The sequence below is a fragment of the Macaca nemestrina genome, chromosome 1 (assembly GCF_043159975.1).
Source record: "Macaca nemestrina isolate mMacNem1 chromosome 1, mMacNem.hap1, whole genome shotgun sequence".
Taxonomy (NCBI): Eukaryota; Metazoa; Chordata; class Mammalia; order Primates; family Cercopithecidae; genus Macaca; species Macaca nemestrina.
The window spans coordinates 98,090,379-98,160,491 of NC_092125.1; the positions used below are offsets into that span (position 1 = coordinate 98,090,379).

A 70,113-nucleotide genomic window follows, 5' to 3' on the forward strand; every position below is an offset into this window, starting at 1 on the left:
CATGTTTACTTTTAGTTTGTCCCATTGTTACCCTAGGTTCTTCCGAGCGCACAAGCTTACCGCAAGGCTGACTGTAGACGTACTCGGGAGTCTCTCCTCGACTTGTCCTCAATGACCACGCTCCGGCGTGCCTTCACCTTAGAGAAAAGCTCTCACGTTGGGCACCAGATGAAGGTGTGGCCTGCCCCTCCACACCTGTGGGCGTTTCTCCTTAGGTGGAACGAGAGACTTGAGAAAAGAAATGAGACACAGAGACAAAGTATAGAGAAAGAAAAAGTGGGCCCAGGGGACCGGCGCTCAGCTTACAGAGGACCCACGCTGGCACCGGTCTCTGAGTTCCCTTAGTATTTATTGATAATTATCTTTACCATCTTAAAGATAAGAGAGTGGCAGGACAATAGGATCATCGAAGGGAGAAAATTAGCAGTAAGACATGGACGAAGATCTCTGTGACATGAGTAAGTTCAAAGGAAAATGCTGTGCCTTGATACGCATATGCAAACATCTCCATAAACCTCTTAGCAGCATTGCTCCAGCAAGTCCCGCCAGCACGTCCCACCTTATGCCATAAGGTGGTTTTCTCCTATCTCAGTAAACAGAGCATACAATCGGGTCTCACACCGAGATGTTCCATTGCCCAGGGATGGGCAGGATTTTTAACCAGCAAGCTGCCTTCAGGCACTTGTTTAACAAAGACACATCCTGCACAGCCCAAAGTCCATTAAACCTTGAGTCACCACAGCACATGTCTCTTGCAAGGACAAAGTTGGGGGTAGGGTCACAGATTAACAGCATCTCAAATACAGAACCAAATGGAGTCTCTTATGTCTACTTCTTTCTATATAGACACAATAACAGGCTGATCTCTCTTTCTTTTCCCCACACCCACACCCTCAGGACAAAGCCCAAACTCCTAGATGTGTCCCGTAAAGCACTGTAGTACCAAGACCCATTTACTCCACTGCAGCTTCATCGCACTATCCTACTCTCCTCATACTCAGAATACAACAAACTCTGCTCTAGGGGAGACTCTTTGATCTCAGTATAGACATTATCTACTCTAGAGCCTGTTCTGGCATCCTATGATTGAAAGGTTTAAGAATGTTTAGCCATTTCTATCTTTAAGGTGCTTCTGCATTGATTTTAAGTACTAATCAGAAAGGAAAGATACGTGGAAAAAAGTCAGCAATATAAAATAAATAGTTTAAGCACTTCACATCTTTATGTCACTTATTTTATATCTCTTTTTGTTGCGTTCTAAGAAGAGTTGTAAAGAGAGTCAAAAAGCAGGGAGCTAAAAGGCATTAGTATGTCCCTCAAGCCAGGCAAGTTGTTAAGCAGACAGCTCCTCTCAGAATGCAAGCAAATCTGTTTCATAAGGATCATAGAGTGAACCACAAGAATCAAGCTATGAACACACCAGAGGATAACAGAATTGAATCTTGAGTAAATTCTCTGAAGGAAGAAAGATTTCTAAGCTTAGGAAAAAATTGAAAAAAAAAAAAAAAAAAAAGAAGGAAAGAAAAGAGACCAGGCATGGTGGCTCATGCCTGCAATCCTAGCACTTTGGGAGGCCGAGGCAGGTGGATCATATGAGGTCAGAAGTTCGATACCAGCTGGCCAACATGGTGAAACCCTGTCCCTACTGAAAATACAAAAATTAGCCAAACGTGCTCACTTGAACCCAGGAGGTGAGGCAAAGGTTGCAGTGAGCGGAGATCATGCCACGGCACTCCAGCCTGGGCAACAGAGTAAGACTCTGTCTCAAAAAAAAAAAAAAAAAAAGTGAGAAAAGAAAAGACCTTCACAAAACTTATAAATTTCGGAATGATACAAAACTAAAACCAACCAAAAACAAACTACTAACTGCAAACTGGAAAAAAAAAATGTGTAAAAATTCATATCTCCCTGCAAAGGGGTATTTTTATTATATAAGAAATTAGTGAGAAGAACATAGAGTTTTGATAAATAGGCAAAGGCAGGGATATCAATAGAGAAACCCCAAAACATTTAAACAAAATATAAATATCCAAGTAGGCTAGACATGGTACTAAGTGCTTTCCATCTAACAGCAATATGAAAGAGGAAATGCAACTGGTTGACAGACACATGGTAAATGTTGATTCCATGCTAGTAATCAAATAAATGCAAATAAAAATGATGAGACCCCATTTCTCATCTATGAAATTGTCTACAATTAAGAAAAAAGAACATAATTAAATGAACTTGGATATATTCCTGAATAGGGTAGAAATTAAAACAATTGTTTTGGAAAGAGATTTGGAAAAACTATCAAAACCTTAGACATTTATATAGCCATGACATTGTAATTTTGCTTCTGGGAAAATGACCTTTGGAAATATGCCAAAATACACAAAAGCACTGCTAGTCTTTGCAGAGCTACTGAATGATAATGAAAATTAGAAACAACCTAAAATATCCAGAATCTTGCTTCAAGTAAATTGCTCTGCTACTACATCAGCTGGAGTCTCCCTGAGCACTGAGAGAGACGTATATGAATGAATCAGTTAGGTGGTTTTCTGCAGCAAGTACAGAAAATTCTGCTCAAATGGCTTAAATGACAATAAGTGTTTTACTGTCTCACATATTAAGTTTCTTGAAGTTAGGGCAGCTCCAGAGCTGTCTAATCTACAATAATGTCATCAGTAACCCAGATTCTTCCCTCTCTTTGCTTTGCTACCCTCAGCATGTCAGCCACTCTTCTCTGGAAGCAAGATGGCTGCAGTAGTAGCTCCCAGCATCACATCTTTAAGCATCACATCTTTAAGCATCACCATGTCCAAAGACTGAGAAAGAGCTCGTTACTTCCTGTGTCCCAGAATCCCTCTAGCAGATCATTCCTGAGGATTAATTGTCCAGAACTGTATCATGTGCTTAGTCCTAAGCATGGCAAGGCAATAGAACACCATAACTGGCGTAGAACAGCAGTTCTCAAAGTGTGGTCCTTGTACCAAGATCAGCATTACCTGAAAACTTGTTAGAAATGCACATTCTCAAGCTCCACAGGAATCAGAAACTCTGAGGGTAGAGTAGAACCCACCAAGTTGTATTTTTAACAAGCCCTCCAAATGGCTCTGATGTAGCTCAAATCTGAGAACCACTGGTTTAGACTAATTGAAAGTGCATACACTGATGCTGGAAAAGGTCTAGCCTTCTCTACAGCTCATGATCACAATATTGCTAAACAAAATCAAGTTCCGTTAGCAAAGAAGAAAGGAAGAAATGGCCGTGTAGTAGGCAACTGCCCATACAGGAGAAAGTTCCTGTTTTGGTGGCCAAAATGACCCGAATCTTTTTTTTTTTTTTTTTTTTTTTTGAGACGGAGTCTCGCTCTATTGCCCAGGCTGGAGTGCAGTGGCCGGATCTCAGCTCACTGCAAGCTCCGCCTCCCGGGTTCACGCCATTCTCCTGCCTCAGCCTCCCGAGTAGCTGGGACTACAGGCGCTCGCCACCTTGCCCGGCTAGTTTTTTGTATTTTTTTAGTAGAGACGGGGTTTCACCGTGTTAGCCAGGATGGTCTCGATCTCCTGACCTCGTGATCCGCCCATCTCGGCCTCCCAAAGTGCTGGGATTACAGGCTTGAGCCACCGCGCCCGGCCCCATGACCCGAATCTTTTAAGAATAAAAGAAAGTCAAAGTAATACCATTTTTTCCTTTCCACACACCCTCAAATACTTTTTTTTAAGCATTTCTCCTCCCATTTAATGTGAAATGTGAAAAATATTGAGTGGAGTTTGCAGTTGTGTGTTTATGTGTATGTGGAATTATTATAAAAAAGCAAGTTGCAGAATAAGATGCATTATGTAATATGCTAACAATAACAACAAAAATGAACAAAATATAATATGTATAGGTGGATATGTGCTTATATGAATATGAGTATATGGGGAAAGTTCTGGAAAGATGTACTACAAGCTTCTAAGGGGTTACCTCTGAGGAAGGGAGTGAAATTGGGGGAGAGTGTCGTCAAATCTCACTTTTATTTTATTTACTTCTGAATTGTTTCACTCATTTGCAACAAGAACATATATAGATCATGTGTGTGTTTTCCAACAAAAAAGTGCTTAAAATCACAATAACAAAATATTGGCGAAAGCGACAAAGACTGAGTTTCTAGGGATGGTTCTGAGTTCGGCTCATACTCCCAATGATGTTGCCAACCTTTCTCTCTTCTTCAATGGGATGGCACGGATGAAAACAGAACAAAACAAAACAGTATTTCCACTTCTTTCTCCAAAACTTTTTGGTGTTACCTTTTGTTGTTCTGGTAGATTCTGAAGATTTTGCACATGAGCAGAAGCATGAGTTTAGTTTTTACAACTAACTTTTAACTCTTAGAAGTATAATTTGCTAGTTCTGCTAGAAAATCCTTTTGGCTCCCAAGAGCTGCCTTCATTAGGATTTTTAGAAGGCAAAGGCTACTACATTCTGCAATATCTAGAAATCACCACTGGAAGGCAACATTCAGAATTAGAGAATATTTAAGATGGACAATTGCCTCACTTTGCAATGAGGAAACAAGTTTAGGGAAGAGAAGTGGCTTGATGACTGACCCCTGTCAGACTGAAACCAAAACTGAGATTTCCTTCCTCCTTGACCAGTATCATTCCCATAACACATCGCCATCACTCTCTTTTTGAAACTTTAAAAATGTGCAAGTCTGAGGGATGTCTCAGCATGTTCTAATGTGAGATAACATAGGGCAGGGCATTTAAAACTCACCCTTGGCTATAGCATAAAATTTTGGAAAGTTCTTGTATGTCAACAGGTCATATTATTTTAATAACCACAGCCAAAGTAAACAGGTGCAGCTTAAGGTTATCCCACAAAATCGATTTCAATCCCATGTAGTTTTTCCCTTGTTGTCTATCTCTTCCAGGTTTTGTGAAAGTGTTCTCTCCTTGTCCCATGACTGCCTTTGTATGATGTATCTCAAGGTGTGTCTGTTTCCAGACCTCTCAGTAGATGCCTTGCTCTGCATGCATTTTCCATCTGTTTTTAAGACACCATATTTGTAAACTTGGGTGTCTCTCTCAGTTTTTTGTGGGTTTTTTGTTTTGTTTTTTACTGTCCCGGTAACTGTCTTTCTGAGTTTTCCCTCACTGGTTTTCCTCTACCTTCCATCCCATTTTGTGTCTTTATGTCTCTAACTCTGCCTGTTCTCCTCCCTTTTCTTTTATATTGACAGTTTCCTTTCCTATTTCTTTTCTTCATTTCACTAGACACATAATGGTGAATATTTTGTTTTGTTTTGTTTTGAGACAGAGTCTCACTCTGTTGCCTAGGCTCGAGTGCAGTAGCACGATCACAGCTCACTGCAACCTCTGCTTCCCAGGCTCAAGTGATCCTCCCGCCTCAGCCTCCCAAGTAGCTGGAACCACAGGCATGCAGCACCAGGCCTGGCTTATTTTGAATTTTTTTAAGAGGTGGGGTTTTGTCATGTTGCCCAGACTGGTGTTGAACTCCTGGCTTCAAGCAATGCTCCTGCCTCAGTCTCCCAAAGTACTGGGATTATAGGTATGAGCCACAATGCAGGGACCATGAATATTTTTTATTAAATAATTTTGATATCTATTGTATTTAAAGCTCAGAGCTTACTATATTTTGTTATTAATATTAAAATAAGCAAGTAGAAGCCAGGCAGTAGTACTGGCTACTCAGGAGGCGGAGGCAGAAGGACTGCTTGAGCCCAGGAGTTTTTTAATCCTGCCTGGCCTACACAGTGAGACCTCATCTCTAAAAAAGAAAGCAAGTAGAATATTTTCTTTTTTTTTTTTTTTTTGAGACGGAGTCTCGCTCTGTCACCCAGGCTGGAGTGCAGTGGCCGGATCTCAGCCCACTGCAAGCTCCGCCTCCCGGGTTTACGCCATTCTCCTGCCTCAGCCTCCCGAGTAGCTGGGACTACAGGCGCCCGCCACCTCGCCCGGCTAGTTTTTTGTATTTTTTAGTAGAGACGGGGTTTCACCGTGTTAACCAGGATGGTCTCGATCTCCCGACCTCGTGATCCGCCCGTCTCGGCCTCCCAAAGTGCTGGGATTACAGGCTTGAGCCACCGCGCCCGGCCAGAATATTTTCTTAAAAGGCAAATATATTCCTTTTTGGCCAGGCACAGTGGCTCACACCTGTAATCCCAGCACTTTGGGAGGCCCAGATGGGTGGATCACCTGAGGTCAGGAGTTCGAGACCAGTCTAGTCAACATGGCGAAAACCCGTCTCTACTAAAAATACAAAATTTAGCTGGGCATGGGGGCATATGCCTGTAATCCCAGCTACCTGGGAGGCTAAGGCACGAGAATCACTTGTACCTGGGAGGCAGAGATTGCAGTGAGCCAAGATTGTGCCACTGCACTCCAGCCTTGGCAACAGAGTGAGGCTTTGTCTGAAAAAAAACAAAGTTATAGTTATTTTTTGCCTCTCTGTTGGTATCAATTGTTAGTTTCTTTGTGGACCACTGATGCTTACCAAAAAAAAAAAAGTGGGGGAATCATATTTCCTCTAGTTGACATTAGGACATACAATAGTTTAGCCAGAGGAGATCTTCGCAAACATACAGTCTACAGTCCACTTTCTCATTTCATGATTGTAGAGACTGAGATCTAGATAATTTAATTGGTGGTCACCCTGGGTGAGATAGCTAGGTCTAGAGCTCCTGGCCTCCAGGCCAGCATTTCTTTCTTCTTCATTAAATGTCAGTTTCATTATTAGCTTCTTCCAGAAAGAGAGTTTCTTATCCTTTTAGTAGGTACTCAGTAAATACCAAGGTATTCATTAGGATGCCTTTGGATGAAGGTAACAAGCCATGACTTAAATTGGCTTAAATAGCAAGGAAATTTACTTGAAATTGTAAGAAATTTGGGTTGGCTGCATTAGAAGCTCAGTGATGTCACCAAGACCATGTTCTATCCCTCCAATCTGCCCTTCTTAGCTTTTTGGCATTGACCTCAGACTGGCTGCCTTCAAAATCTTAGGTTTTGCCAGCAGAACCTAGGACAAAATGAGCCCTTGTTCATGTCCGTTGGGAGAGAGAGATCATCTCTCCCAAACATGGCACTCCCCTCTACCAGATTGGCCCTATTTAGGACAAAGTTCACTCTTCCCCCATTTAACCAATAAAAGCCAAGGAAACGCTATGCCCTGAGTTGCTTAGATCAGTCAAGATCCACCTCTGCATATGAGGGTGATTCCTGAATAGAATCAAGGTTATATTAGAAGGGAGGGAGAGGGATAGATACCAAGCAGGTACATCATATTCTATTTGTTGAGTTAACTGAGTCATAGCAATTTTTGAGTTGGAAAAAACTCAGAACCTACTATGGATTCAAGTTCAAGAAATCCTTTCCTACATACGATAGCATTGCTCTGTAGCCCTGAGCTAAGATAGCATCATGAAATACAGTCTTCTTGCTGTTTATAATTGTAAGCAAACTCTTGGACCTGAGAGGGGATGAATGGATAATGTCTGTCTGACTTGCTTCTTTCTAGTTAGTACCAACTACCTCCCTTCTTCCTGTGATCGTTCTTAGAATAGGATAAAAAATCTGCCCTTCCCTAGATCTTAAAGTCTCCCCTTCCCCCAGGCCTTTCTATTTTTAAGGATTTTACTCTAATCACCACAACACCAAAGAATTGTGAAATCTTTAAAGTGTATTAGAGTAGCTAGTTGTGGCAGCATTAAAACATGGCTGCAAATTCTTTGACACTCTCTCCATCAAGAGATGAGGCCTACATCCTCTACCCTTGAATCTGGGTGGGCTTATAACTTCTGATGGTTAGAATACAGCAGAAAGAGAAGTTGTATAGCTTCCTAAATGTTACAAAGTCTTTTATTATTATTATTATTATTATTTTTATTATACTTTAAATTCTAGGGTACATGTGCACAACATGCAGGTTTGTTACATATGTATACATGTGCCATGTTGGTGTGCTGCACCCATTAACTCGTCATTTACATTAGGTATATCTCCTAATGCTATCCCTCCCCACTCCCCTTCCCATAACATATGTGTGCATGTGTCTTTATAGCAACATGATTTATAATCCTTTAGCTGTCAGATGGGGCATTTACCTCTGCTGAGGTTTCTGCTGCTTTTTGTTTAGCTATGCCCTGTCCACAGAGGAGGAGTCTAGAGAGGAAGGCAGACCTCCTTGAGCTGTGGTGGGCTCCACCCAATTCGAGCTTCCCCGCAGCTTTGTTTACCTACTTAAGCCTCAGCAATGGCGTGTGCCCCTCCCCCAGCCTCACTGCCACCTTGCAGTTAGATCTCATACTTCTGTGCTAGCAATGAGGGAGGCTCTGTGGGCGTGGACCCTCTGGGCCAGGTGTGGGATATAATCTCCTAGTATGCCGTTTGCTAAGACCCTTGGTAAAGTGCAGGATTAGGGTGGGAGTTACCTGATTTTCCAGGTGTTGTGTGTCTCAATTTCCTTTGGCTAGGAAAAGGAATTCCCTTCCCCATTGCACTTCCCAGGTGAGGTGATGCCTTGCCCTGCTTCAGCTCTGGCTGGTCAGGCTGCACCCATGGACCAGCACCAACTGTCCAACATGCCCCAGTGAGATGAACCCGGTACCTCAGTTGAAAATGCAGAAAGCACCCATCTTCTGTGTCGCTCATGCTGGGAGCTGGAGGCTGGAGCTGTTCCTATTCGGCCGTCTTGGGCACGCCCTCTAATGTTATAAATTCTTAATGATAGCTGCCAGCAAGACCTTAGGACAAAATGAGTCCTTGTTCACATCCAGTGGGAGAGAAAGAGAGAGACCCTCTCTCCCAAATATGGCACTCCCCTCTACCTATAACGTTTACATAAATGTTATAGGTTAAACATTCCACAACAAACTAAGTACTATTTAGCATCAAGAGGAAAAAGAGACAGGAGAAAGGGTTATCAAACCAGTTGATGAGGATCTGAGAAGACTGAAGGAGTCCTTGTCTGGGCCTGGCTACCCTTTGGTCTTGCAAGGAAGAGTCTGAGGTGGCAGAGCCTTCAGTGAAAGATGTCAAATTATTATCATGAGTGACTGCAAGACAGTGTCAGCTAAGATAGCCATTTCAAACTGCTGAAGGCCTTCTCTTTTAGTTATGGAGTCCCATGATAACTGAAAGTTGGAAGAGTGTGCTTTTTTGTGGTCTTATTTGGTTGGATGCAGTCTTTATCATTTTTGTTTCTTAGAACATCTTATTCTTGTTGGCCCCATGAAATATAAAATGGAGTCTTTTTCTAAGATGGAGTTAGTTATGAAAAGGGTCCTTTATACAGTCTTCATCCTTTTTCCTGGCATACAACTCCTAAAATCCTTAGAATATCCAAAGTGATGTCTTTTGGTGTGCTAATGAGGTAACTGATGGCTGGCAGCTCTTAGGTAGCTTCATGACAGGGGCTGAGCACAAGAAAGATCATGGCAAGGTCAGAGGATTGGGGCTTTCAGCTCCACCCTCCAAACTTCCTCTGGGAAGTGGAGAGGGGCTGAAGGCTGAATTGATCACCAATAGCCAGTGATTTAATCAATCATTCCTAAGTAATAAAGCTCCCATAAAAACCCAAAACGACAGGGTTTGGAGATCTTCCAGATAGTTGAACACATGGAGGTTCTTGGAGAGTAGTGCACCAGAGGGCATGGAAGCTCCAAGCCCCTTCCCACATGTCTTGCCCTATTTACTCTTTATCTGTGTCCTTCGTAATATTATCACAAACTGATAAATGTAACTGTTTCCCTGAGTACTGAGAGCCGCTCTAGCAAATTAATTGAACCCAAGATGGGTGTGGTGGGAACCCCCATTTATAACTGGTTGGTCAAAAGCACGGGTAAAACAACCTGGGGCTTCACCCTGTAGTATCAGAAGTGTCTTGTGAGACTGAGTCCTTCACTTGTGTGACCTGATGCTATTTCCAGTTAGATAGTGTTGGAATTCAATTGAATTGGAGCAGAGGTCCGAATCCCCAGACCTGGAGTTGTCAGTGACCTCTTAGGAACTGGGCTGCACAGTAGGAGGTGAGTGGTGGGTGAGGAGCAAAGCTTCACCTGTATTTACAGTCGATCACCATGGCTCACATCACCGCCTGAGCTCCTCCTCCTGTCAGATCAGCTGTGGCATTAAATTATCATAGGAGCATGAACCCTATTGTGAACTTTGCATGCAAAGGACCTAGGTTGGTTCTCCTTATGAGAATCTAATGCCTGATGATCTGGCATTGTCTCCCATCACCCTAGATGGGACTGTCTAGTTGCAAGAAAATAAGCTCAGGGCTCCCCCTGATTCTACATTACGGTGAGTTGTATAATTTTTTTTTTTTTTTTTTTTTTTTTTTTTTTTTTTTTTGAGACGGAGTCTTGCTCTGTCACCCAGGCTGGAGTGCAGTGGCCGGATCTCAGCTCACTGCAAGCTCCGCCTCCCGGGTTTACGCCATTCTCCTGCCTCAGCCTCCCGAGTAGCTGGGACTACAGGCGCCCGCCACCTCGCCCGGCTATTTTTTTGTACTTTTTTAGTAGAGACGGGGTTTCACCGTGTTAGCCGGGATCGTCTCTCGATCTCCTGACCTCGTGATCCGCCCATCTCGGCCTCCCAAAGTGCTGGGATTACAGGCTTGAGCCACCGCGCCCGGCCGAGTTGTATAATTACTTCATTAAATATTACACTGTAATAATAATAGAAATGAAGTGCACAATAAATGTAATGCACTTGAATCATCCTGAAACCATTCCCCACCCCCCTACCTCTGTCTATGGAAAAAATTGTCTTCCTTGAAGCCAATCCCTGGTACCAAAGATGATGGGGACCACTGGATTAGAAGACACCCAGTTGGTGCCCAGTGCTGAATTGCTTGCTTGCTTGCCAGTGGAGAGAAATCCCCACATATCTATTGTCAGAAGTGTGTTGTGATAGCATAGTGGGAGGAACTGAGTTTGTTTTTTCTACAGTTACAGCAATAGGTAACTGGAATTCAACTTCAGGACTATACCAAAGACTGCCAGGCCAGCCTACCTTTCTCACAGTCTTCCTGACTCTCTGTCTTGGATGAAGGCCCACATACCTTCATTCTAGCATTTCCTCAATCTGGTTGAGCTGCTTTGGAGGTACTACGGGTTGTAGGACCCCCCTCCACTCCTGCTCAGGACTGTTTTCAGCAGGTGAATCAGACAGCAGTTGGCATGGAGTACAATTGGAGAAATGTTACCAGCACTGAAGACTGATCCAGCTACAAATCCATAGCGACCCACCTCAGCTGCGCCCTTGGCATTGCTTGGTAATCCTTACAATTGTTTGGAATTCTTGGTAATTCTTGTACATACAAACAGTCGACTCCTTCTCCCATGCACCACAATGGCCATTCTCAACTCTGGTGTTCTCAAACCCCCAATCACAACTGTTACCCACTGTTTCTTGACAACTGTCTTTGACTCCATCTTAACCAAGAAAATCAGGACCAGCAGATATGGATGGTCACTCAACATCTGAAAATGGATTTGCATATGTACCCCCTCAGCTCCTGCCTTCAGCTCAGAGCGAGAAGTAATCCATATCCAGTTCACAGCCAACTCCCTGTGCATGTCCCATTCCCATCACCTCAGGACCCACACTTGCTTCTCTAGGTATTCCATCCCTGTTGGGCATCCAACTTCTCCCATCCTGCTGGTTTCTTCCCAAAGACCTATAGTCAGGCTCAATCTTTCACTTAAAAGAAAACAAAAACTCCCATACTCTTGAAACTGCCTTTGCAGAATTGTGTCTGAGACAGTGAGAGAGATCTAACTTAATTGACTCCATCTTGCTTCTAACCTCCAAGCTGTCTTTGCTCATTCTTGGGCATAGGCTGAACTAACTTTGGGAAAAACTTAATTTATAGTTTGTGGTTTAAAGCAAAGATGATAACAGCCCTTTCCCAGGGCAGACCTCCTTTTTTTCTGAAGACTAGATTGTCTTTGTAGGACTAACATTAGCCACAAGATTGGAAATTATGGTTTAGGAATCATGCAGCTGGAGGCTACAAGATTCTGACCCTCTCTGAACTGCTGCTAAGATTAGTGCTTGAGATATTTTGCAGACCCTGCACTTGATGCATCAGCTGGCACCACCCAGATCAATAAACTGGCTCATCTGATCTTGTGGTCCCCACCAAGGAACTGACTGAGAACAAGAAGACAGCTTCAACTCCCTGTGATTTCATCCCTGACCAGTCAACACTCCTGGCTCACTGGCTTCCCCTCGACCACCCAAGTTGTCCTTAAAAACTCTGCTCCCTGGGCCAGGCGCAGTGGCTCAAGCCTGTAATCCCAGCACTTTGGGAGGCCGAGATGGGCAGATCATGAGGTCAGGAGACCGAGACCATCCTGGCTAACACGGTGAAACCCCATCTCTACTAAAAAGTACAAAAAACTAACCGGGCGAGGTGGCAGGCACCTGTAGTCCCAGCTACTCAGGAGGCTGAGGCGGGAGAATGGCATAAACCCGGGAGGCGGAGCTTGCAGTGAGCTGAGACCCAGGTGACAGAGCGAGACTCCGTCTCAAAAAAAAAAAAACAAAAAAAAAAAAACAAAACAAAAAACTCTGCTCCCTGAATGCTCCGGGAGACTGATTTGAGTAACAATAAAACTCCAGTCCCTGGCTCAGCCAGCTCTGCATGAATTACTCTTTCTCTATTGCAATTCCCCTGTCTTGATGAATCAGCTCTGTCTAGTTACCATCCTCCACTTCTCCTTTCTTATTGTATCACTTAGGGCTCTAGGTTGTAAGCAACTTTATCAGAATCCAGATCTTTGAAGTAGAGGAAAGAAATTTATTGGATGGAAACTAGAGGAGGTCAGCCCATCCCACTGCTGTGATGACTGGGACCCAACCATCTCCCTCTCCTAGAAGTGAATCTCCCTTATGAGTAAACAAGTGTCATTTATTCAGGATTCATCTCAGAAGAGACTCTAATGGGCCAAACCTTAGTCATATGCCTGTCCTCTATTTGCCTATATCAGTTAGCTAGCACTTTTATAACAAAGTACCACAGACTGGGTGGCTTAAACAACAAACATGTATTTTCTTACAGTTCTTGAGGCTGGAAGTCCAAGATCAAGGTGTTGACAGGGTTGGTTTCTTTTAGTTTTGGGTTGTTTTTTTTTTTAACTTTTATTTTAGATTTAGGGGTATATGTGCAGGTTTGCTACACAGGTAAACTCCTATCATGGGGGTTTGTTGTACACATTATTTCATCACCCAGGTACTAAGCCTAGTACTCAATAGTTATTTTTTCTGATCCTCTCCCTCTTCCTACTCTCCACCCTCAAGTAGACCCCAGTGTGTCTGTTGTTCCCCCTTTGAGTCCATAGGGTTGGTTTCTGCTGAGGCCTCTCTCCTTGGCTTGTAGGTGTCCATCTTCTCCCTGTATGTGTCTGTGTCCCAACTTTTAGGACACCAGTCATATTGGACTAGAGCCTACCTAATGATTTTATTTTAACTTAATAACCTCTTTAAAGGCTCTATATCCACATGTAGTCACATCCTGAGGTACAGGGGGTTCCACATGTGGATCTCAACATATGAACTGGGAGAGACACAATTTAGTTCTTAATAGTGCCCTGAAGTGGGGAAAAGGAAGATCTGGAGCCTTGGCTTTCTGTAGTAGAAAGTAATCACTGCTTTCTATTAGGTACTCACAGTGGGGCTTCTCCAGGGGAGAATGACATCCTAGTAAGATGGGGAGGAGGAGGTGATCCTGAGCAGCCAGGTGATATATGCGCTATTCCTTTATAATGGAGATTCTGAAGAGAAGTACTTCACTAAACACTTTTTCACTCCTACTCCGTCTTCAACCAAAAGCTGTCAAACTTCTGTTTCTCAGCCCCAGCCCCTGAAATTGCTCAGGCAAAGGTCATTAATAGTTCCTTGATTGCCATATTTCAGTCAAACTCTTGTTTGAATTCTTTTCTACATTAATACTGTTACTGTTGACTACTCCCTCCTTGAAGATCTGTTCCCACTAAACTTCCTTATTCCTCCTCTTCAGCCCCTCCTATCCAAACTCCTCTGTCAGCTATTTTTCCTGTGAACAGTTCAAAAATATTTGCATGCCAAGTTTCTGTCACTGACTCTCTCCTCTTCTCCTCTCCCTCTCAATTCCTCCTTCCTTTCCCTCACTGTTTCCCTTTAATTCTCTCTCAATACTCTTATAGTTTGAGAGCTCTTATCCTTACTTTATCTTAACCTAGGATCTCTGGATGGGTTCAAATAGAGCTTCTTAAATTAAAGGAAACATAATGTATATATTTGCATCCTTTCTTGGGAGAGGGCCCAAAGGTTTTTGTCAGAGGTTTGAAACCTCAACCATGTTGGTGTCTGCTAAATTGTGTCTTTTGTAAAGGCCCGTTTCTTAGTTCCAGGGCCATATGTCTCACTGCCTACTTGAAATCTTCACCTGAAACTTTCACAGCTACCTCAAACTCAATAACATCAAAAGCTAAGATTATTGTCTCTCCCTCCCAAAGCCTGCTCATCTTTCCATTTTTCTTTTGTCCATGAAAGGTACTGCCATCCTCTTTATCACCCAAATTAGAAATCCAAGCATCACCCAGACCTCTCCCTCTTCATCACCCCTCAGCCAATCACTCACCAAGTCTTGTCTATCCTTCCTTCCCAACTTCTCTCCTAGACGCTTCCATTGCATATCCACTTTTTAAACAGAATGGCTTTTGTCTCAACTAGATTGTTGAAATAATCTTCCAACTTTCCCTCCACCTTTCATCTCTCTCCCCTCTAACTCATTCCTTGGACTACTATCAGAGTAGTTTTCATAAAATATAAAACAGATCCTGTGACCCCCCAGTTTAAAGCCTTTGTATTAGTTCCCATTAGCTTTTAGAATACAATATGTACTGTTCATCCTGACATACAAAACTCTTCCTGATAAATACTAATTGAGTGCCTAGTATGTGCCTGCCCTTGTGCTAAATGTCGAGGGTAGAGGGGTAAACAAGGTGAATAGGTTCCCTGCTCTCCAAGAGCTTTCAGTCCACAAATGCAATGAGTTTACAAAGGAGAAGCACAGCTCTTAAAGGAGTTGGGGCGGGGGTGGGGGTGGGGGTCACAACCTAATTTAGAAAATTGAGGAAGGTCTCAGCCTGCCATCTTGTACTTACAATAGTAATCAGCAGATGTGGTACCAAATATGGAACCAACAATTTTATCTGCATTATCTCATTTAAGCCATGAGTGCCATTATTGTTAGCCTCACTTTACAGATAAGGAAACTGAGGGCTGGAAGGTTAAATAAGTGGTGGAGTTGGGATTTCACCCAGACTCATGTGAGACCCAGACATCTTAATCCTTTTGGAACCTGTGCTTTTCCTTTGTAGTACTCACTATACTTGTGGAACTACACCCAACTACACTTGAGGAACTACAACCAGCTCTGCAAACACGACAGCCTATTTCACTCCAAGTCTTTGCTCATGCTGCTCCTTTTGCCTGGAATGCCTATTTCCCTCAAAAATCTTCCTGCTGAATCTTTTGCAATCTAATTAAAGTGTTCTCTCTTCCATGTACACTCCTCCCTCGGATAGAATTAGCCACTGTCTTCTTTGTGCATACACAGCATTTCATAAATACTGTCACAGTCCCTCCAGCACTCCAAATACTTATCTGATGTTCTCCCCCTAAGAAACTGTAAGTCCTAGGGGATGACAATCAACTGACCTCCATAGTCAGAAACTTCTGCTGTGCCTGGCCTTCCAATAAGAAAAGGAGAGAAGAAGAGGGGAGAGAAGAAAAAGGGAAGGAGAAGAAAGAAAAGCAAACATGAAGACAAACACTTCAGTATATGATATCCTAAGACCATCTGCTCTTTTGTAAAAATTTTGCTTTTTTTTTCCCCCAAGAGTCAGGGTCTCACTCTGTTGCCCAGACTGGAGTGCAGTACCGTGAACATAACTCACTGTAGCCTCTAACTCCGGGGCTCAAGCAATCCTCCTGCCTCAGCCTCCTGCGTAGCTGGGACTACAGGCATGCACCACCTCATCTGGCTATTATTATTATTACTATATTAGTAGAGATGGGGTCTTGCTATGTTGCCTAGGCTGGTCTCAAATTCCTGGCCTCAAGCAATCCTTCCACCTCACCTTGGCCTTCCAAAGTGCTGGGATTACAATAAACCACCATAGGCCAAAATTTTGCATTTTATCCATTACTGTAAAATTAACCCTTACAACTCCAACAACACTCAATTTGAGAATTGTTCAACAACCACTCAATGAAAACCCCCTGAAAGCTTCCCATTCTGTTGCGGTCCCTTTCACTTCTCCCGTGCTCTCTCCTCTTCTTCCTATCTAGCCCACCCTTTTGGCAGCTAAGAATTCCTCCCTCCATTGGAGAGCCACAGAGAAGAGAAGTCAGATAAGAAAGTAAGACCTCAAAGAAGGAAAACAAAGTGAAGGCCTTGCATCAGAAGTCACGTGGCAGAAAGCCACTTGGATATCTGAAAAGAAGAAAGAATTGAGGGATATCTACCTTTTGCCTCAGAGACCATCCTTAGCCCTGAAGGCATTGTTTCTGCTTTAGGTTTCCCAGATAAGCATCTGAAGTGCTACAGCAAGGAACTTAAGTTTCCAGATACTTGTCTGGATTTTGCAAGGCGTAGATGAGTCACTTGAGAGGGAGAACTGGAATGGCTGCCTGGGTTCGTTTCCATTGTCCAATCAAAGGGCCTGTGGAGGAGGGGCTGCTACAAGACTCTGTGCAGGGAGGGGTGGGTACGTGGATGGCAATGGGAGGATCAATTAACTCCACCCAGGAGCCAAATGAAACACACAAATAAAAACAAAACCTGAGTAGTGGTTTTAATGTCACTCTGGAGTAGAAAGAGCATTCATTTAAAGCAAAGGTCTGTGACCACCTGTGTCAGCCCCTGCCTCCACTCCACCCCTAACAAGCATCAGGTGCCCACACGGGCCTGCTGCTCGCCTCCTGGGCTTTTCTAAGCCAGGTGAGACCTGTCCCAGATGTCCAGGAGTCCACTGGGGGAGTGGCACTATCAAGCAGAGTCATCTGGTTTTTCTGCCTGGGACCTAGACCATTGTGAGAGTCAACAACATGGGGGTACGGGGGAGAATCTGGAGAGAAGAGGTTAACAACCCTCCCACTTCCTGGCCACCCTCCTCCACCTTTTCTGGTAAGGAGCCCTGGAGCCCCGGCTACTAGGCTGACAGACCAGCCCAGATCCAGTGGCCCCGAGGGACCTGAGCTAAATCTGCAGAACCGGGTAACACGGGAAGCACACGGGAAGCACGAGGAAGGTAAAGAGTTCCTGTCCTCGCCCCTCCCCACCCCTACCTTTTCTGTGATCTTTTCAGCCTTTCACCGGTGACTCGTTCTTCCAGGGCCCGTTTCTCTCCCCTACCTGGGTTTCTTCTAACTTGGAAATCTAATGACTAAATCACACTAAAAAGTCAGTAGCTCCTGTGGATTACATATCCCAGGAGCATATAGATTTTTGAATTTTGAATTTTGAAAGAAACTCTGGGTGGAGATAATATTGAGGCAGAGACTAGAAGATTTGAAAGGACTACTTTCTGTGTGCAGGCAGGGCCTCGGCTGGAGATAAATGAGTCTGGGTCAGGCAGGAGAGTGAGAAGTTCTGAGGTGAAATGAAGGAAGCCCTCAGAGAATGCTCCTCCCACCTTGAATCTCATCCCCAGGGTCTTGCTGTCCCATTCTTGGTGCTGGGTGGATCCAAACCCAGGAGATGGGGGCAAGCATCCTGGGATGGCTGAGGGCACTCTCCGGTAGATTCTGCGTGTGCCCTCAAATGCTCAGCTGCAGACCTCTGAGGAGTAAAGGGGGCAGACCCACCCACTTCGCCTCCAGGCTCTTTCCTTCCTGTTCCTGTTCTATGGTGGGACTCCCTTGCCAGCCTTCAGATTGAGAAGTCAGATGAAGTTTCAAGAAAAGGAACCTGGTGGGTGACAGAGATGGGTGGAGAGGCTGGGGAAAGGCTGTTTACTTCCTCCTGTCTAGTCAGCTTGGTCCCTTTAGGGCTCCGGATATCTGTGGTGACTTGTCCACTCCAGCGTGGCATCATGTGGCAGCTGCTCCTCCCAACTGCTCTGCTACTTCTAGGTAAGTCAGGGTCTCCCTGGTTGAGGAAGAAGTTCGAGATGCCTTGGGTTCAGCAGAGACCCCTTTTCGGGCTAGAGATGAGACTCCCACCAAGGGATGGGACCCCTCACTACATCTATAGCCATGCATTGAGCTCCTAGGACAAGCCAAGATAGGGCTAGAAATGAGGAGAATGCTGGTTCCAATTCGGGCATACTCATGAGTGAGGCCAGTCACTTCATCCCTCTGGGTCTCAGAATCACTATGTGGAACCGAAGAGCTTGGACTAGATGGTCCCTAAGGTCTGTCTCTTTCAGTTTGACATTCCAGTGTTCTCCTCTATGACTTTTAATTTTTACTCTTTCTTGCGGGGATATGGGTTGAGGCTGTTTCTGTGGCTTGGTTCAGGGAAATTCAACCTGTACGCTTAATTTGTGAGTTTGCACAGGGAGCAAGGGGTAAGGGAGTAGTGTTGAAAATAGGGATTTGAGTTGACAGTGGCGCAAGAGGCATGAACACTGGAGACCAGAGAGCAGGTAGCAAGAAGGTTTCCACTAGAAACATCCTGATTCTTGGGAACATTGGGCTCCTGGGGCAGGGGAGGGCAGGGGAGTTTTAAACTCACTCTACATTCTAATCACTCTGATCTCTGCCTCTACTCAATATTTGATTTACTCTTTTTTCTTGCAGTTTCAGCTGGCATGCGGGCTGGTAAGTCAGCTTCATGGTCTTGGATTGACCCAGTGGGGCACGTATGGGGACATATGATATTGTGGCAATAAGATATTGGGAAATGCTTGCTGAATGGGAAAATGCTGATGTGGGGTTAGCAGGGATAGTTCCTCCAATACAGCAGAACTTGGCCCTATGCTTCTCTGGCCAGTTTTTCTCAAGATACTGAACAGGCCAAAAATGGGGCCAAGATGCTCTAAGACTGAGTCATCAAGCATGGGTTTGCAATGAGCTCATTCTAGCTTTGAGGCTCCCTGGGAATGGCAGTGTAGAGCCTGTTCCTCTCCCTGTCCTCACCCCATATTCTCTTGGCTCCTCAGAAGATCTCCCAAAGGCTGTGGTGTTCCTGGAGCCTCAATGGTACAGGGTGCTCGAGAAGGACAGTGTGACTCTGAAGTGCCAGGGAGCCTACTCCCCTGAGGACAATTCCACACGGTGGTTTCACAATGAGAGCCTCATCTCAAGCCAGACCTCGAGCTACTTCATTGCTGCTGCCAGAGTCAACAACAGTGGAGAGTACAGGTGCCAGACAAGCCTCTCCACACTCAGTGACCCGGTGCAGCTGGAAGTCCATATCGGTGAGTTGATGAAGGGAAAGAGGAAAATCACCAATAAAGGGTGAAACAAAGGGTGCTGAAATACTTGGGAAGAGCCAGAGATGATATTCTTAGAGATAAAAGCTAAGATGAGATGATCTGTGGTCCCACTGAATGGTATCAGGGTTGTAGTCCTAGCTCTAAGTAGGTCTTGGGCAAAATGTCAAAGCCTGTGAGACAATAGATATAGGACTGCTGCACTGCACAATTTCAGGAAGCACCATATGGAATGCATACAATGTGAATGTGTCATGTGAAGGTTAGGCCTTGGCATAGATGCTCAATAATATTTATTTATTTATTTTCATTTTTTTTTAATTTTATTTTTTGAGACAGAGTCTCATTCTGTCACCCAGGCTGGAGTGCAATGGCACAATCTCAGCTCACTGCAACTTCTGCCTCCCGGGTTCTAGTGATTTTCCTGCCTCAGCCTCCCGAGTAGCTGAGATTACAGGCGCCCACCACCACATCCAGCTAATTTTTGTATTTTTAATAGAGACAGAGTTTCATTATGTTGATCAGTCTGGTCTCAAACTCCTGACCTCAAGTGATTCACCTGCCTTGGCCTCCCAACGTGCTGGGATTACAGGCGTGAGCCACCGCACCTGGCCAATAATATTTATTGAATAAATTTATGAATTTGGTGTTAGGACCTCAATCTCCTTCTCACTCTCAGACATGTAATGCCCTAAGCAACCTCCCAAAGCAATCCTAGTGGCCTAGCATCGTATCTTTCTCTCTCCTCATCAATGCTATACTCAAACCTATACTTAAGTATAAATTTGGTAATGTGATATCTCTTCCGATAGAGGCAGATACATGTTCAGTCTGCACATTAATCATGAGATGAAAGTGCTTGTGTACTATTAACAGAATATAGACATCAGACACAGGTAGGAGAAACACTTCGAAGGCAGGGGTCTTTCCTGGTGTCCCTACAATCTTACCACATAGCCTGGTCCCTGCAGTGTCGCCCTGCAAACCAAACTCTACTTCCATGGCTGTTCCATTCATACAATGTTTATGGGTGGAACAAGCCTTGGGGGAAGAAGGGCATAAAGAGGTGGATCTGCAAGAAAGCTCCATGGAATTGGGCCTCTGAAACTGATTTTTGTGGCTCTTTGGCCTCTGACAGTACCACTCAACTGACATGGTTTCACTCTCCAGAGCTACAAGAAGGAATGTCCATTTCTAGCTAGGTAAGAGATGTCCACCTACAGCCAAATAAAATGGGGAATTACCAAGAGAAAGCCATAGAAAAATCAAGTCTAGGAGTTACTAGTTTGCCTTGAACTTGGCTCTAGAAACTGGCTTTAGAACTCTAGCCAATCAAGTCTATATTAAACTGTGATCATGAGAATTAGCTTCACCAGGTAAACTTCTGAGCATCCTTTAGGACCCATTTCACTTATGGCCTCCTCTGAGGAGCATTTTTTACTTCTTTTTTTTTTTTTTTTTTTTTTTTTTTGAGATAGTTTCTGTCTGTCACCCAGGCTGGAGTGCAGTGGCGCAATCTTGGCTCACTGCAACCTCCACCTCCCAGGTTCAAGCGATTCTCCTGCCTCAGCCTCCCAAGTACCAGGACTACAGGCACGTGCCACCACACCCGGCTAATTTTTTGTATTTTTAGTAGAGACGGGGTTTCACCGTGTCAGCCAGGATGGTCTGGATCTCCTGACCTTGAGATCTGCCCGCCTTGGCCTCCCAAAGTACTAGGATTACAGACATGAGCCACTGCGCCTGGCCTGCATTTTTTACTTCTTTCAGGCAGAATGTCTTTATTCCAATCTAGTCGGCCCTGCAGTCCTTTATTCTTAGCCTATTGTAGCACTCATTATATGGTATTGTGATTATTTCTGAACATTTATGTTTCTATGTCTAGACTTAGATTCTTTGAGGCTGAGAACTATATGTCCAGTCATCTGGGTATCTCCAGTCTGCAGTGTGTCATACATAGTGAGTGCTTGATGAAATATCACTTGAAGGAATATACATATGGACATTCACTGAGTCCATGACAGGACAGATTGGAACAAGAATGTTCCTCCAAAGGCCACCAGACTATATACTAACCATGACTTTATGCTAATAATGTTTCATCTCTCTGCTGAAAAAGTAAGTGGATAGATAGGCACATGGCTTCTTTTGATAAACAATATATCTTAATAGGTAATAAAGATTACTTTCTGTTTGGCAAATTGAGAATCATGACCAACACACGTCCTACCAATTTTGTTTAGCATCAGGTAGTAGATTTTTAAAGTTATAGTAATTCAACCTGAGAATGTAGGTTTAAAAAATAAAATTATAGTAAATTTTATTTTGTTCTTATTACAAAAGCCATTTGGGGTCAATTTCAAAAATACATAAAAGAAAACAGGAAAAATTTAAAATGTCCTTCGGTCCCACTCCTTCAGAGAAAGCCCCTATTAACATGTAAGTGCATACCCTTCTTTTTTTCTGTGCATAATACTTCTAAAAATTTTTTAAGTATTATGCTTTTTTAACTTAACGTTGTCTCATGAATATTTTCTTATGCCATTATAATATTTATCTACAATATCATTATTTTTTAATTATTCAGGCCCTTTCCCGACCATGACTTCATGTTCTCTCTCTGTGAAGTCTGATTACTTGGTGACATGATTGTGAGAATAAGCTCTGGCGATATGAGAATTTCCTCTCTTGAAGGCCATGCTCAGTAATAAAGTTGGTCTCATCGAGGCCCCATGACACCTCAGAAACCACCAATTGCCACGCTGAGCACTACCAGTCATGCCCTTCCCCTTCCTGATGTTTACATTGAGTTCTCCTTCACAATTTCTGCAGCCACTCCGTGGCCATCGTCACCTTATTCCTGACTGCCACAAGAGTCTTTCAATATTCCTTCGATTGCCTATTCCTTCTGAAATCTACCTTTTCTCTAATAGGGCAACAAAATCATCATTTTCAAATGCAATTTTTACTCTGATCTAGAACTTACTGTGACTCCTTGTCACCTGCCACAGCAAATCTAAGGATCCTGCAGATATGCCCTTTGTTGCTTCTCACTTACCTCATTGCTTAGTCCCTCTGCTCTAACCCTATGTGTTGATCATATGTGTGTGTGTGTGTCCCTCTTCCCCATTAGACAAAGGTCTTGGTATGACTTCAGTTCTCTTGCAGGGCCTCATCAGCTCTTCCCCAAAGGGAGCTATGCAGGGTTGACTCCCAATCTGGCTTTCCCTTATGTCCCAGGATCTGGATGGTACGTGGCCCCTTCACAAAGCTCTGCACTGAGAGCTGAGGCCTCCTGGGCCTGGGGTGTCTCTGTGTCTTTCAGGCTGGCTATTGCTCCAGGCCCCTCGGTGGGTGTTCAAGGAGGAAGAATCTATTCACCTGAGGTGTCACAGCTGGAAGAACACTCTTCTGCATAAGGTCACGTATTTACAGAATGGCAAAGGCAGGAAGTATTTTCATCAGAATTCTGACTTCTACATTCCAAAAGCCACACTCAAAGACAGCGGCTCCTACTTCTGCAGGGGACTTATTGGGAGTAAAAATGTATCTTCAGAGACTGTGAACATCACCATCACTCAAGGTGAGACATGTGACACCCTGGAATGCCCAGGGAAGTTGAGTTGGGAGGAGATTCCCAATTCTTACACGCACTTCTTCATGTGCGGGTCCGCCCCGGTGATCAGCTGGAGGTCCCCGAAAGTCCCTGATTGCAGGGTAGGTTTGCAGCTCTCTTTCAGTCCATTCTTTTGGGGTAGCTAAGAGGTGTCATTCACTCTGCAGTGTGATGGCAGGAACAGAAGCCACATCTCCTCCCCAATACATACCTCTGTCTTTCCTTACCCTAATCACACCCACGATGTCATATGTTCCTATCATACTGGCCTCCTTCTTATCCAAGCCTTTTAGCCATGATCCAAACTGGCAGGAGCCCCTCATTCCCTCACAGAAAGAGCCTAGAACCTGGGTTCCGGCTCTGCAGCTAATTAACCATCTGACCAGAGGTGAACCACTTAGTCTCTCTGAACCCCAGTTTCTTCTGCTGTAACAAAAATAAGCTGACATTTATTGGGCACCTTTCAGTGTGCTAGACTCTGTGCTAAATCATTCTTTACATGCACCTGGTTTGACTATCATAGTGGACCTTCACAACATGAGATAGGTAATATTTATTCCATTTTACAGATGAAGTAACTGAGGTGCAAAAATAAATAAGTTGTCCCTAAGGTCACATCAAAGACTTCAAAGCCTGTATATTTAACCATTAAGTAAAAGATCTGAACAAGCACTAACATCTTATGATCCCAATTCAGTCATCCACAAAACATCTCTAGTTTCAGCACCAGCCTCCAGAATCATAGCTCTAGAGTGGTATGCCTGGACTTTCCAGTTTCACAGAACTTCTATCTGTAACTAGCCCAAGACATAAATTGTAAACAATTTGCATGTAGAAAGGCAGCAAAACACCTTTTGAGATTTTTTTTTTTTTGAGACAGAGTCTCACTCTGTCGCCCAGGCTGGAGTGCAGTGGCTGAACCTGGGCTCACTGCAAGCTCCACCTCCCGGGTTTTATGCCATTCTCCTGGCTCAGCCTTCTGAGTAGCTGGGACGACGGGCGCCCGCCACCTCGCCCGGCTAGTTTTTAAATATTTTTTAGTAGAGAGGGGATTTCACCGTGTTAGCCAGGATGGTATCGATCTCCTGACCTCGTGATCCGCCCGTCTCAGCCTCCCAAAGTGCTGGGATTACAGGCTTGAGCCACCGCGCCCAGCCACCTTTTGAGATTTTGACACTACAATGCCATAATTTGTACCAAAATAATTTCATGACACTTTAAACTGAAAGTAAATACTCCCAAGTGGTTAGGGAAAGAGAGCGAATAAAGCAAATGGGGTAACATGAAAACAATGAGTGGATCTGGGTAAAGGACATATGAGATTTCTTTATACTATTCTGGTAATTTTTTTTAAGTTTGGATATATATCAAAATCAAGAGTTTAAAAAATTGAAATACAAAATCAACGAATTTGTCCCAGTTTCTAGACAATAGCATTGTCTGACAATTTCTTAACTGTCACACAAAACCTAGCTTACAACCTAACTTGCTCATGCTCCCTGTCACATCTCTGTCAAACAAGCAGGAGCCTTTGCTCAGTGTTTGGTGAGCTGTCCTCTGCTCGGATAGCACTAAGATCAGGAACCAATGGGAGGAAGCAATACTTTCCCCCTAGACTTCCCCACCATTCCTACCACTTGTCTTTTGGCAGTTGTCAAAGACTCTACTGGTGACCTCACTGTTTGTTCCAAATATCTGCCTTAGTGACTTTTTTTTTTTTTTTTTTTTTTTCCCGCATCTCTCCACTTCTCCTAACAGATTTGGCAGTGTCATCCATCTCATCATTCTTTCCACCTGGGTACCAAGTCTCTTTCTGCCTGGTGATGGTACTCCTTTTTGCAGTGGACACAGGACTATATTTCTCTGTGAAGAAAAGCATTCCAAGCTCAACAAGGGACTGGGAGGACCATAAATTTAAATGGAGCAAGGACCCTCAAGACAAATGACTCCCATCCCATGGGGGTAATAAGAGCAGTGGCAGCAGCATCTCTGAACCTTTCTCCGGATTTGCAACCCCATCATCCTCTTTAGGCCTCTCCACAAGCAGCAGGAAACATAGAACTCAGAGCCCAGATCCCTTACCCAACTCTTGATTTTTCCTTGGTCTCCAGTGGAAGGGAAAGGCCTATGATCATCAAGTGCCTGCAGGGAAGTCCCAGTGAGTAGCTACATTCCTTGGAATTGAAGTTTCAGAGCTACACAAACACTTTTTCTGTCCCAACCATTCCCTCACAGCAAAGCAACAATACAGGCCAGGGATGGGAATCCTTTAAACATATAAAAATTGCTCCTATTATAAATTACCCAGTTTAGAAGGAAAAAAAGAAAATAATTGTTCCTAAATAAATGGATAAGTAGAGTTAATAGTTGAGGCAGGGCCATACGGAGTGTGGGAACTGCTGAGGATCTAGGAAATTCAGTGGGACCAATGAAAGAATGGCTGAGAAATAGCAGGGTAGTCCAGGATAGACTAAGGGAGGTGTCCCCATCTGAGCCCAGAGATAAGGCTGTCTTCCTAGAACATTAGCCGTAGTGGAATTTACCAGAAATCATGAGGGTGGGGTAGAATTGAGTCTTCCAGGGGAGTCTATCAGAACTGGACCACCTCCAGGTATATAATGATGAGCCCCCTTAACGCTAGGTGTAGAAAATGGTCCTAGGAAGGGGACTGAGGATTAGGGCGGGGGTGGGGTGGAAAAGAAAATACAGAACAAACCTTGTGTCACTGTCCCAAGTTAAGCTAAGTGAACAGAACTATCTCAGCGTCAGAATGAGAAAGCCTGAGAAGAAAGAACTGACCACAAGCACACGGGAAGGAAAGCGCAGGAGGTGAAAATACTTTTTTGACCAGGGTAGTAAGAAGGGCAGGGACTGTAAAACCACCTTTTCTGTTTCAATATCTAATTCCGGTATAGCTTTGTTCATTGCATTTATTAAACAAATGTTGTATAACCAATACTAAAAGTACTACTGAGCTTCACTGAGTGAAATTATGAAACTTTCAAATCTTTCATCATGTCAGTTCCAATGAGGTGGGGATGGAGAAGACAGTTGTTGCTTATGAAAGAAAGCTTTAGCTGTCTCTGTTTTGGAAGTTTTAAGTACAGCATTTCTTGGTTCCAATAAAGCATTTTACAAGATCTTGCATGCTACTCTTAGATAGAAGACAGGAAAACTATGGTAATAAAATATGAATGATAAAATTATTTCTTCTTCCCTTTGTCCAGGACTGTAACAGAGATTGGTTTGGATTGGTGAGAAACACCCCCTCCTCCTAGCAACCATATCACCACAACTTATAAGAATTAGCCAGCTTGCTTTCCAAATCTTGCTGAGACAATTGGGTTAAGGTGGATTCTTATGGGAAGTATGGGAGAGGGTGAATAGGCATTAGAGATAGCTTCAGAGCATTGGGGCAGATAGGAGAAGGTACAGCTACACAGGAGGTAGAGGCCTGGGCAGAGGTAGAGGGTCAGCCTGATTGTATGAATTATGAGCTATATACCAAGACGATTCAAGCTAGATTACATACATAAATATTACATAAGATTCAGACATGACACAAGTGCATTTGGAAACCTTGGACATTCAACTCACATTTATTTACTACCTACAATGTGCAAGCTTGAGTTCAGGTGCTGAAGATATCAGATGAAAAATACAGGGTCATTCCCTGGAGAAGCTTTATTTCTAGTGAGAAAAACAGTTAAATAGGAAGAGAATGAAGAAAGGGCTGCAGAAAAGAGGCTTGATTTGGGGGATGTGGTCATGAAGGATGAGTAGGAGTTTGCCAGGCAAAGAAGAGAAGAAAAGCCCAAGGTTCATAGGCAAAGATTTAAAACCAAGAAAGCAGTTTGGGTCTGTGTGGGTGTGGGAGAGGAAAGAGTTTCAGGGCCAGATGATGAAGGGCATTGCCTTCCAAACTAAGGCGATCCTATCAGACCCTGCAGTACATTGACGGAATTTAAGCAGACCAGGTTTGTACCGTATAGTATTTTAGAAGGATTCTCTGACAACTACCTGATGGATGGACGGGACGGGAGAGTTGAAGACAGGAAGCCAGCTAGGGCGGCAAGGCAGGATGCAGTAACCCAAAGGCAGCAATAAGGAAGTAACTGGCGGTGAGGCTGGAGAGGAAGGTACTTAATCCACAGGGTATTTAGAAGGCGGACTCTCCAAGAATTGGCAGCCAGCAGTACACGGCGTAACTAAGGACCAGGTTCCACACATAGTGCCCGTTTTCTGAGTTAGAAAATAGAAAAGCAAGGCAGGCACAGGTTTGGTGGAAAGACAAACAATTCGTTTTGGGATTATTAGTACTTACTTCCTTTGGTCGGTAAATTTTCTTAAAGATGGCAATTTCATAACGTAACTGCACTGGTTAAGCAGCTAAAAGTTAAAATTACAACCCTAGTCGGAAAAACCAAATACCTCAAAATTCTTCGTACAGCACTAAGGCGGAAGAGGACAGTGTGAACTACACGATGCTGAGGTCAGCTGGCAGGGCTCCCAGCGGTTAGCACCGAAGCTGGTTTTGAGAGCCAAGGCCCCAGCGCACCCGGTGGTTAGCATCGAAAGCGGTTTTTTAAAGTTTCTTAAAAACATGAGGTTTACAAAAAAATTGCACTTTCGTCCCTGGGTGGGATCGAACCACCAACCTTTCGGTTAACAGCCGAACGCGCTAACCGATTGCGCCACAGAGACGGACGTTGAAGCGTTTGGCTGCCAAGTCACTTCACTGAAGAAAAAAGGCTCACTCTACGTCTCCAAAAAACAGGCTGATTTGAAACCTGTGACACAATTAGTTTTCCGCGCTTCAGGGCGCAGCTCATAGCCCTGAGCGAGGCAGGTCTTTTTTTCCGCGCTAGCACTTGCGTAGATCTGAAGCAGGACTCAGCTTCCACCAGAAGAGGCTGAGAAAAGGAGAGCAGAAGAGGATGCAGGAACGAAGGGTCTTTGGGGAATCCAAAATGGATGCTCTCTGTGGGTTCGGGGGTTCAGTTGATTTTGGTCAGAGAAGTACGACGATAAGCTTTTTTTGCTGATGTAGACAATTTATGTATGCATGTGCACACGTTTAGTGCTGACTCATAATAAGCTTATTATCGTGAGCATTAAAAATACTTTCTTATGGGTCCAATCACGTCCAGCAAAATGTGATATCTAAGTAAGTGAGTTTTGTATTACAAAATTGGTCTTCAACCCCCGCTGTTTTGAAAGGTTTCTACCGGCATATTAGACACGCAGGCAGAACACGGAGCTTAAAAAGCCTGTAACATTCCAATTAATGGTATTCAGCTTGGAAATAAAAAATATTTTTTTAAAAAAATGCCTGCAATTTAAGGACTTTCATACTGATATATACAGATCCAAATATCTGAGGACAGAGACCCCTAATTCCACCACCATCGACCTAGGGAACCTCGTCAGTGCTGGGTCTAAAAAGCCATTTTTTTTTCTTTATTTCTTTTTTTATATATTTACTTTAAGTTCTAGGCTACATGTGCACAACGTGCAGGTTTGTTACATATGTATACATGTGCCATGTTGATATGCTGCACCCATTACCTCGTCATTTACATTAGGTATTTCTCCAAATGTTATCCCTTCCCCCCTACCCCCATCCACGACAGGTCCCGGTGTGTGATGTTCCCGACCCATGCACACGTATGTTTATTGTGGCACTATTCACAATAGCAAAGACTTGGAACCAACCCAAATGTCCATCAATGATAGAGTGGATTAAGAAAATGTGGCACATATACACTATGGAATACTATGCAGCCATAAAAAAGAATGAGTTCATGTCCTTTGTAGGGACATGGATGCAGCTGGAAACCATCATTCTCAGCAAACTATCGCAAGAACAGAAAACCAAACACTGTATGTTCTCACTCTTAGGTGGGAATTGAACAATGAGAACACTTGGACAAAAGCCATTTTCTTTTTTTTCTTTTTTTTTTTTTTTTGAGACAGAGTCTCGCTCTGTCGCCCAGGCTGGAGTGCAGTGGCGCGATCTCGCCGCACTGCAAGCTCCGCCTCCCGGATTTTTTTACGCCATTCTCCTGCCTCAGCCTCCCTGATAGCTGGGACTACAGGTGCCCGGCACCTCACCCGGCTAGTTTTTTGTATTTTTTTTAGTAGAGACGGGGTTTCACATGTTAGCCAGGATGGTTTTGATCTCCTGACCTTGTGATCCGCTCATTTCGGCCTCCCAAAGTGCTGGGATTACAGGCTTGAGCCACTGCGCCCAGCCCAAAAGCCATTTTCTATATTGCCCAAGACCCAGGGCCTCTCCGTAGCCTCGACACAGAAGCTCCTTTCTTTCTGCCCTGCCATCCTCTGTCATCAGTGGGCTCCAGTTTAGGTGCAGGTGGAAGTTTTAAATGATGTTCAGCCAAATGAGAAGACACGCAAACATAGATATGCATATGCAGAAATTATATATGCATATATATGTGTACACATATTTTATATCTTATGTAAAATACATATATGTGTATTATATGTATAATAAAAAAGTAAATAAATAAATTTGCCAAATGACCTTTAAACTAGAGTCATTTATTTTTATTTATTTATTTTTAATTAATTTATTTTTTTGAGATGGAGTCTCAGTCTGTCACCCAGGCTGGAGTGCAGTGGCACAATCTCGGCTCACTGCAACATTCACCTCACATGTTCAAGCAATTCTCCTGCCTCAGCCTCCTGAGTAGCTGGGATTACAGGCATGGACCACCGTGCCCGGCTAATTTTTGTGTTTTTAGTAGAGATGGGCTTTCACTATGTTGGCCAGGCTGGTCTCGAACTGCTGACCTCAGGTGATCCTCCCACCTCAGCCTCCCAAAATGCTGATTACAGGCATGAGCCACCAGGCCAGGCCTAGAGTCATTTATTTTATATTTTAAATTTTTGTTTTTGCTCTTTTGCTCAGACCTGTGGAGCCAGCAATATGGGCAAGTGTTGTGGACTGTCTACCGCCAGAAAGCTCCATAGTCACCGACAGGATCAGAAGTGGCGTGGTAAACAGTACAACAAAGCCCATTTGGGCATAGTCCTGAAGACCAGCCCTTTTGGAGGTGCTTCTCATGCAAAGGGAATTGGGCTGGAAAAAGTAGAGATTGGAGCCAAATAGCCCAACTCTGCCACTGAGAAGTATGCCAGAGCCAAGCTGATCATCCAGCATAAGCTAGATGCTGTGGTCTCCACTGGCACAGCTTGTCCCCTTGTTACAGGATGGAGGCTGTGAGGCAGATGAGAGAATAGCAAGAAAACCACAGCCTTTGTACCTGATGATGGTTAATTGAATTTTATTGAAAAAAATGATGAAGTTCTGTATCCGGGGAACCAACCCCCAATATTTCAATGTAGGTTCTTTTCTATTTTCCCTAACTGTCGGCCAGTCTGAGAAATAAAGAGAAAGAGTACAAAGAGAAGAATTTTACAGCTGGGCCACCGGGGTGCCATCACGTATCGGCAGGTTCCATGATGCCCACCTGAGTCGCAAAACCAGCAAGTTTTTATTAGGGATTATACAAGGGGAGGGGGCGTACGAACAGGAGTAAGTCACAAAGATCACATGCTTCAAAGGGCAATAAAAGATCACAAAGCAAAGCAAGGCAAAATTAGAACTACTGATAAGGGCCTGTGTCCCACTGTGCATGCATTGTCTTGATAAACATCTTAACAGGAAACAGGGTTTGGGAGCAGACAACTGCTCTGACTAGAATTTACTAGGCTGGAATTTCCCAATCTTAGTAAGCCTGAGGGTACTGCAGGAGACCAGGGCATATTTCAGTCCTTATCTCAACCTCATAAGATGGACACTCCCAGAGCGGCCATCTGTAGACCTATCCCCAGGAATGCATTCCTTCCCCAGGGCTATCAATTATTAATATTCATTGCTGGGAAAAGCATTCAGCGATATTTCTCCTACTCACACATCTGTCTATAGGCTCTCTGTAAGAAGAAAAATATGGCTCTATTCTGCCCAACCCCGCAGGCAGTCAGACCTTATGATTATCTTTCCTTGTTCCCTGAAAATCACTGTTATTCTGTTCTGTTTCAGGGTGCATTGATTTCATGTTGTTCAAACACACATTTTACAATTTGTACAGTTAACACAATCATCACAGGGTCCTGAGGTGACATACATCTTCAGCTTACGAAGATGACGGGATTAAGAGATTAAAGACAGGCATAAGAAATTATAAGAGTATTGACTGGGGAAGTGATAAATGTCCATGAAATTTTCACAATTTATGTTCAGAGATTGCAGTAAAGACAGGCGTAAGAAATTGTAAAAGTATTAGTTTTGGAAACTGATAAATGTCCATGAAATCTTCACAATTTATGTTCCTCTGCCTCGGCTCCAGCCGGTCCCTCTGTTCCGGGTCCTTGACTTCCTGCAACAGTTCTGGTTGCTGGATTTGGCAGACAAGGTCATGCTGTTGGTGATATTCCTGGAGTCCACCTTAAAGTTGTTGAAGTAGCCAATGTCTCTCTTTTGGCCCTATCAAAAGCAAGGAGGAAAGACCAAGCTTTTAATGGGTTTTAAATGGTGAAAACCCATTAGTAATACTTTTTCATTCACGAAAATAAGTTGTTTTTAAATGTCCTTTCTTTTCTAAAATTAAAATTAGGATAGATGATAGTTTTGTGGCTATTTGTTTTATGAATTTCCTAACTTGGCAAAATGAAAAGTTGACCACCCTATACTAGTAACCAACTTTATTGATGTCATTAGAGACAGGGTCTTGCTCTATCACTTCGACTGGAGTGTAGCTGCACAATCATAGCTCACTGTAGCCTGCAACTGCTGAGCTCAAGCAATCCTCCCACCTTAGCTTCCCAAGTAGTTGGGATTACAGGCTTGAGCCACCTTGCCTGGCCAGTAACCAACATTATGGGGAAATTTTGTTCATCTGTGAAGTTCAAGTTTGGAACTACCACTCTTTGCTTTACCTCCATTGTTGGATTGACAGCAGAAATAAAAAGTTATTAGTTTCCAGTTGATTGTGAATACACATACATTTCCTATGCTTCATTTTATGTGTATGTGACAGCAGTGCAAAAGCAGGAGAGTAGAAAGTAAGAATTTTAAAAGAATAAAAGAATAAGTGAGGTCAAAAGCACAAAACGAGGTGGTGAAATAAGTTCAAATATATCAGCAATTTTATTTGGAGGGTGGGTGGACAGAGTCTCTGTCACCCAGGCTGGAGTACAGTGGTGGCGTCTTGGCTCACTGCAATCTCCACCTCCCAGGTTCAAGCAATTCTCCCACCTCAGCCTCCTGGGGACTACAGCTGCATGCCACCACACCCACCTAATTTTTAGTAGAGACAAGGTTTCATCATGTTGGCCAGGCTGGTCTTGAACTCCTGACTTCACGTGATCCACCCGCTTCAGCCTCTCAGAGTGCTGGGATTGCAGGTGTGAGCTACCATAACCTGGCCTATATTAGTAATCATAATAATGCAACTGAACAAAACCTTCCAGTTAAAAGATAAAGTGAATTTTTAAGATCAATTTTATTCTGTTTAGAAGAATGACATTAAAACATAAAGAAACAGAAAGATTAAATGGAAAAGGGAATGCCAGGAATATTCTAACAAAAAGAAAGTTGGCATATAGCTATATAATATCAGACAAAATAAGGTTTAAGGAACAATGCATCATTAGGGATGAACATGGTCATCATATAATAAAAGATTAAACTGATGAATATGTAACTGATAAAATGGCATTAAAATATGAAAGCAAGAATTAGGCCTACAAGGGAAAAATGAACAAATCCGTCACACAGTGAGAGAATTCCATATACTTCAACCCTTACTATATCAAACAGAGAAAAAAATTATTAAGCATATGTTTTTTTCTTATTTACTTTTATTAAGCATATGAATGCAATTAATAAGCTCAATTTAATAGATATATATATAGAATTGCAATCAATAATTATTAGTTGTACATTCTTCTCAAACACACATGGGATATTACGAAAACTGACTTTATATGAGGCTAATAAGTTTCTTTTTTTTTTTTTTTTTTTTTGAGATGGAGTCTCGCTCTGTTGCCCAGGCTGGAGTGCAGTGGCCGGATCTCAGCTCACTGCAAGCTCCACCTCCCGGGTTGACGCCATTCTCCTGCCTCAGCCTCCCGAGTAGCTGGGACTACAGGCGCCCACCACCTCGCCCGGCTAGTTTTTTGTATTTTTTATTAGAGACGGGGTTTCACCGTGTTAGCCAGGATGGTCTCGATCTCCTGACCTCGTGCACCCGTCTCGGCCTCCCAAAGTGCTGGGATTACAGGCTTGAGCCACCGCGCCCAGCCTTTTTTTTTTTTTTTTTTTTTTTTTTTTTGAGATGGAGTCTTGCTCTGTCACCCAGGCTGGAGTGTGATGGTACTATCTCAGCTCACTGCAACCTCCACCTCCTGGGTACAAGTGATTCTCCTGCCTCAGCCTCCTGAGTAGCTGGGATTACAGGTGCACATGCCACCACACCTGGCTAATTTTATTTATTTACTTATTTTTTATTTTTAGTAGAGATGGGTTCACCTTATTGGTCAGGCTGGTCTTGAACTCCTGACCTCAAGTGATCCACCCATCTCGGACTACCAAAGTGCTGGGATTACAGGCTTGAGCCACCACACCTGGCTAGAGTCAGTAAGCTTCAACATATATCATGGAATCAGTATTATATGAAGCACATTTTCTGACCCTAAGGAATTTAACTCAGAAATCAATGACAACAAATAACTTTTAAAAGGCTTCATATATTTGGAAATTAAAAAAAAAAAAAATTTGTGGAATGCAGTGAATCCTGTTATAATGGGGAAATGTATGACCAGTGGCTATTCTGATTGGTCAGTGCTATATCTGTTAACTCCTCCACAAAAAGAATGCTCTTCTGGGTTTTGCTTTTGGCTTTCCCTAGACATCCCAAAAATCCAGTCTCCATACCTTGGCTGGCCACAGGGAACTCTAGGTGGCCACTTCCAGAAAAACCACTCAGTGGATCCCAACCTGAAGGGCTAACTGAAGCCAGCCTATGGCAGGAGTTGGTTATAGGTGCCTGTCCCTATATGTTTCCCAAGACAGGGCAGCCTGAACCCTGATCCACTTAGTGATTGCCCAGTGTCAATCTGTCCCCACACAGCTGTGGCTAGCCACTACCAGTCAGTACTACCCTTTGGTTCTTCTTGCCTGTGGGCACTGCAGCCTCCGTGGGACCTTAGTACTAAGAGTCAGAGAATATCAGGCAGAGCAGGTGGGCAGTAACAGGTTACACTGATGGCATAAGCTAGATGCTGTGGCCTCCACTGGCATAGCTGGTCCTCTTGTTATAGGATGGAGGCTGTGGGGCAGATGACAGCATAAGGTAGGTTTGGAGCTAAAGTGTGGCTGAGGTGCATATGTCCTTTCTTCCCATCCCTGTTGAATTTCACCTCCATTTTATGGAATAAGACTTAAAATCTCAAACATCATCCCACTACAGGTATTAACAATGGACTATCGGCCGGGCGCGGTGGCTCATACCTGTAATCCCAGCACTTTGGGAGGCCGAGGAGGGCGGATCACGAGGTCAAGAGATCGAGACCATCCTGGCTAACACGGTGAAACTCGGTCTCTAGTAAAAATACAAAAAATTAGCCAGGCGTGGTGGCAGGCGCCTGTAGGCCCAGCTACTCGGGAGGCTGAGGCAGGAGAATGGTGTGAACCCGGGAGGCGGAGCTTGCAATGAGCTGAGACCGCACCACTGCACTCCAGCCTGGGCGACAGAGGAGACTCCGCCTAAAAAAAAAAAAAAAAAAAAAAAGTGGACCATCCTGGCAATATTTATACATTTGCAATATATGTTTATATATTAACCCATTTAAGAATTAAAATTATCATCATTATCCTCTTTTACAGATGAGGAAATTGAGACAAAGAGAGCCAAGATTCAAATACAGGAAGCACAACAGAGCCCATGCACTTAATCTTCACACTGTGTTGCCTCATCCAGCCTGAATGGTTAGGGTCAATCTAACTATATATGTCATTCCAATAAATGACTTTTGTATAATAAAAGATAACAGATACATAAAACCTTCATACAGTATTTTAAAGGCTAGAAAATTTGTGAATACAATTGCTGTTAGTTCAACCAGTGACAAAGAACTCAGTATCATAAACAGCATGTTAGGAAAAAGTTTCGACTTATCGAGACTACAAGTCATCTAATGACTATCAGTTTATTGGGAAATTATCAAGAGTTTGATTCCCAAATTGAATCCCTACCTCTCCCCATGTAATTCAGTTCCAAATCAAATGCTCACTCCAGTACATCTGAGCTTTTTGCCAGCAGAGAGGGGGGCCCGAAAGGGTTGCTTACTATCAGGCCACTTTGGGGGTTTTTATGGACTGGAAACGGGAAGGAATGTGCTTAGTTTGCGGGCTGTTTTGGAGAAAGCGTGATTTAGCTTGGCCTGGGACCTTGGCCGGGAACTAATTAGAAAGCTTGGCCCGGGACCTTGGCCTAGGTCCTCAGCCGGGAACTAATTAGGGGCTGAAGTGATGATTTGTAGAGGCTGCTTTGCTTGGCTCTAGACCTATTAAGGGGCTGAAGTGAAAACTTGGCCCGGGACCTCGCCCCAGGACCAAGTGGGAACTTGTGATTTATAGAGGCTGGACCTGCAGTTTAAAAAAAGGAAAGGAAAGTGCATACTGGAACCCACTGGAGCCTACTGTGCCTATGCCTACAAAAAGAGAAGGAACTTTTTCCTGGGAGCCCGCTGACTATACAAAGGACAAAGGCATTTCTATTTCAGGCCTTGTTCCCTTATTTCAGTGAGCTGGAGGTTTGTGCAAGTTTTTATCTCGAAAAGTCGGAGGCTCTCCTATTTGTGCCCCCGCCCGCATGTTTTCAGGCACAACCTCCGTTCCTAGTTCCCTTATCGGTGCCCCGAAGCTTGACTTTTTCCCAGGCTGCTTTTTGGTTACGTGGGAATGAGGCACTGAACCATGGGGCCGGGAGCTCTCCAGAGACGCTTCCCTTGCTATTTACCAAGCTAACTAACTCCTTTCAGTTCCCCCTTAGGAATGGAGACCCTAACTGCTGTTAGGGAGATTGGGTCTTGATTTTTTTGGCTATTTTTTGCTGGAAAGGGGTGTTGTGTGGGGAACAGCAGCTAAGGTTTTTGCGGGGGCAAGCTGAAGGGCTTTTGGAAGAAAGGTATACTTATGCGCGGTTTTATTGCATTGCCCTTTGGAGCTTGATAGCCTTTAGACAAGAGGAAAACAATTTGGGTTACAGCATTGAGTATACAAGGCCTAAACATTAACACCAGCATATATGAAAAATAGGTTTTAGGGGCTAAGTAGGTTTAAAATGAAGACTGGAATTTATTAAAAAGGGAGTGTAGCTAACTGGGACTGGAGTTTGTGTTTCTTTTTAATTTGTTAATTATTTTAATTTGGTTTTTAAGCACTTGTAAATTGTTTTTTACTTGACTGGAAGAGGCGAAGAGGAGAAAAAAAAAAAAAAGAAAAAAATCCGTTATCTCCCCGTCGGGGAATCGAACCCCGGTCTCCCGCGTGACAGGCGGGGATACTCACCACTATACTAACGAGGACGACTTCGGAAGCAATTCGAAAATTGTCTTTTAGAAAAAGATATTCCTAAGCTACCAGCATGCTTTCAGGGAAAGTTGCTGACTGTTGGCAAAGTTATGCTTCTACTCTCTAGACCGGCACACTACAGTAGAAACATAATTCGAGTCCTACATGTCATTTTTAATAGTCACATTAAAAAGTAAAAAGAGGTGATAATTTTAATAATAAATCTTATTCTTTAACCCAACATATGCAAAAAAATAGTAATCAATATAAAAATATTAATTGGCTTTTTTTTTTTCTTACCCAGTCTTCAAAAATCGCTATGTATTTTGCACTTAAAGACAGCACGTTTCAACTCGGAAGGGAAATTTTCATTGGAAAAACAATCCGTATTTAGATTTCATAAAATTTACAATTGAAAAAGTAGATTCAATAGCCAAGTTGTTTCAAATGCACTGAAACCTTCTCCAATGCTTATTAAGTATCCATTTAAAAATTTCCACTCATTTATTAATTTTATTTCAACTGATTTTTTAATTGAAACTAAATTTGAAAATGCAGTTTCTTAGAGAAACTAGCCAAGTTCAAGTGCTCAGTAGTGCGTGGCTACCGAATGAACCTCGCAAGACACAAGAGCCCCTTTCTGAAGCCAAGACTTCATCCCAGGATTCAAATGATCCCAAAGATTCCTCAAGAGTTGGAAGTTTACAAAGAAAGGAAGGGAGGAAAGAACCATCAGAATTTAATCCCTTCAAAAAAGGCCTGGTTTTAGAAAGAGGCCAGGGGAAAGACAGGAAGCGAGTATGGAAAGTGAGGTATAGCTGCAGTTTCGTTGAGGCGTAAAACGGATACACAGCGCGCTGTAGCTCCGGCTCAGAAAAGTTTTTCGTAGAAGGAAACAAAAATTTGCGTTGGCCGGGAATCGAACCCGGGTCAACTGCTTGGAAGGCAGCTATGCTCACCACTATACCACCAACGCTACTAAACATGAAGCTTTAGAAATCTATATATAAGATAAGCAAAGAGTATGACTTTCCCGACCGTTCTAGCAGTATCTTGTGTTTATGATCCTGAGGTTAAATACGCTAAGCCCTCACTTGTTGAGAACCGATTCTTATGACTCGGCCCCGCCTACAAACGGCGGGGGGCTATGGATGCAGAAGCCACTGGCTCTGGAAGCCTGAGGGCGGGGCCGGCTGACATCCCAAAGAGAAAGCCGGAGTTGAGCACCGCCGGGTGATTTTCCTCTGCCGTCTTCTCTTACACCTGCTCTCCTCGCGTCCCGTAGCTCCCAGCTCCGCAGCTGCTCGAGACTCCGCACTGGATCCGCCGGCTGTCGGATTCAGCAACAGCGATTGGTGCCGAGGATCCGAGGGAGACTGGCCGGCTCAGGGTCTATCTTGACATGGCTCGACCCCTCTAGAGAAGTAGAGGGGCGCTCGAATAGTCCCCAGGGAAAAATGGAAGCTTAAGGTTTAGTTTGGGTAGTGAGGAAGTAGGAAAGAGGAAAGAACTGTCGGAGCCTGTTTTATTTTTTCCGCTTTGCGACAGGGTCTAGAGAGAGTTAGAATCTTACCTGAAACACTAAATAGACAGAGTAATGTGACCTTATAGCGTGTACCATCAGAATATGATAAAATTAGGAGAAATTAGGAAGCGCCATCTAACGGGTGTCAGGATGGCCGAGCGGTCTAAGGCGCTGCGTTCAGGTCGCAGTCTCCCCTGGAGGCGTGGGTTCGAATCCCACTTCTGACAATGCATATTTTCGTCTTTTTCTTCTTGATATAAACCAATTAGAAATTATGCTTGAATTCGTAGAGAAAGACTTTTCAATCGATCAACATTGCGTTTTATCCTGAGTATCTACATTTACGAAAATTATTTGTGCTGCTCTGCACATATAGAACTAAATCTATTTTTTCTGTATTGTAGGCTAGAGTCTGGTCTATGAAAGCAGGGAGCAGTTGAGACTAAGATTAATTTTGCACTCCAACTTCCCAGTGTCAATTTATCCATTCCTTTATTCTACAACAATGTGTTGAGCCCTTTCTGTGCGTCAAGCACACTAAGGCAGGCAGATACCATCTCCTTTGACTAAACAACAGAACGTTGTTTAGGATCATTTAATTTGCCGTACAGTCTTAGTCTGAGTGTTTTCTTTTTTAACGCTAACGCAGTAGTGTCAAACTTTGATAAGGATCAGATTCTCCACCGCGTTGCCCCGCCTCCCCCCTTTTTTTTTTTTTTTAGACAGGGTCTCACTCGGTACCCCAGGCTGGAGTACGGTGGCGCGATCTCGGCTCACTGCAGCCTCCGTCTTCTGGGTTCATGCGGTTCTCGCGCCTCAGCCTCCCAAGTACCAGGGGTTCGCGCCTGTAGTCCCAGCTACTCCCGGAGCCTGAGGCGAATCTCTTGAGCCCAGGAGGCAGAGGTTGCAGTGAACCGAGATCGTGCCACTGCACTCCAGCTTGGGGTACAGAGTAAGACCCTGTGTCAAAAAAAAAAAAAAAAAAGTAAAATCTGAATAAAGTCTAGTTAGTCATTAATGTTATACCAATGCCAATTTCTTTGGTTTGATAAATATAACATGGTTATGTAAGATTTTAACATTAGGGGAAGTAGGAAGGATATAGAGTAACTTTATGTAGTATCTTTGCAACTCGTCTGTTCATCTAAAATTATTGCAAAATCAAAAATTCTTTTAAAAAACCAAAAACTTGAAAGTGGTTGCCTATGAGGAGTAGGACCTGGGAATGGGGCAAGAAACTGCTTGTACCAAGAATTGATTTTTTAGTAATGGGCATGTGTTCTGATTTAATTTGTTCAAACCCCCCCCCGCCTTTGGAACTGGATGACATCGTCATGATTACAATAATCAAACTAAGACTACATACAACATAAGGATTTTTAGATACCTAGTGTACAGGAAACAGTCCCCAAAGAAACTAAACCAAAATGATCAACAGAGATTTAAAAGTAAATTTAAAGATTTAAAAGAAGTTTAACTCTCTACATAGAAGAATAGATTGCACTCAACTGGGAGGATCTGAGATGTCACAACTAAACACGATAAAAATCTTTCTTATATTCTGTGTGTGTTGGGTTTTTTAAAAGGAGAAAGAGGCATGCTATCAAAATACTGAGAAACTATATAAAAGTGAGTACCATCAATCCTCTTCAGAAGTTCAAACAGGTTGAGGGGGTCAATGTTGAGTTGAGATGAGGTTCAGGAAAGGGAGAATGTAATGCAGGGTGTACGTGTTACTCCAGCTCTCTCTCTCTTTTTTTTTTTTTTCAGGTTCCTTCCATATGAAGCCAGGTTGCATAAGACTTGGGCCAGGGCCAGGAAAAGAGGGCAGTTAAAAATGTTAAATGACAGCCAGAGACAAGTGCATTGTTAGTGTAACCTTCTCCCCATCTTGAAATAATCAGCCTAAGAAATATAATGTATAAGGTAGCATTGTTCTAGCCCATAATTTCTCTCCCATAATTTCTGAGATAAAAATAAATCTCCCATTGTGCATAGGGCAATATACTATGGATTGGATTGTTTGGGAACTAACACAAGTTTATCCTTTTGATTATTTTGTTTACACCAACAAAGCAAAGGCAAATATCCTTGCTTTTATATTGTCATTGACTCAACTGGCAGTAAAGTTGTGCCTGAGGATATTTTGCAAGTTCAGTCACTTGCTATAAAAAACACACAACTAGCTGGGCGTGGTGGCTCACACCTGTAATCCCAGCACTTTTGGAGGCTGAGGCAGGAGGATCACCTGAGGTCAGGAGTTTGAGACCAGCCTGACCAACATTGTCCCATCTTTAATAAAAATACAAAAATTAGCTGGGTGTGATGGCAGGCACCTGTAATCCCAGCTACTCAGGAGGCTGAGGCAGAAGAATCGGTTGAACCCGGGAGGCAGAGGTTGCAGTGAGTCGAGATTGTGGCACTGCACTCTAGCTTAGGCGACAGAGCAAGACTCCGTCTCTGCAAATATACAATAAAATGCACACTTTTTCTCACGTGGCTCAGCATCCAACTGTATTTCAAAGGCATAATATATCCAATTGCAAAACATCTAGGGGAAGTGGAGTTATGGCCTATTTGTAAGGTGGCATGCTCAGGCTCTAGAATTAGACAGGACAGAGTTCTTCATTCCAGCCTTCCCTTCCCCTGTCCCCACTTAATAGCTTTGTGTCTTTGAATAAATTGTTTAACCTCTTTGAACCTCATAATCCTCATATTCAAAAAGAAGACAGTATTCCATAATGCTGCTGTGAAGATTAAGTTAGATTGTGTATGTCAAGTACCTGGTACATAGTTAACATCCAACTAACAATGAATAGTAATTGCTAATGTTTGTTGATAGTATATTATATGCCTGACATTCTTCTTTGCCTCTTACATGTATTAATTAATTGAACCCTCACAACAATCTGGAGGTTGGTACTGTTATCATCATCACCCCAACTGCAGGGAAGGGGAAACTCAAACTTGGAGAGTTTAATTTGCACAGTATATAAAGTGGCAGGGCTGAAAATCTATAGTCTTGTTCCAACATCCTCATTATGCCATGGGCAGAAGCCAGATGGGATCATAATATTTCTCTGACATGAAGTCAATAGTAACTTTAATCATACCACCAGACCTACTTCCTCTGACATATACCATCCTCCAGAGTCCAGGACTCAAGGTCTTTTCTCTAAAAGAACAATGGATAAAGTGACATGATTAGAAACAGCTAATAAGCATGTAAACTATTTGTTAGTGTTACTAAAACACCTAGACTGACAAACTAAACCAGGCTCCTATGACAAAAATACAGAATTTGTATCATAGGATCACATATGGAAACCTTGCCAGTACTTAAGTTTCTCCTCATTCTCTGCTTTTCCAATTCCACATCTCTCCCTCTCTTCCTGCATTGTAAGTCTCAATCCTCTCCTTTTTATCAGCCCTAACTCTTCAGTACTGTTCCAATGTGTTGATCTCAAACTCTTTTCCAAATCATGCCTTCCACTATAGAAATCATGCACATGGTCTCAGGAATATTCTTCACATTCCTCCTTCAGCACCCACCCCAACATTTTCTGCTTCTGAAAGCCTTTGTGTGCTTTTGTACTTTGATTGGTTGGAATGAAAAGTGCCACACGAGCATTAATAAATTAATGACTTTTTATTTGAAGCAGAAGAGGACGAACTTCCCTCCCCACAGAAAGTCAAAAGACTTCAGTTATGAAACATTCTGGGAAGAAAGTTCTAGCTTTGGGGAGAAGACCCCTCAGCCCTTCATCTCTGAAGGGTAGGATCATAGAAGACAGTCTAGAAGGCCCATACCACAGCCCTGACATTCACAGCTGACTTACCACGAAGGACCATTCAATCAACCTCCTCAATGATGGGGCCGGTGCTGGGGTCCCCCTGACGGGCTTGAGCGCCACAACTGCTGCCCCCAGGGACACCAGGCCCTCCATAGAGCCTGGAGAAGATGGGGCGACAGATTTGCTCCAGCTCCCTCTTCTGATGCTCATACTCCTCCTTCTCTGCCAGCTGGTTGTGCTCCAGCCAGGCAAGGACTTCCTGACACTTGTCTTGCACATTGCGCCTGTCCTCTTCGGGAATCTTGTCCCTAAGGCTTTCCTCTTGCAAAAAACCTTTCACAAGGAAGACATGGGCCTCCAGCGAGTTTTTTGCAGACACTCTGTCCCTCTGGGCCTCATCCTCAGCCTTGCACTGCTCGGCTTCATGAACCATCCTCTCCACCTCCTCCTTGCTCAGCCGGCCCTTGTCATTGGTGATGGTGATCTTGTTATCCTTACCTGTGCTCCTGTCAGTAGCTGTCACGCTCAGGATGCCATTAGCATCAATGTCAAAGGTCACCTCTATCTGGGGGACTCCACGTGGGGCAGGAGGGATGCCACTGAGTTCAAAACGCCCCAGCAGGTTGTTGTCCTTGGTCATGGCCCTCTCACCCTCATACACCTGGATGAAGACCCCAGGCTGGTTGTCCGACTAGGTGGTGAAAGTCTGGGTCTGCATGGTGGGGATAGTGGCCTTCCTCTGGATCAGCGTGGTCATCACCCCACCTGCTGTCTCCAGTCCCAGAGACAGGGGAGCCACATCCAGCAGCAGGAGATCCTGTACTTTCTCACACTTGTCCCCCATCAACACGGCCGCCTGCACAGCAGCCCCATAAGCCACAGCCTCATCAGGGTTGATGCTCTTGTCGAGGTCTTTGCCGCTGCAGCAACTTCTGCACCTTGGGGATGTGAGTGGAGCCCCCCACCAGGACGACGTCATGAATCTGGGCCTTGTCCAGGTTGGCATCCCGCAGGGCCTTCTCCACCGGTTCCAGGGTACTGCGGAAGAGGTCTGAGCACAGTTCCTCAAAGCGCGCACGAGTGATGGACGTGTAGAAGTCCACGCCCTCGAACAGCGAGTCTATCTCCAGGGTGGCCTGGGTGCTGGAGGACAGGGTGCGCTTGGCTGGCTCACAGGCTGTGCGCAGCCTGCGCAGGGCCCGCTTGTTCCCACTTAGGTCCTTCCCATGCTTCCGCCGGAATTCTTCCATGAAGTAGTTCACCAGCCGGTTGTCGAAGTCTTCTCCACCCAGGTGGGTATCTCCAGCAGTGGCTTTCACCTCAAAGACACCCGCGTCAATGGAGAGAACCGACACGTCGAAGGTGCCCCCACCCAGGTCAAAAATGAGCACATTGCGCCCCGCCGGTCCAGTCCATAGGCGATGGCGGCCGCCGTGGGCTCATTGATGATCCGCAGCACGTTGAGCCCCGCGATGGCCCCCGCGTCCTTGGTGGCCTGGCGCTGCGTGTCATTGAAGTAGGCGGGCACGGTGATCACCGCGTGCTTCACGGGCTGGCCCAGATAGGCCTCAGCTGTCTCCTTCATCTTGCTCAGCACCATGGACGAGATCTCCTCGGGGTAGAACGTCTTGTCCTCCCCGCGGTAGGACACGCGCACCTTGGGCTTGCCGCCCTCGCTCACCACCTGGAAGGGCCAGTGCTTCATGTCCGACTGCACCGTGGTGTCCGCGAACTTGCGACCGATCAGCCGCTTGGCGTCGAACACGGTGTTGTCCGGGTTCAGGGCCACCTGGCTCTTGGCCGCGTCCCCGACCAGCCGCTGGGTGTCGGTGAAGGCCACGTAGCTGGGCGTGGTGCGGTTGCCCTGGTCGTTGGCCAGAATCTCCACGCGACCCTGCTGAAACACGCCCACGCACGAGTAGGTGGTGCCCAGGTCGATGCCCACCGCGAGCTCCCGTGGGGCCTGCATGGCTGAAGCTTCTCGTCTGATGCGCGAGGCCACGGACGCTGCTGCAGCTCCGCCGTCAACGGGTGCTCAGCAGTGAGGCTCTCCCTGCGGTTTCTCTCCAGCCAGCCCGGCTCGGCTCTGCTCAGCTCCGCTTCCACGGGATTTTTATCCTTTTGCGCCTCCTGGGCTGACTCAGCCGGGCAGCTCGGCGGCCCGCGCGGCGCTGACCGCGGGAGAAGGCTTTGGCTGATCAGGTCATGAGATGGGGGGCGGGGCGGCTACGCCAGGCCAGCCCGCCTCTGACTCAGGGCTGCTGAAGAAACGCGGGGAAGGTTCTAGCTCCTCCCGGCTGGCTCTGAGGTTGCGCCGTTGTGGCAGAGGCTGCAAAGGCAGCAACTTTAGAGGCAAGGCCTCCCCGGGGCTGTGGGAGGTCGGATCCGCGAGGTGCACAGGGTCCTGCCCGCTGCCTTGGAGGGCCGCTGCGAGTCCAGCGGCTCAGGAAGCCCAAAAATATGTTACCATGCGAATACAGATATATAAGAGATATATGTGTATATCTTAAAACAGTTTTATCTTGAACAAAATATTTTCCAAACCGCGATTTAAGACGGTGCCTGATTCCTTCGTGAATGGCATGAGAGCGCGTTAAGGAATGATACCAAGCTTTAAGAAAGGATCATGCAGCTTTTTTGTTCTATAGTAGCATTGGTGGTTCAGTGGTAGAATTCTCGCCTGCCACGCGGGAGGCCCGGGTTCGATTCCCGGCCAATGCACGCTTTATTTTCTCTGTTCATTCAGTTATTTTTCTCATCTAAGGTTAATGACTCTTGAATAAATTAAACCATGTCGCCGAAGGCTTTAGGCTCCTCCAATTTTGTTCTCTCTCCTTTACCACTTTCCTCAAAGGAGAGGTGACATCGCGCTGTGGCCCTACGACTCGGGAGAGACCTCGCTGCTCAGCCCAAGAGAGAATGCAACACCCGGGAAAGGAGGACGCAGTGTATGGTCGGGATGTCCCTCATGTTCTCCCCAGCGTTTGTAACACCGAGGAGCCTCCTCTCCAGAGGCCCAGTGGAGAGGCCCAGTGTGCGTTTTTCTCAGTGGCCTAAGTGGGTTCTGAGTCAGAGACCAGGACTCAGGTGGAGAGTAAACTACTACAGGCTCCTGTCCGACCTATGCCCTAAATGCTGGAGGATGAGATGGGTTCACTGGGCAGTAAAGTCACACTGGTTTCTATCAGGCTGTGACTTTGTGATTTGAGGCCATTTCCCACTTTTTTTAATCCAGAACATTCCATTCAGATCTTCTGGTGTTCGGATTTCTACTGAAAGCCAAACAAGGAGACATTTCTGAGACTTCTGAAGGTTGACAAAATCCTCACACAATTTTCCGTGACCTCCCCATCCGGGAATCGAACCCCTCTCTCATGCATGACAGGCAGACATACCACTATAGTAACAAGGGTGGCAACTGTAATGGCTGGCAGCTGGAGAGTATGTGTTATATTCTGGTGTTATAATTTAGCAGTGTATTAGAGAAACTTAAAAGTTGGCTTTTGGCCGGGCACGGTGGCTCAAGCCTGTAATCCCAGCACTTTGGGAGGCCGAGATGGGCGGATCACGAGGTCAGGAGATCGAGACCATCCTGGCTAACACGGTGAAACCCCGTCTCTACTAAAAATACAAGAAAATTAGCCGGGCGAGGTGGTGGGCGCCTGTAGTCCCAGCTACTCGGGAGGCTGAGGCAGGAGAATGGCGTGAACCCGGGAGGCGGAGCTTGCAGTGAGCCGAGATCGCGCCACTGCACTCCAGCCTGGGGCACAGAGCAAGACTCTGTCTCAAAAAAAAAAAAAAAAAAAAAAAAAAAAAAAAAAACAAAAAAAAAAAATACAAAAAAAAACTAGCCGGGCGAGGTGGCGGGTGCCTGTAGTCCCAGCTACTCGGGAGGCTGAGGCAGGAGAATGGCGTGAACCCGGGAGGCGGAGCTTGCAGTGAGCCGAGATCTGGCCATTGCACTCCAGCCTGGGTGACACAGCAAGACTCCGTCTCAAAAAAAAAAAAAAAAAAGTTGGCTTTTATTTAATGTTACTTGCCTGATTCAAAGGAAACTTCCATTTGTACAAAGAGAAACTAAAAGCCCTTCCTCCATAGGTGGCTATTTTCTCCTTTGACAGGTTAGAACCCACTAGGAAGTTCGAGAGACCTTTTAAGAGGGAGGCAGGAGTCCAGAAGTAGAGGTCAGTACTGTTTCTGGGCTGAGTTTTTTGGTCAGTCCTCTCTCCGAGAGCACCAGTGACAGCTGGTAGAATTTGCTGCTTGAGAGATCAGCTGTACTGGTAAGGTGATCAGTCCAGGAAAAAAAAAAGGAATGTTTAAAGAAATGGGCAATATATGACTTCCACAGTGGAAAATCAAACTGTCGTCGAAAAGAAGTAACCTATGTCATAACTCCAGGAGGGAAATAAGCTGTCGGCTTTAAATTCACTCACTCTCAGTGTCTAAGCTGGTCACAGCTGGATGCCAGAGTCAAGACATTTGCTGACGGCCTGCAAGAGACGTGTCTTCACCTCAGCAGGGAAAAGCTGGCCCAGCCAGGGGGTCTGTGCACTGGCTTGTGTGGACTCTTCCAACCTTCTCTTCCAGCCCCTAGCCACCTCAAAACCCCACTTACCCACTCACCTCCAAGAGTTACAGGTATGGCCCTAACGCAGCCTATGAATGTTACCACAGCATCACACAGGCATGCTTCCAATGTCACTCACTTCTTTTTAATTGATCTCTTCAGAGTGGTTCAAACATAGCACAGGGGAGCTTATGCATGCAGTACAGTTTTGGTTTTGTTTGCTTGTTTTTTGTAAAAGAGTCACTGCAGGGTTGTTGGGTTTTTTTTGTTTCATTTTAGTTTTTTTTTTTTTTTTTTTTTTTTTTTTCTGGTTCCTGCTCTGTTCCCCAGGCTGGAGTACAGTGATGCAATACCAGCTCACTGCAGCCTTGAACTCCCAGCCTCAATCAATCCCGCCTCCACCTTCCACGGCTCTGGGATTACAGGCATGAGCCACCACAGTTGGCCTAGTACAAATTTTATACATACACTTAAATATATCCACTTATGTTTAGTAGCTTAGTTTGAGTAGCTTTAAAAATAGAACTGACCTTAAAGTAATAACTTAAATAGACATTGTAAAGTGGTGCAATGCTCACGACTCAATATTGAGTACAAAAAAAAAGCAAGTTGTATGTATTAGCCCATTCTCACACTGCTAATAAAGACATGCCTGAGACTGGGCAATTTACAAAAGAAAGGTTTAACGGACTTATAGTTCCACGTGGCTGGGGAGGCCTCACAATCATGGCAAAAGATGAAAGTCACGTCTCACATGGTGGCAGACAAGAGAGAGCTTGTGTGGGGAAACTCCCCTTTTTAAAACCATCAGATCTCGTGAGACTTACTATCACAAGAAAAGCATGGGAAAGATCTGCCCCATGATTCAGTTACCTTCCACTGGGTCCCTCCCATGTGTTGTGGGAACTCAAGATGATATTTGGGTAGGGACACAGCCAAACCACTTCACTATAGAACAAAATTTATAGTATAATCCAAACTGTATAAATATAAAGGTCAGTGACATCCACTACCTGTTTGCCCTTGAACAAGTCATTTCACCTGTCTGGGCCACAGCTTCCTCTATTTTAAAAGTCCCTGATTTCAGTTTAAAAGTCCCTGATTTCAAATGTCAAAGAATTTACTCATTCCACATATATTTATTAAGTGCTTTACCATGCACCAGATACTGACCTGGGCTCTGAGTATGTGACAGTGAACAAAACAGACAAAGGCTTCTCCTGGAGCTCACATTCTAATGAGAGGAGTGGGGAAGTCAGACACAAAACAAACAGTAAACATATATTAATAGCACATCAGTAGTAATAAGTACAATGGAGAAAAATGAAGAAGGAAAGGGACATTAAGAGGATGGGAGGGCAGATGGGTTATACTGAATGATCAAGGAGACCTCACTGATAAGGTGACATGTGAGTAAAGACCTAAAGGACATAATGAGGCATAATGTGGGTCTATAAGAACATTCCAGGAACAGGAAATAACATAGGCTCTGGGCAGAAGTATAACTGGCATGTTCAAGGAAGAGCAAGAGTGACCAAAGACAAGCAAGGAAAAGCAGTAGGAGATGAGGTCAGAGAGAATGAAGAGCAGGATCCTGTAGCATCTTGTAGAGCATTGCAAAGGCTCTAGCCTTTACTCCAAGCGCAAGGGGAAGATGGTATATGATTTTGAGAAAAGAAGTGACAAATATGACACACATTTTTAAAAGATCACAACAGCTGTTGTGGTGAGAATAGATTATAGGATGGCAAGGGTGAGTGCAGGGAGGCCCGTCAGGAGGCTATTGTAGTAATCCAAGTGAGAAATAATGGTGGCTTGGATCAGGTGGTAGGAGTAGAATACTGAGAAGCAGTCAAATCGCTGGGTGCATTTTAATGTAAAAGCAAGATTTAATAAGGTTTTGTATATTTGAGGAGCCTCTGTCTAGGGTGATATGGTTTGGCTGTGTCTCCACCCAAAATCTCGTCTTGTCATCCCCATAATCCCCATGTGTCGAAGGTGGGACCAGGTGGAGGTAACTGGATCATGGGGGCAGTTTCCCCCATGCTGTTCTCATAATAGTGAGTGAGTCGCACGAGAGCTTATGGTTTTATAAGCGTCTGGCACCTTCCCTGCTTGCACTCACTCCGTCCTGCTACCATGTAAAGAAGGTGCCTGCTTCTCCTTTGCCTTCTGCCATGATTGTAAGTTTCCTGAGGCCTCCCCAGGGATGAGGAACTGTGAGTCAATTAACCCTCTTTTCTTTATAAATTACCCAGTCTCAGGTTATTTCTTCACAGCAGCCTGAGAACGGACTAATACATAGAGTCTGGAAGCTAAAGGGTAGGTGGAAGTTCCATAGCCTCCTTAGAAATCGATATAAACTATCCAACACAAGCAGCTGCTACTTTTCAAATGCAAAAAAAAATTTGCACAGTGATGCTGTGTCCCAGGAAAATGGAAGGCTCTTTAAGGGCACCCACCAAACCGTCAAGGAGACTGTTGGTCATGTTTCTAATCTGCCTAGAATGGCTTCTCTGAGAAGGTCACATCTTTCTGGTAACTACATTGGGAAAATAGCAGTGCAGGAAGTCAGCAATCTCCACTGACGACTCATCTGAAGTTTGCCTTTCTGAGAACTTGTGTTCCAAAACAAAGTGTTTTATTTGCCATAGAAGGGAAGGGAAGAAGACATGGAAACAAGAATACAAGTTCATTAGAAGAGTATTCCGTTTTAAGAAGAGGGGCACTCACCCTACACTCCAAATCCCCATCTCTCCTCTCCTCCACATCTTATCCATTACTACCTTCTCAAGATTTTCATCACCAAAAAGAAACAGACCCCAGATAGTTCAGTCTACACCCCAATCAATAGAGCCCTGAAAAGGTAAACAGAATGTTTTGGTTATTTTTTTTTTTTTTTTTGAGACGGAGTCTCGCTCTGTAGCCCAGGCTGGAGGGCAGTGGCTGGATCTCAGCTCACTGCAAGCTCCGCCTCCCGGGTTCACGCCATTCTCCGGCCTCAGCCTCCCGAGTAGCTGGGACTACAGGCGCTGCCACCTCGCCCGGCTATTTTTTGTATTTCTTAGTAGAGACGGGGTTTCACCGTGTTAGCCAGGATGGTCTCGATCTCCTGACCTCGTGATCCGCCCATCTCGGCCTCCCAAAGTGCTGGGATTACAGGCTTGAGCCACCGCGCCCGGCGAATGTTTTGGTTATAATGTTTTATTACAAAAGTAATATATGATCATTATAGAAAAATAAAATAGGTCATCAATAATTGCATCACCTTGAAACAATCACTTTTAATTTGTTGTTAGAGGTTAGTCTATTTTAACATTTCTGAAATCATATAGACTTACATGATTGTTCTCATGTAACCTGTAACATAAGCATTTCTCATGTTGCTACATCTGTTAATAACAGTGGTTTGATTAATTGTATTGGCTGTGTGGATGTGGAACAGAAGATTCTTGATGTCAAGAAGGGCTGAGGCACAGAAGGTGCAGTCAGTCATTTGGGACCATATTGTCTGTGGCTTTCAGGACAGGGAGCTTCGGCACTCAGGTAGTGACTCTGGAAGAGTCCTTCTCTTTTGGAACTGCAGCATCCCTTCGTCTTCCTCAAGGGGAATTTAGTCCAGGAAATACCAGATCCTCGCCTCTCTAATTCTCTTCTCAAATCCCAAGGCAAAACAATAGAGACCTAATGTGGTGCTGGTAATTGGGCTGTTTGTTTTTCTGGAGCTTCCGACTGCAAAAGCAGTGAATAGGTGGTTTTACTCTCAGCAATGAAGAAGGCAGAAACCAGCAGTAGGGATCCACAGAAAGGGCATAGGAAAGACGATGTTAAAGAGGCCAGGCATGGTGGCTGAAGCTGGCCATCCCAGCACTTTGGGAGGCCGAGGCGGGCAGATCACTTGAGGCCAGAAGTTCAAGACCAGCCTGGCCAACATGGCAAAACCCCGTCTCTACTAAAAAAAATAAAAATACAAAATACAAAAATTAGCTGGGCGTGATGGCACATGCCTGTAATCCCAGCTACTGGGAGGCTGAGGCATGAGAATCGCTTAAACCTGGGAGGCGGGTTTGCAGTGAGCCAAGATAGCACCACTGCACTCCAGCCTGGGTAACAGATTGAGACTCTGTCTCCAAAAAGAAAGAAAGAAAAAAAAAGATGTTAAAGGAAAAATCTGAGGCACAATATACTTTTAAAAAGTTATTTGAGTAAGAAGCAATTCATGAAGTTTAGTGTTCCAGTGGCAAAATGTCACAGGCAAGTATTTATTGGGGAAATGTGGAAGCAAAATAAAGACATTTGATTGGTTTTCAATTACATAATTGTTTTTGGGGGTGGGTATCTTGTTAGAAAGTCCCTAGACAGATAGTTATATGTTAGTAGGCTGCTTATGATTGGCTGGGGTTGTCTTATTTCTAACATAAGCATTTACCAGAAATGATCCAAGTTAAGTTTTGCTTATGCTTGTAGTGTGACCCCAGTGAAGTTTTGCTTATGTTTCTAGTTTAAGCAAAGTTAAAGCTATTTCTAAGGGCCAGGTGGTTTTGTTTGCTCAGGAATTTTTCCAGTCTCCATTTAAATTTTCCTTTAACAATTCCCCTCTTTTTGTCATCCACTCAGCAAGCTGAGAGTGTGACCACATGGCATAACTTTACTCTTAGTTATTACTGTTGACATAGTTGTTGGGAGAAAGAGCCAGGTAGATGTTTCTATCATCATCAGTAGGTGCCCTGGGGTTCAGAGTCATGTAGCCGCCGTCGACTGTTTCATAGTCATTGTTGGTTTCTTCAAGTTGTCTCTTTCTGAGGGCAATCGTTTGACGTCCAAGTGGCTGCAGGAAAGCATTTAAAACCCGTAGGATAATTCAATACACCGGGGAGGTAAATACAATAACTATAAGGAGAATAATAGCCAAGGATTGAAAAATTCCTCTGAGCAAAGATTCTCGGGAGCCAAGACTTAACCAATCGAATAAATTAATGAATACAAATAAATATTATCTGATGAAAAACTCACATTTGTTCTTTAAAGTCTTTTAAATTTTAGGAGGCTATTGTTTTGCACTAAGCTCCTGCACTAGGCCCAAACAGAACAGACTAAAAATCAAAATGGAATCACCCATGATAAAGTTTCAAGTCGCCAAACAGAAACTACATTGTTATCTGGCCTTTGGAAAAATCAGGAGAGAGAGATAATAACGTAATAACCTAAAAACCTAATTTCGCAAACAGGCCAGTTTCAACTGGCATCCTTACAAAAAAGTAACCTGATGTTAACCAACCAGTTATTTATTATTGTTTCCCTATTCTGTCTTTTGCAACTTTAACCAGCTTTAAAATAGCCAATCCACTTTAAATTCTTTGTTTCTTTCTTCAGACCATTCTCTGTCTATGAAGTCAATCTCCTCTGCTGTAACTCATTGGAAACCTTATTCTAATTTAAGGAGGCAAGTGTTGCCCAGTGCTAGAATCACCATAAAGCCAACTGAGATCTTCAAGCATTTCTTTTGACATCAGTAGGAACACAAGCTCTTCCTTGTTAAGCATTAAGATATCAAGAACTTCTATTTTGGGGTGCTATTGAGGCTAACTTACTCATTTTAGATTGTATTGCTTGAAAGGAATTTAGGGTATTATTCTATTTAAAAAACAGTTAATATTTGGAGCAAATTATGATCTTAAGTTTTTGAGTTTAGAGGGCAGCTAGGTGAAACAATTTCTAGATGTGAATTTGAGGCAAGTTTAAATGGTAGACTGAAGATGGCAGTTGCAATGTGATGTGCTTTACTGGTTTGCAATTTGAATGTCTCTGGTTTTTTCATTAAATATTCTGGTAAACTCTCTGAGTGACTCACATAGCAGCAGGCATTAAGATTAGTATTAATAAGGCATACATGCTCTGTTGTAGTGAATTTTCTGAAGCTTAAAGTCACCAGTTTCAGTTTGTAGAGCTTTGGAAAAAGGCAGTTTTAGTTTTTAATGGCACTAAAAAACAAAATATCAGGAGTCAATCCAGTTTATAGGGAGATAGTAAAACTTCAAAGAAAATGAACAGGCCTAGAATTTGACAATGGATGCACCATAGTTTTCTACTAAAATATAATCTTTTTTATTCTGGAGAAAAATATTTTTATTTTCCATTTTTACCAAAAATCAAAGTTAACTTTTTTGCAAAAATAAATCTAGTTTCACTAAATTTGACCTGATTATTTATATAGGTATAATAAAAATAGTAATTTTAAAATATATTTTAGCCAGAGCTTTGGTGATATCCAAGGCACTTTACTGACTTTGTATCAGTCAACTTTAGTTTTTAAAAACTATCTAGTAATTGAGAAATCTCAGATTAGACCTTTAAAAGCCTCTCTAGGCTAAGAAGCCAAGCCAAGGACTTGCCCAATTATGTCCTGTTACAAGGAGAATAGATTCTTATTGAACCTACGCAAATACCCAGATTGAAAATGAAAATACTTAATAAGAGTTTCCAAATTCTGAAACAATCAGGTAGAGAGAAAAAGATAAGTGGAACACTTTTTTATTTTTGTTTTAGTAGTTTGTCTTATCTGGAAATGGTGTAGATATTTAATGCATACCTGTCATTTCATTTAACATAGTTAAAGTGGCAAACATAACATTAAACAAAACCAACTACGTGTCATCTCAAGGTATTTTTTTTACAAATTTTGTAGGAGACAACATGAGCTTATTTGGGTAAAACTAGGTGGAATATTCACTTTCATTAATACCAATATTCTTATTTATTAAAGATTACTCAGGTAAGATGAAGTTGAAAAGCATTTTGGCAAAGTTCTTTTTTTCTGAGAAAATATGTAATTTATACAAGTGCTTATTTTTCTCTAGGCTAATTGAGTTCCTTTAATACTGTTTCTAATAAATACCTTCTGGAGGTAGAATAATAGTATGTACAAATAGCATACATATGTGTAGATATACATAAACATACAGCAAGATGCAAACAGAAATTCATGGCTTTTGTTCTGAAATTTTAGCCATGTGCCAGGTACAATAATATAAAACTAATTAGTTGGATCCAGCTTCTGGGAGTTAAAGTTAGCTGTTCAGATGGCTGACACTTTTTATTGATATTTTTGGAGAGGACTATTAAGATTTTTCTTTTGCCAGTTTGTTTCTAAAAAGTTCCTCCTTTTTTTTTCTTTTTGATGAGTCATTTCGCTGAAGCTTGTGTTTTAAAAACATTTACACACCTCGAAGGCCCAGAGAAAGGGTATTAAGCTTTCTCCAATAAGGAATTTTGGGGCATTTTCACCTATTATTAGGAGTCAATCTTAATGAGACTGTGGATTAAATTGTAAATGACTGACTAAGGAGACATCTAGTTTATCTGGCCTAGTTCCAATTAGTTTTTATTCTTTTGAGCCTTAGTGGTTGCTTTTATAATAGTTCATGTGTGCAATAACAAGAGTTAAATTTAGTTGTTGTAGATGCTCCTGGTTCATTTGAGGATCTAATTTTTTAAGGAGGTTAGCATTGAGTAGGTTCAGATGGAAAAAGCAAGCAAAGAATAATTTCTTATTAGCACATTGTAGAGATTTACTGAGAGACTATTTTTAAAATCATTCTTTTAGAAACCTTTATATACCAATCAAAAATGTTTATCATTGTTTCTGAGACATTTGGGATCTCATTTTTTCCCAGTACATCCCTTAAATGAACAATTTTTTCTAGATTTAAACATCCTCACTGTGACCATTGCAATTTTAAGTCATCTGTGGTAAGGCACACCTATTTCTCTAGAAAGTCACAGGTTCTGGGCCCATATTATCTGAACATAAAAATCACTGTGTTTCGGATGGAGGAGTCCCAGACTCTGTGCATTCTGACAAAGCCATAATATCTTGTCCTTCTGAAATTTACCTATCTGAGGACTCCAGTTGAACCCCCAGTTCAGTTTCTGTTAAACACCTAGTTCAATCTGTCAAATACCCAATTTGACCTCTAGATCCCAATCCAGAAAGCAGACCTTGTCTGGAAACTAGTACACTATACTAGACCTAGTGTAGTTCTTGTTGAAAACAGATGAACTTGACAAACACCCAGATTAACCGCTGAATCAAATGAGAAATAAAATTACTGAAATAAACTCAGAGAGCTCAGGACACAGTTGCAAGCCTGGTATCTGAGAGGGACTTACCTAGTGACTCACAAATGCAGTAAGAAACCAGTGAACACAGTGGGCTCAATGGGTACCTATGCCTGGTTACCCATTGCTCTTAGGGATATCTGGAGGAGAGTCTACTTTATATCCTACTTCTGACGCCAAACTGTTAAAGAAAAATCTAAGGCACAATAAAATTTTAGAGAGTTCATTTGAGTAAGAAGTAATTCATGAATTGGGTGACACAAACCAAAAGAGGTCTAGTGTTTTAATGACAGAAAGTCAGAGACAAGTATTAACTGGGAGAATGTGGAAGTAAAATACAGAAACTTGATAGGTTTGCAGTTACGTAATTGTCTTTTGGGTGAGGTAACTTACTGAAGTGTTCTTAGTCACATAATTATGTTAGTTGGCTGCTTACAATTGGCTAGAGTTAAATCTTATTTCTGTCTAACATAAACATTTACCAGAAATGATCCAAGTTAAGTATTACCTATTTTTAGTTACAATCCAACTTGAGTTTCACTTATGTTTGCAGTTTAAGCAATGATAAGGCTATTTCTAAGGCCTGGGTGGCTTTGTTTGCTCAGGAGTTTTCAGGCCCAGTCTCTATTTTAATTTTGCATTAACAAAGGTAAAAAGAGAGGAAACAGGGGAGGAGGGATGGGGGAGGAGGAAAAGGAGATGACTGGGACTACTCACCTCAAATCGGGCAGCCTTCACAGGATCAGTGGAATTGGCTGTGGGGAAAAAGAAAAAGATTAGCCAGGGCACTGCTGTTGAAAAGGGCTTGCCCTTGCTGATGCTGAGGCTGCAAAATCATAACCAGACTCAAGGCAAGGACTGCTGACCCCTTGACACAGTCCTGTAAGGCCAAGGACTAAGTAAATATGGCCTCATGTTCCCACCCTTGGGGTCACCCAGCCACAGCCTTCCCCACGGGACACACTGGTGGAGGGAAGCAGTCACTTGGGCCACACTCTTTTCAGGGAATTGCTGAGCTTTCCTAGAAGCAAACCAGACAGCTTGGGGATCTGAGATATTGGAGAAGAGGTACAGGAGGGGTGTTCAGCATCAGAGTGAAGTAAAGTCCAGGTTTTTGCTGACCACATCAGGGAGAGAAGGCTGAGGGCCATTTCCACATTGTCCAAATGTCGTGCATCTCTGTTGGAACTTTGAAGAATATAGTAAGTACTCCATGGCATTAAAAAGGAAGACAGAGTGAGAAAGTAACAAGAGAGAGAAAAAGAGAGGCAGGGAGGGAGAAAGGGAGAGAGAGGGAGAGAGGGAAGCACTTTCTCTGGTTAGTGTCCAAAACACACCTAATTGCCTCATGTGTTTGTCATAAACTGACTTTCCCAGTGTGAAAAGCAGCCTCAGTATCTGCAGAGCAGCATTTCTCAGGAAGTTAGGAGGGGTCTGACACAATGTATCTAGTCTCTTACCCCCTGAACACAGAGAGTCTTTACTGCAGCAAACCACATTCTGAATTCCCCTTCTAATACATTCCCCAACAATTCCAGCAACCCAGCTCTGCCTTTTGGGAAAGGATTTTTAAAAACCTGTTTATGCAGCACCAACGCCTGGCTGCAAAAATGCCCTGTGAAATGTGCTTATGCCAGTGTAGACAGAACCACACAACAAGACGGATAATCCAGTTGCTCGGACTTTGTTTTTTCCAGATCTGCTTTGGCCCTGGTGTGAACATAGGCCCCTGTCCCCACTGGGCCCGGCCAGCGGACATGCAACCTTGCTGCAAGCACAGCGGGACGAGTGATATTTTGCTCAAGCTCTCAAATCTGTTGGCTCTGCTCTGAATCATACTCCAGCCATCTGAGTTGGGGTCTTTGACAGCCTCTTTTTCCTGCCTGTTCCTACTGTCATGGAAGCCCCCAGAGAAAGCCCTGGTTTCCTTTGTGCTCTGACTTTACCTACAGTCTGGAAGTTGCCTGGCATCCTCCTGGAAGTTCCTTTACATACTCCCACCTAGGCCAGGGTTTGAGTGGCCCCTGGCTCTCAGAATGTCAGACCTAGAAGGCCTGAGAGGTCACCCCGGTCACCCACTCATTTCCTCAGTGAGCAGACTGAACCCCATCAGGGAGACTGACTGGCTCAAGGCTCCACTGTGTGATGGGGGCAGAACCAGGCCAAAATTCAATCAACCTTGAGTGCATGGGCATTGGAACCAAGCTTTGCCCCCAGAGTAGAGCCCACTAGTGCCCCTAGTCCCCAGGAATTTTCTCAAGCCCAAACCTCCTCTTAGCATTCCACAGACAGCTGAGCCTGGCCACTCCACCCCATCCCTCCACAGAGACAGATTCCTCAGCAAATCAAGGGGTTTCCAGGCCTCCTCCTCCTTTCCCCTTAGAATCCTGCCTCCCACATCCGATTGGCCTCAGTCTTACAGCCCCTAGCCCTATCCTTTGCCAGCTCCGCCAAAGCTCCACGGAAAGACCAAAGTATCTCTTATTTCCTGCTCTGGAAATATCACCAGATTCCTGGTCCTAGAAATTTGAACACAGCCCTCTCTATCTGGGACTGGTGTTTCTCTTCTCATCTCCAGAGAGGTCCTCTTTAGGCCCAGAAATTAGACTCAGAGCTGACCAAGCGATTTGAGCCCCGGCCATCCCCTCACCGATGCTCCCTCCCTGGGTCCCAGCTGAACTCGCACAAGCCCCTTCTGGCTGGCTCCGGTCCAGCGGGCAGCCCTGGTGAGCCATCACTGAATCCCTGAGACAACCCTGTACTCACCTGGTTCCTCAGGGAGGGTCTCTCCCATTTCCCAGCACTCAGGGTTTCCTGGGAGGGCTGGGAGGGGCACACAGGAGGTTAGTAGGATTAGGGGGTGGGGCCTGAGTCCTCAGGACCAAGGACCAGGGCCAGGATTGGATGGAACCAGCTCAGGCCTTCCCTCTGGCAGATGCTTTCCGTCCTCCCACCCCCAGCTCCCCTGCTCAGGGGCTGCTCCCGCCTGGAAAAGCGCTGGTCCAGAGGCAGAGCTCAGCTCACCCATGGGGACGCCCAGGAGTGTCAGAAAGGCCACTCATGGCATCTGTCTGAAGCTTGCTATGCCTTTTAAAAACACCTCTGTGTCTCAGTCTCTCTCTCTTTCTCTGTATTATCATCAGTAATTGAGGTCCTGGTTATGAACCAATTGCAAAGTGCTTTGTGAGGTGTTAGTGGGATTATTTCTCTTTCTCAGCAGCTTGCAGCACCCTCTCTACTCCCCCGTGACACCCATATGAGCCCCACCCAGCCTCAGTCCCTGCCTTGGCCTGGTGCCTGGAGAGTCCTCTTTCTCTAGCTAAGCGCTGCCCTCACACACCACCTCCTCCAGAATGGCAACAGCCCTGCGTGTGTGCTGTTACTGCCTGACAGGCACTGGTGTAAGAGCGTCAGCCTCTTTCATCCCCATGGCAACCCTGTGAGGTGAGTCCTATTAGTGCTCTTGCTGAGGATGAACTAATAAATGAACTAATAAATAAAATGTGGGCCTAGATCTGAATGCGTATCTAGCCCTAAGAGAGGGATTCTGGCAATGTCTGAGGTTAGGGCCTGGACCAAGTGGAAACTGATAACAAAAGGGACTGGGAGGAGCTACAAACCTGAAATCCGCTTTTTCCTGCAGTAGATCAAGGCCACTACAGCAGCAACAACGGCCGCTACAGCAATCCCAGTGACCACAGCCACAATGATCCCCATCGGTGAAGAGCTGCCCACGCTGGGCACTAGGGAAGACAGACATTAGGACAGGATGGGGATACTATTTGAATGACTACTTTTGTATTCTCCCTGTCCCACCTCCCTCCTCCTCCAGTGCTATGTCCTAGTGCTTGTCACCCAAAGCTCTTCTGTGTCTGAGTCACTCACCAATGCAAGACTCATACATCCCCCAGCCTCACCTGCACAGGGTTTCTGTGGCTGGACTTATGCCTCCTGCCTATCCAGGTTTCTCCACCAAACTAATAAAGGCACATTGGCGAGCAGGCAGGAGCAGAGGGAAGGAATCCCCTTAGCCCTTCCGGGCAGTAGGGAGGGTGGGCCCAAAGCCTTGCGTAGCTGGAGGCATCATTACTCTACGGAGCACAGCCTTGAACAGACTATGACATGCCAGGCTTTCTGGAGTGAATGGCTATAACATGAGCCTTGAGAAGAAACGAGGCAAACTTCAGCTCTTAGGAATGCCCAGGAGCTTGGGGAACCTCTGCACCAATGAGGAAGCTCTGCTTCGCTGCCCTCTTCAGTCTGGGGCCTGCATTTCAAAGTGGAACAAGAGCCTGACTACCTATTACCTGGGAGGTGAGGGCTCCAAGTTCTGGCCCCTACTCCTGCTCATTGGCCAATACTTAGCCAGGCCTCCACACCACTCCTCTTTGCTCCAGTGCCCAATTTTGCTGCTGTGGCCTTTCTCAGACCTCCGTGTAGGCCCAGGTGACCTTAGTGCTTGTCCATCCCCTCTTCTCCCCTCCCTACATCTTGGCAGATTCCCCATACCTTGGACAGTGATGGTCACAGGTTTGGATGAGTATGGCGTGTAGCCTATGTTTCCTGTGCAGTGGTAATCACCACTGTGACTGTGGTTTGCTTGTGGGATGGAGAAGTTGGGATCCATATGGGAAAATTTCTTGGATATTCCATTCTGGAAGAATGTGACCTTGATCAGAGGCTTGTCCTTCCAGCTGTGGCACCTCAGCATGATGGTTTCTCCCTCCCGGAACTCCAGGTGAGGGGTCTGAAGCGCCAGCCACTCTGAAAGACACAAATATGATAAGAAAAGTTGTAAGACTAGATTCCAAGAGTTTTTCAGCTCATTTTCAGAGGTACATTACTCACAGAACTTGAAACGATGTCTGTCAGAGAGAAATGAAGAGCATTCTCTTATAGGCAATATATGGGATTATATATCTATGGGACTTCTAAAAAACAGAAGTTTTCAGAAGTTTCAAAGATGCAGAACAGATATTTAAAACAATTCTGAGGAATTTAAAATACTATGTTTGAGTAGAGAAATGAGTGCATTTCAGTAACTGTAGAGGCTACTTGACAGGGCCTGAAGCCATCAGTTTTTGTGGTCTGGGGATTACTAATTTAATGGTAAATTTTGTACAAGCTTTGGGAAGTGAGGGTGGGCAGCCACGAGCTGTATTAGCAATGAAGTAGAGCATTTTTCCCCCTTTTTTCCACATGCTGTTGCTGGTTTAAAAAAAAAAAACAGAGCCGGGTGCGGTGGCTCACGCCTGTAATCCCAGCACTTTGGGAGGCCGAGGCAGGTGGATCACGAGGTCAGGAGATTGAGACCATCCTGGCTAACATGGTGAAACCCCGTCTCTACTGAAAATATAAAAAATTAGCCAAGCATGGTGGTGGGTGCCTGTAGTCCCAGGTACTTGGGAGGCTGAGGCAAGAGAATGGCATGAACCCGGGAGGTGGAGCTTGCAGTGAGCCAAGATGGCGCCACTGCACTCCAGCCTGGGTGACAGAACGAGACTCTGTCTCAAAATAGAGCCTTAATCATGCCTCATCCACCCTGTCAGTCTGTTCTGGCTGCTATATCAAATGGGTGGTTTATAAACAACAGAAATTTATTTCTCCCTGTTCTGGAGGCTGGGAAGTCCAAGACCAAGGTGCTTGCAGCTTCTTTGGTAAGAGCCTATTTCTTGGTTCACAGAACTGAGGCTTCTTGCTGTGTCCTCACGTGGCGAAAGAGGCCTTTGAGCTCCCTTGGCCCCCTTTTATAAGGGCTCTGCCCTCATGACCCAATCACCTACCCAAAGACCTCACCTCCTAATACCATCACTCTGGGGGTTGCTATTTGATTAATTCATATCATATGAATTTTAGGGGCACAGAAACATTCAGACCATACTATACCCTGCGTGAAATCTTCCATCCACATAAGAAAGAAAAAGGTATGACTTTTGAATTCACACAAGTGAATTCAGTATTCAGTTGTGACTCTGAATAAAAGGGGCATTCAAGAAAAATTTTAAACTTAAAATCACTTTTTCCTTTTTGCCTACAAACATCCTCACTCCCAACAATTCCTTCCCTTCATTGATGGCAGAGTAATCAGATTCCAAAATTCAGCTACCTCGGAGGACAAATCTATTAACAAAGTTTCAACAAACTTAATAAAGAAGAAAATCAAATTGCTCTATCATAGGAATAAATATAATTTATTTATATTTATTGTTTTATTTATATTTATTCAATTTTAACAGTTTTCTTTTTTGTTTTTGAAACGGAGTTTCGCTGTTATTGCCCAGGCTGGAGTGGAATGGCGCGATCTTGGCTCACTGCAAACTCCACCTCCCAAGTTCAAGTGATTCTCCTGCCTCAGCCTCCTGAGTAGCTGGATTATAGCCATGTGCCATCACGCCCGGCTAATTTTGTATTTTTAGTAGAGATGGGGTTTCTCCATGTTGGCCAGGGTGGTCTCAAACTCCCGACTTCAAGTGATCCACCCGCCTCAGCCTCCCAAAGTGCTGGGATTACAGGTGTGAGCCATTGTGCCTGGCCAAAAAAAAAGGATTCTGTATATGAAAGGCCAAGTACCATTAATGAGATGGCGTGAAACAGAAACTAAAGTCAGGATTGGGATTGTGGCTGTGCCATTCACTGCTGAGTTCTTGGGTCTAATCAGCTTCATTTCTTTGTACAATGGATGGGTGGGACTAGGTAGTTTCTCTCTAACAACTGTTCAGATCTCAATTTTTTTTTTTTTTTGAGACAGAGTTTCACTCTTGTTGCTGAGGCTGGAGTGCAGTGGTATGATCTTGGCTCACTGCAACCTCCACCTCCCAGGTTCAAGCGATTCTCCTGCCTCAGCCTCCCGAGTAGCTGGGATTACAGGCATGCACCACCACGCCTGGTAATTGTTTTTTTTTTTTTTTGAGACGGAGTCTGGCTCTGTCGCCCAGGCTGGAGTGCAGTGGCCGGATCTCGGCTCACCGCAAGCTCCACCTCCCGGGTTTACGCCATTCTCCTGCCTCAGCCTCCCGACTAGCTGGGACTACAGGCGCCCGCCGCCTCGCCCGGCTAGCTTTTTTGTATTTTTTAGTAGAGACGGGGTTTCACCATGTTAGCCAGGATGGTCTCGATCTCCTGACCTCGTGATCTGCCCATCTCGGCCTCTCAAAGTGCTGGGATTACAGGCTTGAGCCACTGTGCCCGGCCTGTATTTTTAGTAGAAACGGGATTTTTCCATGTTGGTCAGGCTGGTCTCGAACTCCCGACCTCAGGTGATCCTCCTGCCTCAGCCTCCCAGAGTGCTGGGATTACAGGTGGAGCCACCACGCCCAGCCCTCAATTTGTATTATCTATATTTTTTACATTTTCATAAGAAGAGTCAGAAGTACTATCAGCTGTCTCTGGGAAGCCAATACAGAGGGGAGCTATGATGTCATTGGGTAGCTTTTGAGGTCGACTCAGTATTTATTTATTTCCCTTCAGTAGAGCACCATCAAGAGAAAGCAACTCCACCGCCAGGATCTCTCTGGTACAGCAGCAGCCTTAAAGGACCAGAAAAACAAATCACCATCTCAGTGTTGAACAGGAGAATCTAAAACACTGAATGTTTACCTGCGACCATCTCCAGGGTTTAGGCACCAAGAGTGCAGCTCAAGTAAACAACAGTAGAAATGTGCTTATATTTTCAGACATTGGAAGCAGGTAGAAACAGTATCTAAGCCAGGCGTGGGGGCTCACGCTATAATCCCAACACTTTGACAGGCTGAGGAGGGAAGATCACTTGAGACCAGGAGCTGAAGACCAGCCTGGGCAACATAGTGAGACCCTGTCTCTATAAAAAGAAATAAAAATAAGTCGCTTGGCATGGTGGTGTGCACCTGGAGTCCCAGCTACTTGGGAGAAAAAAAAAAAATACTATCTAAGAGCATTTTCTCTACAGATTCTATTAAACTGAACACTGTCAGATGTTTACGTAAACCAAAATCAGATGATGTGACTCCTTTAATTAAAGCCATCTCAACTCACTCAGGAATAAAAGTCAAAATAGTTGCAACAGCCTATCAGCCTCTGCTTGATCTACCCTTCACTCTCCCCTCACTTCTGACCTCATCTTCCAGACAGAATTCTGCACTCCCACGTCCTCACAGCTGTCTGGCAGCCTGCCGCCTTAGAGCCTTCAGAGGTCTATTTCCTCCAACCTCTCTGCTTTACCACACTGCCTCAGGAGGAAGGTAGTTTTTTTGAAGTAGGGATTTCCTTCTGCTTCTCTCACACTCAGCTGTTTGTGGCCTTGTAACCCCCTTGCTCAATCAAGACTGAGGCAAAAACAACCTAACACATGCTGTGAAAATTATTAGAAATTCCCCCTTCCCCCACCACACATGCTAAGCAAAGGGGGTGGGTGAAATGGGGAATGAATGAGCAACTCACAATAGTGCTTCCCAGTAAGCAGGCCACCCCTACTCTTTCCTGCAAACCTCTGCCTGTAAACAGATTTAATCCATCCTGGCCCTCCCAGGTCCACCCCAGGGCCTTCCTCCACTGACCAGAAAGCACAGTCAGATGAATAGGGTCGCTGAGGCTGGTCCGGCCAGTCTGGCACCTGTACTCCCCGCTATCATTGTTGTTGGCCTTGAACCTGTAGCTGGGCTGCGTGTGGGTGGGGATGAGATTCCCATTGTGGAACCACTGGGTGGAGTCGCTGTCAGGGCTGTGAGCGCCCCCGCACGTCAGAGTCACAGAGTCCTCCCGGAGCACGTTGATCCACGGGGGCTCGAGTTTCAGCACAGCCTTCGGGGGAGCTGCTGAGAGGCAGAGAGTGGAAAGGAGTGTGAATAAATAACCCTGAAGGGACTGTGGATGCCAAAGGAGCTCCCAAGGGAGGTCAGGTACCAAAGAGTCCTATTGTAGATGCAGTTCAAGATCTGTACTTGCAGCAGCCTCATTCCCTTGGGTCTTCAGTGGATCTAAGAAGCAAATCCCAGACCCCACTAAAATGGGGGAACTGCCCATGCTGAACCCAAGCTTGATTTTCAGTGGAACAGACATATCCCCCATAGCAAACACAGCATCATATTATGAGGATATAATACTGTCAATACAAAGAAGCAAAGGGCATACTCACCAGTTTGACTGTCTGCAGAAGCTGTAAAAGAGAAGAGAGTGGATCAACCTCTAGCAGGAGAAGATGGCTTCAAATTTAGCTGCGTATGTGAAAGGGGCAGGGGAGGTGAGCTTGGGCTCTTCCTTCTCCAGCACCTATCTCAAGATCTTTTTTCCAGTTTATCTTTTATAAGAGTATTCACTTCATATGTCCCCCTTATCTCATTCCCTGTTCCTCCTCATGACTACAAAGTACACATGAATGTTTGGTGCAGAATGGATTTTCCAGGGACTACGTAACTACCTCTAAGTTCTGACCTTAAAAACCACTGGAGGCCGGGCGCGGTGGCTCAAGCCTGTAATCCCAGCACTTTGGGAGGCCGAGACGGGCGGATCACGAGGTCAGGAGATCAAGACCATCCGGGCTAACACGGTGAAACCCCGTCTCTACTAAAAATACAAAAAATTAGCCGGGCGTGGTGGCGGGCGCCTGTAGTCCCAGCTACTCGGGAGGCTGAGGCAGGAGAATGCCGTAAACCCGGGAGGCGGAGCTTGCAGTGAGCTGAGATCCGGCCACTGTACTCCAGCCTGGGTGACAGAGCGAGACTCCGTCTCAAAAAAAAACAAAAAAAACAAAAAAAACACTGGAACACTTAAGAAATCAGGGTCCTGTCTCCTCTTTCAATCTGTCCCCTGCTTCCAGGGCCCAGGCCTGCTCTTTACCACACTGGTGCCTAGAGTCCAGGCAGTAGGAGTGTCTGAAATTGCACTCTTTCAGAATGACCCTCACTCACCCAGCAGCAGCAAAACTGTCAATGGTTGAAGCAGCCACAGGTTGCCGGGACATACATTCTGAGACATTTGGGTCTCCATAGTCATCCCAGCACTGTGCCAACGTCCAGTCGGGTTTAAGAGATAAGCTTAGAAAAGAGGAAGGAAATGGTTTCATCTTCTTGTGCAGCTGTCATCAGTCCTCAATTCTGTTTCTGCTAACCAATCAGGAACAACTCCAGTTAGGAGTTGCGTCTGCTTTACGGATAAGTCTATTACACACCACCTTCTGTCCTTGTGAAAACCCCGGGGAGGGGTTACCATTGTGCTGGCTGGTATACCCCTCCTTAGAGTATTCTTTAAGATAACTCCTGGTCAAAATCTTATCCAAAGGCATAAGAGCAGTTTGCTCCCAACAGGAGCCAAAAATGACCAGCAATACAGCCTGCTGGAGAAGAGGAGACCAGAGCCTGGGAAGAAGATAATGTCCAGCTATTTTTTATACCCATAGGACAGAAACTTAAAGTAGAAAATTACCTTGTTTTTCACAATATTTTCTCCTACTGAAATTTCCTTTTCTTGAAACGGGAACCTTTTCTCCCCCTGAAACTGTAAGTGGTTTTTCCTCTATGTTTTCCATTACGGAAATTGTAAGGAACTGCCCATGCAGAGCAGTTGATTTGCACACATATTTATATATTTCAAAAATGGAACACAAATAATAGGGTTATAAATTGGCAAACATTTTTGAAGGGGATTTAGGCACTATCTATTAAACATTTGAAATTTGTAAGCCTTATCACCTGAAAATTCCACTTCAAAAAATACATCCAATAGAAACACTTAGGTGTGAAAAAAATATCAACAAGAATATTCATTGCAGTATTGTAGCATATAAGGAAAAAAGTCAAGATTAGAAGATAATGGAGACAGTTCAAGACCATCCTGGACAACAGAGTGAAATGTCATCTCTATAAAATTAATTAAAAAGTAAATAAAATGGGGGATTTTATTAAATAAATAAAATTTATTATTTTTATAAATTTAATAAAATTAAACAGTAACTGCCTTATAGAGTTGTTTTGAAAGTTAAATAATGTCAGGTAAATTAATTGTATAAAGTACTTAGAATAATAACTAACAAAAATATCAGAAAATGTTAAATAATTTAATTACTATCTTTATGCTACTCTTTTATGGATGGGCCTGTGAGAAGACAGTGTGATACCCCTGTATTTAGTGGGTGGTATTTTACCTGAAAAGGGTGGTCATACCCAGTCCCTAAGGAAGCATGTTTCCCAGAGCAGATGGAGAGCCACTATTGGTGCAGTGGGAATCTTGCTCTCCATAGTGGCTGCTAGTCATCATGCCCCTAGTCTGGACCTCCTGAGAGTCAAGGCATACAGGATGCAGTCCAGGATGGGAAGTATAGCAACATAGGCTCCATGGAGTGGCAAGTTGGGAGTAAGCTAGTAAAGACCCCCCAGGGAGGTGCCAGCAGAGCCAGAGACATATTCTGTGGAGAGTATCTTACGAAGAATGTGACAGGGTACATGGGTCTGAGAGGGTGCTGGTTATGGTAGATTCAGACCTTGTGATCATGGCTAGGACTGGAGAGATTCCTAGGGGAATACCCACATGCTGAAAATTAAATGCACACTTCATTACTACATAGACAAAAGAATATTATCCTCACATATGCAGGTGGCAAAGGAAGGAGAAACAAATTGTTCTATACTCTGCTTACCCATGAGATACAGTATACCCCACCACAGTCCAACTGTAAAATTTCAGGACAATGATTTTGTATCTAAGGTAGTCTTTAAAAAATACAAATATGTTTAAACTTTTCCTAAATTTTTTTTTTTTTTTTTTTTTTGAGAATGAAGTCTCACTATATTACCCAGGCAGATCTTGAACTCCTGGACTTAAACTATCCTCCCACCTCTGACTCCTTAAGAGCTGGGATTACAGGCATGAGCCACTGAGCCCAGCACTTTTCCTAAAACTTTTCTCAGACTTTATAGCAATATATTCTGCCCAATCCCCAAGACCACATCCTGAGTGACTCCTGGGAACTAACTCTGTGGAAGGGAGTTAAACTTTTGGGGTAGCCAGATAAAGCTATTCTCAGCAAGGAGAAATTTCCTAGAAACCAACCACAAATATTTGTCAGTTCTTCAGACTTTTCATAACACTTTGTATTCTTCATTCCTAAGTAACTATTGTACCCTCTGCAATGGATTTTATATTTTTTTATAATTTTTAAAATTTATTTGTTTTTCCTTGTCCTTTGGTAAAATCTCCTGAGAGTCCCAAGTCTTGGGAAATCAAGGGAAGGGATTTTTGTCCACTCTTTGGCCAGAACATTGAAAGAGAATTGGCATATCCCCCAGAGACCTATTATGGCAGGGTCAGCAGTTATTAAAGAAGAAGATTCTAGAGAGAAATTGTGATGTGGGTCTGAATCAAAGCCTCTAAGTCAACCACCCACTCCCACGGCACAGCAAAGCATGAGGTGCAGTGTTCTGTTTCAGTGTGGAAGTAGGCATCTCCTTTCACCTACCCAATGCCGTAGCACTCACATTCTCAGGGCATCTATCTCTGGCTTATGTTCTCAAAAGACAGTTCACTTCTTCATGTTGTTTCATTAACAAAATCTCCTCTTTGAGATGATAGGGATGTTGGCACCCACACAGAATCAATAATGTCAAGCCAGCTCAAGAAGCGCTACTCCTGCTTTTTTGTTTGTAGGAGTTCCTTCCTCAGTGGGGTTCTAGTTTGCCCTCAAGGGGGAGGGAGTCTACAGTTAGGCGTTTGTTAAGTTACTTTTCAGATTGAATCCCATTGAGGGAGAAAGACAGGCACGTTAGAGAGATTTACCATTGAAGTAGAGCTAAAGAGATGCTGTGGAATAAGGAAAAGTAAACACAACGTGTAATCAGCGTAAGTGGAAATAAATGGCAAACTGTGGAAACATGGTACTTGATACACACTTCCTCCTCTGCTCCTAGGGGGTGGCTGTAGCCATTAAAAGAGACAAGGCAAGTAAAAGCTGCAAACTCTCTGCTCATAAGTAAGAAATAAATGATAATTTTGGGTCACCCCAAAGACAATGTCATTAGAGGATATTGTGTTTGAGGCCTTGAGAAGTGAGGGGAAATCTAAAATTAGAAATAATACTGTTTTAGTTTCTCAGAAGATCAGAAAAGCTATTTTTTAATACTAAAGAAGATAGAAAACTATTCATTACTACACAACAAAGAATTCAAGAGAACCAGGATTTAAGACACAAGAGAAATTTGATATTAAGAAGTTCTGGCAAATTAAACGTGCTAGGACTTCTGAGCAGTCAGCAGCATTAAGTAAGGTATGCTTCTTCCAGAATTTTAGCTCTAGCCTTTGCCTTCCCCTTCACTCCACTTTTGCCTCTATATATTAACATTTTACCTCTCCCACATGAGGATCTGAACCTGGACATGACCCCTGGTTTTTGGCTTGTTACTACTCAAAATGTGCTGAGAGTGCATCATAGTCTTACCACACTGCAAGCAGAGACCGAACCGAAATTGGAATTCAGACTACAAGAATAGAAGAAAAAGGCATTTTGGAGGAAGAAATATAAAAGGGAACCTACCAAAAATTTAAATGACATATCAAAAGCCAAAAGATGGATAATTTTCCCCTTCTAGGGAAAATTAGGAAAGGGTATATTTTTCTAGAGAAAATGTATGTGTGTGTGTGTGTGCATGTGTGTGTATGTGTACATATGTGTATGTACCTGTATGTTTGTATATGTATCTCTGTGCATATGTGTGTGTGTAAATGTGACCTACCAGAGTACCATGACTCGTATCATATAGTAAGAGGGCCCAAGGTTTTATTTTTGTTTTTTTGTTTGTCTGTTTTTGATATTGAGAAGGGCAGGCAATAGAATTTATAAAGAACCTAAGAAGATTAGTTGTTTTTGTAGGTTTTATAGACAGACTTTGTAAAGGAATAGTTCTTGAGAGAAGAAATATGTACTTGGATTTAATATTTAAATGTATGATAGGCACTCCAAGAAGATTCAGGGCCCTTGTGTACACACATCTCCTGGTGACTTGTCCTGTTATTTCAGGTGGGTGGACAGAACTGTAGCAGTTCCTTTGTAGGAGGAAATTCTACCAGGCTTGGATTTTTAGCAATCCTGCTGTAAGATTTCCTAACCACCTACCCCAACACATTTTCCAGAACTTATAGAAATTCTATTCAGCATCCAGATCTCAGGAGCAGCATTCCTGTGGTGTTGAAGAGGATTTCAAACTTAGTGCAAAAGATCTACAAGAATTTAAGGATTATGATAACCTGTGAACAAGATCAGGAATAGAAACAGTATGGCCCACAAAAACAAAGATACAAAGTCTTCCCCTATCTCTGGAAGAAGTTCATGTATAGAAACTCTCCCTGAGGAAGGAGAGTTGAAATGTGTCTGAGCACAACTGCCATTAGAAAAGAATATCTTCTTTCACTATTATATTGGACATTGTTATTTTTCCTGTGATTAGATATGCCTCTGACCCATTAGAATGACGCAGTGCAAACAGAGCTTCAGAGGGGTGTCCTCAGGTATAACTGTGAGAATTGCCTAGGAAACAGCCTCAGAGCACCCAGACAACAGATTTTCACTCATTCAGCTAGTATCTATTGGGTACTTACCAGGTAGTAAACTGTTCTAGATGCCTCAGATACATTTGTAAATAAAACAGACAAAAATCCCTGCTTTCAGAGAGCTTCCATTCTATTGGAGAGAGACATAAAGTAAATAATAAACATATTAAATAACTATATAATATTATATGAAATGATACAAAGTATGGGAGAAAAAAGAGCAGGGAAAGGGAATTAGAAGCGGAAGTGGATTGCAATTTTAAGTAGGGTAAGAAGGTGACAGTTGAGCAAAGATTTGAAAGATGAAGGGAACTGAGCTCACAGCTATCTACTGAAAGAACATTTCTGGCAGATGGAACAATCAGGTGAGGAACTGAAACTGCTTTATGCCTGGAATGTTCCAGGAGTTGTTTGGAGTGGAACTGAGGGAGGGAGGGAGCGGCAGGAAATGAGGTCAGAGAGGAAATGAGAGACCAGATCACACAAGACCTCATAAGCATGAGATTGTTCACTGTGACACAAATGAAATGGGGAACTTTGGGGAGATTTTGAGCATAGGAGTGACATGATCTGAAATGTTTTTGAAGGACCATTCTGATTGCTGTCTTGAGAAAAGATTGTAGCAGGGCAAGGGCAGAAGCAGTGAGACAAGTAGGACACTGTTGCAACAAGCCAGGCATGAAAAGATGGAGGCTAGTAGTATACAGGTAGCAGGAAGTCTACATTCCATGTATGTTTTAAGACAGAACAACCAGACACAGTGGCTCACACCTGTAATCCCAGCACTTTGGAAAGCCAAGGTGTGAGCATCACTTGAGCCCAGGAGTTTGAGACCAGCCTGGGCAACATAGCAAGACCTCGTCTCTATAAAATATCAAAAGAATTAGCCACCCATGGTGGGACTACGCCTATAGTCCCAGCTACTCAGGAGACTGAGGTCGGAGGATTGCTTGAGCCTG

At 44.0% G+C, this 70,113-nt stretch overlaps 3 protein-coding genes and 5 non-coding genes across 12 annotated transcripts; 3 read left to right on the forward strand and 5 right to left on the reverse strand.

Moving 5' to 3' along the window:
• The first annotated feature begins 17,182 nt into the window (after positions 1-17,182).
• LOC105498220 (Fc gamma receptor IIIa) lies at positions 17,183-26,239 on the forward strand. 2 transcript variants are annotated; one of them, XM_011770194.3, is made up of 6 exons: positions 17,183-17,293; positions 18,033-18,116; positions 18,786-18,806; positions 19,148-19,405; positions 22,746-23,003; positions 24,795-26,239. In XM_011770194.3, the coding sequence occupies exons 2-6, from the start codon at positions 18,077-18,079 to the stop codon at positions 24,980-24,982; spliced, it is 765 nt and encodes a 254-aa protein (XP_011768496.1). In that variant the 5' UTR covers positions 17,183-17,293; positions 18,033-18,076; the 3' UTR covers positions 24,983-26,239. The 2 variants fall into 2 exon arrangements, with proteins under 2 accessions (XP_011768496.1, XP_011768495.1); XM_011770193.3 differs by having other exon boundaries at positions 17,184-17,293; positions 19,151-19,405.
• A 1,427-nt stretch (positions 26,240-27,666) lies between these two features.
• On the reverse strand, positions 27,667-27,740 carry TRNAN-GUU (transfer RNA asparagine (anticodon GUU)). The gene has a single exon. It is a non-coding gene; the product is annotated as a tRNA-Asn (tRNA).
• Positions 27,741-36,581: 8,841 nt separating this feature from the next.
• TRNAD-GUC (transfer RNA aspartic acid (anticodon GUC)) lies at positions 36,582-36,653 on the reverse strand. Its single transcript has one exon. It is a non-coding gene; the product is annotated as a tRNA-Asp (tRNA).
• Positions 36,654-37,543: 890 nt separating this feature from the next.
• TRNAG-UCC (transfer RNA glycine (anticodon UCC)) lies at positions 37,544-37,615 on the reverse strand. The gene has a single exon. It is a non-coding gene; the product is annotated as a tRNA-Gly (tRNA).
• Positions 37,616-38,308: 693 nt separating this feature from the next.
• TRNAL-CAG (transfer RNA leucine (anticodon CAG)) lies at positions 38,309-38,391 on the forward strand. The gene has a single exon. It is a non-coding gene; the product is annotated as a tRNA-Leu (tRNA).
• A 3,403-nt stretch (positions 38,392-41,794) lies between these two features.
• LOC105498221 (heat shock protein family A (Hsp70) member 6) lies at positions 41,795-44,447 on the reverse strand. The gene is given in 3 exon segments (XM_011770195.3): positions 41,795-42,878; positions 42,880-43,354; positions 43,357-44,447. Coding segments are annotated over 3 exon segments (1,908 nt in total). The 5' UTR covers positions 43,928-44,447; the 3' UTR covers positions 41,795-42,016.
• Positions 44,448-44,608: 161 nt separating this feature from the next.
• Positions 44,609-44,679, forward strand: TRNAG-GCC (transfer RNA glycine (anticodon GCC)). The gene has a single exon. It is a non-coding gene; the product is annotated as a tRNA-Gly (tRNA).
• A 5,108-nt stretch (positions 44,680-49,787) lies between these two features.
• Positions 49,788-69,220, reverse strand: LOC139355412 (Fc gamma receptor IIa). Of its 4 annotated transcripts, XM_071082197.1 has the most exons (9): positions 69,203-69,220; positions 64,528-64,653; positions 63,756-63,776; positions 63,178-63,435; positions 59,156-59,410; positions 58,267-58,389; positions 57,413-57,469; positions 55,364-55,401; positions 49,788-51,356 (listed from the first exon to the last, which is right to left on the reverse strand). In XM_071082197.1, exons 2-9 carry the CDS (start codon positions 64,610-64,612, stop codon positions 51,183-51,185), a joined length of 1,011 nt encoding a protein of 336 aa, XP_070938298.1. In that variant the 5' UTR covers positions 64,613-64,653; positions 69,203-69,220; the 3' UTR covers positions 49,788-51,182. The 4 variants fall into 4 exon arrangements, with proteins under 4 accessions (XP_070938298.1, XP_070938292.1, XP_070938290.1 ...); XM_071082191.1 differs by lacking the exon at positions 57,413-57,469 and having other exon boundaries at positions 63,178-63,432; XM_071082196.1 differs by lacking the exons at positions 49,788-51,356; positions 57,413-57,469 and adding an exon at positions 51,363-54,842.
• Between the last annotated feature and the right edge of the window lie 893 nt (positions 69,221-70,113).

Excerpts from the sequence above, each read along its gene's own strand:
- LOC105498220 (XM_011770194.3), top strand. The coding sequence starts at position 18,077 with ATGTGGCAGCTGCTCCTCCCAACTGCTCTGCTACTTCTAG. Across the intron at positions 18,807-19,147 it reads TTCAGCTGGCATGCGGGCTG|AAGATCTCCCAAAGGCTGTG; the intron begins GTAAGTCAGCTT and ends TTGGCTCCTCAG. Across the intron at positions 23,004-24,794 it reads GAACATCACCATCACTCAAG|ATTTGGCAGTGTCATCCATC; the intron begins GTGAGACATGTG and ends TTCTCCTAACAG.
- LOC139355412 (XM_071082197.1), bottom strand. The coding sequence starts at position 64,612 with ATGACTATGGAGACCCAAATGTCTCAGAATGTATGTCCCGGCAACCTG. Across the intron at positions 59,411-63,177 it reads TCATCTGACTGTGCTTTCTG|AGTGGCTGGCGCTTCAGACC; the intron begins GTCAGTGGAGGA and ends TGTGTCTTTCAG. Across the intron at positions 55,402-57,412 it reads GACCCTCCCTGAGGAACCAG|CCAATTCCACTGATCCTGTG; the intron begins GTGAGTACAGGG and ends TTTTCCCCACAG.